This window comes from Orbicella franksi, chromosome 10 (genome assembly GCF_964199315.1).
Source record: "Orbicella franksi chromosome 10, jaOrbFran1.1, whole genome shotgun sequence".
Classification (NCBI taxonomy): Eukaryota; Metazoa; Cnidaria; class Anthozoa; order Scleractinia; family Merulinidae; genus Orbicella; species Orbicella franksi.
The window spans coordinates 13017983-13090071 of record NC_138154.1 but is presented as its reverse complement, the minus strand read 5'-3'; the positions used below and the strand labels follow the sequence as shown (position 1 = coordinate 13090071).

At 42.0% G+C, this 72089-nt stretch overlaps 4 protein-coding genes across 4 annotated transcripts; 3 read left to right on the top strand and 1 right to left on the bottom strand.

Annotated features, from left to right (window-relative positions):
- Positions 1 to 17289: 17289 nt before the first annotated feature.
- On the bottom strand, positions 17290 to 18242 carry LOC145501651 (uncharacterized). The gene is given in 2 exon segments (XM_081481080.1): positions 17290 to 17829; positions 17832 to 18242. Coding segments are annotated over 2 exon segments (951 nt in total).
- Positions 18243 to 37220: 18978 nt separating this feature from the next.
- Positions 37221 to 38816, top strand: LOC145501650 (uncharacterized). The gene is made up of 2 exons (XM_081481079.1): positions 37221 to 38091; positions 38127 to 38816. The coding sequence occupies exon 2, from the start codon at positions 38127 to 38129 to the stop codon at positions 38814 to 38816; it is 690 nt and encodes a 229-aa protein (XP_081337205.1). The 5' UTR covers positions 37221 to 38091.
- A 21895-nt stretch (positions 38817 to 60711) lies between these two features.
- Positions 60712 to 65892, top strand: LOC145499740 (trace amine-associated receptor 1-like). The gene is made up of 3 exons (XM_081479262.1): positions 60712 to 60815; positions 61897 to 61998; positions 63165 to 65892. Exon 3 carries the CDS (start codon positions 63179 to 63181, stop codon positions 64259 to 64261), a length of 1083 nt encoding a protein of 360 aa, XP_081335388.1. The 5' UTR covers positions 60712 to 60815; positions 61897 to 61998; positions 63165 to 63178; the 3' UTR covers positions 64262 to 65892.
- A 2311-nt stretch (positions 65893 to 68203) lies between these two features.
- Positions 68204 to 70151, top strand: LOC145500752 (trace amine-associated receptor 7f-like). The gene has a single exon (XM_081480274.1). It carries the CDS (start codon positions 68891 to 68893, stop codon positions 69845 to 69847), a length of 957 nt encoding a protein of 318 aa, XP_081336400.1. The 5' UTR covers positions 68204 to 68890; the 3' UTR covers positions 69848 to 70151.
- Positions 70152 to 72089: the final 1938 nt, after the last annotated feature.

The window sequence follows — 72089 nt, the reverse complement described above, 5'->3', positions numbered from 1 at the left end:
TGAAGTGTTTTTGTAGATACGCCATTAAAATTGACGTTAGACCACGCCCAGTGAGTATTTTTATTGATCCTGTATTAGCGGCCAGTTCCTCAAGTCTCGAGGGTGGCCCTTTGATACAGGTTTGACTGTAATTTACTTTTCTTACGAGTAGGCTTAAGCACCTAACCAAATTTATTGTAGCTACCGTGCGAAATATCTCTGGCTTAATAGCGGAGCCCCATACCTTAGAAAATTTGGTAACCCATCGATTCGAAAAATTTTGGTTGTCACGTGACCGTCCGTCCGTCCGTCCGCACCTTTATCATAGCTACATCTTTAATTTTGGGCGTCCACGCTATTGGTAATTGACAGCTGTCACAAGCTATCCGCTGACCAGTATCACGTGACTATATCGTGTGCTCAGGTTTAGATCTCATCAAGGTTGCGTGTTTTTTAAAGTTGACCGCTGACCAGTTACTGGTTTACCGATTGGATCGCGCGCTCAAGTCACGTTATTTCTCTGCGGGAGAAGGAAGGAATACTCGCAACAGTTTCTGATCCAAAAAAAAAAAATTCTCTTTTTCCTTTATCGTCAGTTATTGCAATCAATCCGCTTTTAGGCTTGGCTAAATCTATATATTAATCCTGCAAGAAGAGTTAGAAAAAAACAAACAAACAAGCAAGCAAAACGGAAGAACGAGCTTAAGTTGTGGTTAGACTTTAGGGCGCTATTTTATACCAGTCTGGGGTCACTAAGGCTGAACCTTTTTTCTTCTCGATGACCTTAATTTAAGTCAAATATACCTTTTCTTAATGTTCGTGAACTATCATTTTAATCGACCAAGATTCAGAAGATAACTTTCTCGCCTTACACGTATAATATATAAACACCACAAGTAGGAAAATAGGACTTTATGCCTCTTTCCGGGTCTGGCACTGGATGTTCTATGATTCCAGCCACTCCCAAGTTTTCTGTCCTAGAAGGCTGCATGTCGCTCCTGATTCAATAAAGACATTTGGCAAATGGACACCTCCACCTTCAACGGTTACTACTTCCCTTCTTTAGCCCGGCCTATCCCCCACGTAAAACAACTTGTCATGTGCCGAGTTTTGTTATGTTTCTTTTTCACTGTAAAACATAATTTGTGTTTGTCTTTTTTTACTCGCGCTTGAGGTATTTCTCTAGCCACGCTAACTATAGCTGATGCCTTGTCTCTGGCCCTTGCCTATAGAGGGCCTCTTATGAAACTTTCTTTTAAAAGAAGGATTCAATGGGATTTACCGTTAGCCGTAAAACGGACTAACAATGTACCCGTTAAACGTACCAATTGGAAAGTTTCAACCGGAAGTGTGAACAAGTTTATCCACTAAAGTGCTAGTCTCAAGATGTCTTTTCAAAAGACAATTTTGTCTTGTCTTATTAATAGTTTTAATCTATATTAGTCTACAATCATATGATGATGGTCTTAAGACGTTAGATATATTTTGCAGTAATCGTACTAAATTTTTAACTTTTCAAAACAATAAAAGATTAGTTTTCAACTCCTTAAAACGTCGCGTTGGTTGATAATTTTTAAGATTTCTGTTAACCGTAAGGAAAATAGATTAACCGTAAGCAAGATTGTAATCTCTTACGGTATAATCCGTATAAGCCACCATCCCATTGACACTCTCTTAAAATATCCAGTTTCTCCACGCTGATCACACTTTCTAACTTGAGCATGGTCCTCTCGACCGTTATCAAACAGTCCCTACTCTCACTTTCCTCCTTGCTCGATCCTTCGTCGGGTATCACAAAGAGATGTATACCCTCAAAATACAAAATAATTGAAAACTACAACAAAGGCATACTATGTCATCCCATTTGTATTGTAATTCTATTTTTGTTTGTGTGGCATTCGCGTCGCCAGGCTGATGTGAGGTTCTGTCTTGCGACAATACAGAACTAAGATGTTCCAGGATTTAAGCATACTTTTAATGAAAAATTCCCTGCTGTAAATCGTGGCTTCCACGAGCATAAACCATAAAAACTGAGCTCACGCGTACGCGATTCCCACAAAACACTTCACCCCCTAACAGTTACTTCCGGAATGTTTAACTGCTGGTACAGTGCATCACACTGAGCATAGATCACATTTATAGTACGTGCTGCGTATCAATAATCCTATCCAAAATCCATATTACAGGCAAAAACATTCTACGTCCTTTTCATCGGTATTTTTATTCCAAATATTCCTTCTTTCTAGATTCATTTATGAAGCAATGACTGGGCTGTAGCACCATTTTTCTTGTGCATGTCTAGGCAGACATTCTTTTAACCGAGCGACTTAGCGATATAAATTATATCGATGCTTAATAAATAATTCTATGTTAGGTGCGCTTGGAAGATAGCATAATTTGCTCGGCTATTAACGTTCGGATTCAAAGGCATAATTGTATTGTATTGTACCATACAAGGGTAAGGGTAAGGGTTATCAGCCTCAGCCTTCGGCTTCGGCTGATAACCCCTACTTCGACCTTAATTATTCTGGATATCACAAAAACCTCACCCAATAATTATTTATTATCAGATACGTATTTTTTTCTTCGTTTTCACTGGCCGAGAACCAACCTCTTGACCTGCAAATAACATCCCACAACTAGTTGTGGTTGGCTGCAAATAATACCCTCATGGGTGATGGGTCATTGTAACCACGCCCTTGTGCGAAAAATGACAGATCGCTTTCCTGAGCAGTCAGAGAGTGATTTAAATATGAAAATAAATTTGGTGTTTGAATGATATACCAATCATTGCACTTGTTTATTGCAAAACATCGCGAGTTGTCAGTATCTCGCAGATCGATCCTCACGCCATTGATAAATAACCATATTTTGCTCAACCTCGTCCAATAATTGTTAATTACTCCACATTCAAGATACGAACTAGATACAAATTGGAACTCTGTGTACCAGTTATACGAGAATACTGCAGATCCCCAGCTCTAACCATAGTTAATAGGGGGAAATGGTAACAAAAGGTGAAGTTACCGACAAGGAAGCTAAAAGGAAAGCTACCAAACAGGCTACGATTTATGTTGGAAGGTCCTCGGCCCTGCACATCTTTTGTGCTATGCTCATTGATCGCATAACTAGTACTATCTGCATGAATTCCATAACCTAAATGCTTCTGTTGGTTAGCCGTATGAGCACACATAAGCGCTAATTGTGTTTTGCCAGGTTTTGTTGCAGGGTCAAACCCCAATTAGCCAACAAAAGACATACAATAAATAACTTTGCCAGGTTTCATAACCATTTCCCTCTTTTAAATATGCTCTAACTTATTTTCGTGTCATGAGAACTATTTCTACTAATTTCTACAACTATTTATTTTCTTCTATTTATCTTTATACCTTGTTTGTGTGATTGTTAACATCTTTGTTTGTTTGTTTGTTTTCTTTTTCTTTTAATAGATATATGATGCGGACAGATATAAAAAAATTTAGCCCTCAATCTTTTCACAGCAGTAGTAAGCTAACTGCTACCTTGTAAGTATTAAAGTTTATTCTGCACACTTTTATAAATTATAGAAACAATAATATAAATTGTAGATAAATTAATTTTTCACGCCCAGATCGAGTCCCCCAATCCCCCCACCGTCTCCCCCCCCCCCCCCCCACCGGCCAATTTCTGAAAAGTTATAAATAATGCGGAGTGACACATGACACCATTAGCTTCAACCTAAGGACACCTCGTAAGTGTTCAAAAATTGTTAACAGTCTGTAGTTAACTGTAACAAGATGTTATATTTCCATTAGCAGTACCATTGCAATGTGTTTTTATCAGGCTATACTATTTGAATTAGAGCGAATTAAGGTGTCTTGGAACCGTAATTGAATTAATCTCTTTGTCCAATCATAAAGTCTCTGTATTTCGTAGAAGCATGGATGAAGGGACAATTCACACCATTAAATTTATGGATGCAGACAATACAGAACTTTGCCATGTTCGCCTGTATGTAACATTTCATTTAGACCTTTGATTTGCGTGGATTGACTTGAGTCTTCATTACTTGCAAAAAAATTTGGACACAAATTTTTGGACGTTTTATTTCAGCCATTCAAATTTCGGACAGTTTTAATTACAAATTAGCCTGAGGCAACGTAGGAGAAAATGATTGTTTCCTGTATCCTAAAGATTTTAAGTTGGCTGAACACAGTTTGTGATACCTGTGTTTCATTCACCTTTTTCTCTAAATCCCCTGATCCTTTGGTCACCAAAAATGGCAGCGAGCAAGTTAACAACACAAACTTCGGTTTTTTGATAGTTAAGCTGACGTATGTGCCGTTCCCATGGCAACGTCAATAGCTATAAATAGGCCTTTAAAATCGGTTTTGTTTATTTGCAAAACAATTGGTCGGTAGATTTTCTTTACAATTTGCATGCAACAAGCTTGTAACGATGCTCACAATTTAAAACTATTTTAATAATAATTTAACAGAGAGATCTTTAATTATCCCTTGTTGAAGGTTCGCTTGAATATCTAGAATTTCCTTTGTTGACGTTCAATACTCCAATTACTTGTCTCTTAAAGTATTTTCGCGCCAAATTTCGTGAAATTCTAATGAGTGGTTCTCGAGAAATAGGTGTATTTCCGCGAAAGCTATTCCACATTAAATTGCAATTTTTTGACTTACTACGTATGCGCTGCATTTAACTGGTGGTTTTCGGTTACAAAGAAAAATCTGGGAATTGCTGGGTACTTTGCATCGATACCTTTTCTAACATACCTTTCTAACAAAAGACTAAAACCATCAATACACTGTTTCAATTAAGAAGGAAAATAGCACAGATAGCGTGGGAATTCAGCAAATAAAATGATCTCGGTATCGACGCCATGTTTGTTATTTGCAATCCTTGTGCGCAAGAGCGCGCGCGAAAACTGTGTTCGGCTACCTGAAAGATATACCGACAAGAAGCGAAAATAACACGAGTTCTATCATGCCGTTACTGTATATCAAGCAATTTCTCAACTAGAGCTCGCTTTTTCAAGGAATCTAATTAAATATGGAGCTACTTAAAAAGTTTCGTACTGTACTCTAAATATTTTCAACGCTTAAAATTTCTAAAATTGAAATTGTCCGAATTTTTTTGCAAGTAATGTATTGCAGGACTTCTCGTACCCTTACATTAATATACTGTGTTTTTTTTTTCTTCTGGTCTAGTGGTCTAGGGCAAACTCGTGCTCACGTCATCACTATTCCGCGCAAATATATTCGGCGAAGAGGGCCGTTTGGAGTGGAGTTAGACGTAGATATAACTGCGATCTTCTTCAAGGCTTTTGTTCAAGCTGGATTTGCCCAGCACCAAGATAACCACGAACTACTTCCATGTCCCACGGGAACGTTTGTCAATTCATTTGAGAGAGACCCCACGAAACTTGAGTGTCTGAAATGTCCTGCAGGTATTAAAAACTTAACAATTCATCAAATGCTTCATCAAACACCAGCTGTGCAAGCACTTATTACATTTTGCTTATAACTTTTGTTTTTCCTTTTTGTTTGTTTGTTTGTTTGTTTGTTTGTTTTTCATAATTGAGGGTTCTTCAGGGACAATTTTAGCTACATGAGATCAACAAATCAATTCATAACAATGGTACTTTTAAATAATAGCCAATATATAGATTTACAATTAACTAGCCAAGTCGAAAAGCTGAGCTCCCAATACTAATCATTTACGCCAAACAATAACTTTTAAGGAAACTCACCAGTACGTATTTCACAAAGCCCAGTGAATTGACGAAAAAAAGAACGAGGAAATCTACGTTACGCAATATGCAAATTACCACGGGCAAGTGTCAAATAGCAAACCCTGCCTGTTTTTAAGGCGTAAAATTTTCACCGAAACCATTTTGCTTTCTGAAGTCCTGAAAGCTGCATTAAATCCTTGATTCAATTCGACGCCGTACGGACAATCATGTAACGATCAAATGGGTTACTAAGTTTTCTTAGTTATGGGGCCGTTCGCGCAACTTCGGCGTCCAGGAGCTTCGCTATAAGTTCCCGCACTAAGCCAAGACCACTTCTACAAGTGAACCAGGAAGCCAGAAAATTAAACAGTAGAAATACCCCTGGGGATAATTTGCTAATTTAAACTGAGCCCTTATGTGTGGTTGCCGCGAGGTGCGTTGTATGAATTCCAGGAAAGTTTAAAGAACTAGCCTGTGTTACAGCAACCTTGCCCTAGAATAAAAAGGAGAGAGCCTCTGTGTGTTACTGTTGATAACTTTAATGGTTTAGAAGTTCCTTCTAACATTAAAAAAAAATTGTTATCACAGCTTAAGAAGCAATTTCCAATAAACTGAAAAAGGGATAATTATTTCTGAGTGATCCAGTATCTAGGGCAAGACCACTGGATCACTGAGTCAATACAGACTCGCTAGTCTCGATCTGAAGTAAAATATTTACAAACGCCTTAATGAAAGTTCTAAAGTGTGACATAAAACAATGCCAATAGCTATAGATTAGCTCATATTCCAGTGGTATTTGCAATTATTTTACTTGAGAGCGAAGACTTATATAACCTTACAGATTCATCTCTATTCTAAGTTTTACTCAGCAGTCTACGTATTCCTTCACTCGATACTCAGGGCCGTAGCTAGTAACAGGCAAACTGAGGTACTTGCCTCAGTCATTCTTTTTTTTTTTCGTTTTTGTTGATTATGGTCATCAAAACACCCTAAATTCCCAGGAAGAGAATTAAACCATGGACACTGCCTCAGTCACGATTAGTTTCTGGCTACGGCCCTGATACTGTACTATTGAGGTGAGGGTTAAATGGCATATACAGCAAAGTGGTCTAATAGCATCTCAGAATGATACAATGTCATGAGTGATTTTAATATTCTGCCCTTTTATCATAGGTGGCTTTTATTCTGACACTCAAGCTTTCGTCAACGACAGCTGCAAGAAGTGTCCCAATGGCTCTTTCGTCCCTTATGACAAAACACCTGGAAAAAAACAACATGATTGCAAGTCTTGTCCGCTGGGTAAGTAATCACAGGAAACCTAATGTCTGCGTGACACGTGCTAAAATATCTACTAGTTAGGCTTTCAATGAGAACAACTGTCCTACCAAATACACCCCCTAAATCTGGACGTTAAAATGGTACGTAACCAAATTCTAAGCTAAAATACGCAGATAGTAAATATAGTAATGTCATAGTTTTATCTTGCAAAATGTGTTTTTGATACATATTTGGTTCTTTTTTTTTTTCTATTTCAAACAGGAACAGAACTTAATGAATTTGCTGGGTATCGCGCTTGTAAATGTTTAAAAGGATTTCACCGTAGACATCGGTTTGAAGGTTGTAAACCTTGCGCTAATCAAGATGGATTAAAATGCAACAACGAATCTGCTACTCTCAAGACCGGTTATTGGTGGAAATGGAAAAACCAAACATACAAACTGCTTTATGAAGATTTTGCCAAGAGTCTAACCAATATCACTTATAGTCCTGGTAAAAGCATCAACTCCTCGATAATCAATCATGCCAACATTGAATTCCCACACCCCTTGCCTACGCCATACAAATGCCCGATTGAGGAGTCGTGTAATGGAGGTCAAGATTCGTTATGTGCCACAGGCTACCAAGGTCCATTATGCGCGGTATGCAGTCCTGGTTACTATAAACAATTGCAAACATGCCAGCTGTGCCCAACCAAAAAGAAAATGATTGTTCAGCTGTCCGTCATTGCGGCAGTTGCTGCAATAGTCATTGCAGTTATAATTTGGACAAGCAAAAGGAAAAGCAAGAAAACAAAAGGACGTTCTTCAGTGGATATCATTCTCTGCAGGCTAAAAATTGTTTTTGGCTTCTACCAAGTCACAAATGGAGTTCTGGATACATTTTCCTACATCAAATGGCCAGGTTCTCTTGAAGTTATTGGGAAGTACTCCGAGATATTGCAGATGAATGTTTTCCAGGTGGCACCAATTCACTGCCTCTGGCCAGATGTAAAAATGAACGCTTTTGGAAACCTGTTTGCTATACTTGGGATGAATTCTGCTGTCATCTTCGTATCTGTCCTTGCTTATGTGATCAGAAAGCTATATCTACTGCGAAGCACATTGAACAAAGAACAGAAAGAGAAAAAAGTTGCGCAAACCAAAGAGCTCATTTACCGAAACTTGTTTTTCTTCCTCTTTCTGACTTACCTCGGTACTTGCTCGAAGACAGCACAAGTTGTTCCCCTTGCTTGCCGCAGACTTTGCCTGAACGAAGAAGACGAAGCATGTGACGAATACCTCAGAGCAGACTACAGCATAAACTGCAACAGTCAAGAGTACAATCGTTCGGTCATCGTTGCATACTGCGCCGTATTTTACATCATCTTTCTTCCAGCTGCATCACTGAAAGCTCTTTGGAAACAACATAAGGTACCTCGGAGAAGTTTAATCCATGCCAAGGGTGAGGATTTGGAGCCTGAAGAGCAAGCCAAGGGAAACGTTATCCACACTGAGAATGAACATTTGGAGCCTCAAGAACAAGCCACGAGAAATGTAATCCACACCGAGAATGAAGATTTGGAACATCAAGAGCAAAACACGGGAAACGTAATCCATGCCAAGAATGAAGCTTTGAAGCCTCAAGAACAAGCCACTGGGGATGTAATCCACGCCGAGAATGAAGATTTGAAGCCTCAAGAGCAAGTCACGGGAAATGTAATCCACGCCGAGAATGAAGATTTGGAGCCTCAAGAGCAAGCCACGGGAAATGTAATCCACACCGAGAATGAAGATTTGGAGCCTCAAGAGCAAGCCACGGGAAATATAATCCACTCGGAGAATGAAGTTTTAGAGTCTCAAGAGCAAGCCACGGGAATTGTAATGGGATTACGATTCCTCTTTGAAAACTATCATTCCCGTGCGTGGTACTGGGAGTTCGTTGAAATGACTCGCAAGGTTATTTTGACATCTGCTTTGATCATTGTGGGTGGAGAGAGCAGGGCCTATATTGGATTAGCTTTGATCTCCTCGGGAATTTATGTAATGTTGTTCGCTTACACCGGCCCTATGGCAGATCCATTCGAGAACAGGTTAATGTTGTCATCTCTGTCTGTCACGCTCGTTAATCTGGCGATAGGGGCTCTAAGCAGAATTCCGCAAGAGGGTACGCCATCCTCCATTGACCCATACGAGGACGACATCACGTTCAACGTACTGGTGTTTGGAGCTAATACGTTGGTGATCACCCTTCTCGTTGGTAATTAGTGATTCATATATTAGCTAGTGGTAGAGTGAGTCATCTATTTATAGTTCGTTTGACAGTTTAATTGCCCTTAGAGTGATTATATTGAAACGCGAAACGACCATTGAATTTACGTCTAATAGTGTAGCCTATTTATGTAGCCTATTTACGTTGTAAATCTTTCACTTTTACGGTCAAAACCTTCGGCTAGACACCGATAAACAAAACACAGAAAATTCTACAGAACCAAAAAATGTATGAACGCTCTAGACAAAAAAGCTTGCAAAAGGCCATTTGATAGCATTTTTCCAAAGTAGTTTTCTGTGGACTTAAAGGGAACAAATCTGGAAACAAACACAATGTAACATTTCGAATCATGATCTCTATTTGACTTTTCGCTTTAGGGAGATTTAATAGTTTAGGACTACCAAATGGAAATAGCATTGCCTAGCCTGAACTCCTCGTTAATATTGTTTGAGACCAAGCTTATTTTTAACTTCTCCGGCGGGGAGGAAGAGGGAATCCACCTTCCCTAACTTTAGCATATATATTTGCCAAATACGTGTGGAACTTGTAAGCTGTATAGTACGGTTAAAAGTGTCTCCATTGACATAAATAACATGCGTTGATGGAGTAATGTTTTCCAGAGAGCCGCTTTCTTAGATCAGCTAACTTAAATTTATTTTTCTTCTTCGAATTCAAAAAATAGATGAATAAAAAAAGATAAACAAACGAAACGATGCTAAAAAGCCCGGAATAGACCTTTTTGCAACAGTTGGTCAGGTGACGTACTTTTCAAAAACACAATGTCTTAGTCATTGGTCAGATGCATAATGTTATCAGAAATGGAAATAGCATTTAGAAATAAGCTTACATGCAAATGTTCTGGTTTATCTCCTTTAAAAGGGAATTTCTATGGACGATAGAAATTAGAAGGATTTGTATGAAAGGAAGACGCTTTGCCCTACGCTCCAGCGGTTGTCAATACAGATCCTTTAAAGTTTTCAAGCTGCCATAAAATCTTTGTCTTTTAGTTTAAGAGCCTGTAATTTCCATTCTTCCAAATATTTTACCGTTCTTTCTATATCCCATACTCATATGCCAGCAGCTTTATTTCGTAGTGATTAATAACGGGAGAGGTTTCTGGAGACCGAAGCTTCCTCGCTTCCATACAAAAGCTTTTAATTTTTTCAATATTCATATCGTAAATAAATCTCAATCTTACACGGCTTGGGCTTGAAAATTGGTGTTCTACCTATTTAAAACATGTTATTACCAGTTCTGAAATTCATTTAGCTGTGGTTAAATGTTTGGAAATGATCAGTCTTGTGGCATCCTCTTCTTAAATATTGAAAAACGTTGCAATAATCTTTTTACCTCTTTTTTTTCAGTTCAGTATGCTGCATACCTGCACCATTACATAAAAGCATGGCGCAAAAACCCAAAATGGTCTTTCTCCTGTTGTCTTGCTCTGGTCCTACCGCTTACCGAACTGCAGAGCGAAATACGCGGATTGACTGGAACGAACATCCTGAAGCAACAGCTCAAAACTGGTGAAATGAACATGCCGTCGGTGTCCAGCACTTTAAAGGACAGTGGACTAGTTACGTTTGAACTCAAGGAACGAGGAACTAAGCCAACTCGAAAACCAGGGAAGCGTGATAAACGGGCGGATAATCCCAGCGAGGAAGAAGAGGAAAACTTGATTTGTGAGGAAAGCTTGCCTGTACGTGCTGATGTTCATAAGTGCAAACGAGTTACCTTTGATCTCAAAGACCAAGTAACCAGCCAAGCACCAAAGGCAAGGAAGCGTGATAAAGTGGCTGGTAATCCCAGGAAGAAAAATGGGAAAAACGTAATTGGTCACAATAGCCTGACCGTACGCGTTGATGTTCATGAGCCCAGACGGGTTACCATTGATCTGCAAGACCAAGCAACTAACCCAACACCAGAGGCGAGGAAGGGTGATAGAGTGGCCGGTAATCCCCGCAAGAAAAATGAGGAAAACGTAATTGGTCACAAGAGCTTGACCGTTCGTGTTGATGTTCATGAGCCCAGACGGGTTCCCTATGATCTAAAATACCAACCAACTAACCTAACCCCAAAGGCAAGGAAGTACGATGAAACGGCTGATAAGCTTAGTCAGGGAAATGAGGTAAACGTGATTTGCCAGGAGAGCTTTACCGTCGATGTTCATGATGGCGGACGGGTCACCTCTGGTCTCATAGAACAAGCAAAGAACTCTGCTCCAAAGATGGGAAGCTTGTTGAAATGGTTGATGATCCCAGCGAGAAGAATGAGAAAAGCGTTTTTTGTTTTTTTTTGTCTCTTTTATTTTTTTGTTTTTGTTTTTTCTTTATTAACACTCAAACACACAACAAAACACTGCTGAAACTACTTACAATTTAAACTTCCACGTACAATATAGTGCGAATACAATGGTAACACAATACTCAATAGTACACTGCTTGCAATTCTTTTTTTTTTCTTTTTCCACGTACCTTTTTAAAGACAGACCAAGATATAATTTATAAAAAGTAACAGACACGCACACTACTAGCACAAAAAGCTAACGCTAATTTCAGAATTACATTTATATCGCTGAGGCTTTAAGGACACACTACACAGAAAAAATATATATAGAAGAAGTACAAAGAACTCGAAAAAATAAGAAATATGACTCCGTAGCTTTCAAGAATGAATGAGAAAAACGAATGAGAAAAACGTTACTAAATAGGAGAGCTTGACCATTGATGTTCAGGGAGGACGGGTTACCTTTGACCTCAAAAAAACAAGAAACTAACCCAGCTCCAAAGGCAGGTGCACGTCAGCGTGATGAAACCGCTGATAATTCCAAAGAGAAAAATGAAGAAAGCGTTATTTGCTAGGAGAGCGCGTGTGTTGATGTTAATGATCAGCCAGGAGATGTAGAGGACACTTGGCTGTAACTGCAAGAATGATTCATCAAAAATGCAGCCTAGTAGTCACATCCAAGCAAGCATGAACAGACTTTTGAATTGAAGTTCGATTCCGATCTGATCGTAGTTGAAGCTACATAGCTGTAATCTTGGAATAAAAAGGGTAGGCCATCATAGTTAAATGATAAGGATATATGACGGTTTATCATACACTCTTTTTAAAAGAAATTATTTTATAAGAATATCGAGGCTAAAATTTGCAAATTTTAAGAACACTTTAAGGGTAAACTCGAGGCTGAGATTTTCAAAAGAATATATATAGTTACTTTAACGTCATCCAGGCACCAAATACATCCGAAAACAGAAATGTCGTGTGCTATAATCTAAGAATAATCGCAAGAATATTTTCAGCCTAAAATCAGCAGAAAAATTCGAATATTTAGTCTCGGCCGGACAAAATAATATTCTTATAAGACAATGTAAAAGAGTGTAGCTCATGAGATATTTATTACTTAACCTACAAATATATAATGCTATAATTTTCTGATGCTGATTTCATGATTTATGCCAATTACATACTATTATAGAGTGTTTATCACTTCAGTTTGTAAATTAATATTGATAAAAATACTCCTCATCGTAGTCGTAATCCTAGTCGTAGTTATAGCCATAGTCGTAATTTAGTGAAAGTCGTCACACAAGAAGTGGTCGTCCACTTTCCCGAGGCAGGGGCTTGTGATGAAAGTTCTTTTAGATTTGAGTGTTTTACTGAGGTACTAGAGTTCACTTACTAAGTAACTATTTTTCGCGTGTAGACGCCAGTTGACACCTTGGTGAACACCTCCCAAGACCGAGATGACAAATTTATCCGCTTGAGGTCGCATAGTATTTCACATCCCGCAATGTCCAGATTGCGTCAGTCTCATTTGACCGCGGGGCTCAGGACCACGTTTTCGATCTACGTGCGTGCGAGTAATGGAAAAAGACAAGCACATTTATCCTTCTTTGCCAAGTCCGGACCAACCACTCGACGTCCAGATATTCTGAAGTTCTCTTTCCACCATTCATCAACGAAATTTCCGTGTAACAGGGTTTCAAACGACAATTGATCTCTCGGGCATGACAACGCTCGCTACCGCACCTTCTCTTTCGAAGAGCAATTTGAAGCCTAATCAATTGCTTTCGCTTCGAGTTCTTGGGGTTCTGCAAACGTAAGTGCCGCTGAAATCTTGTGTCCTGAGTTTTCTGCTCAAGAGCAAGAAAATAAAACGAGAGGACTAGAAGAGCCACAGCTTCTCTTTTGAACGCGGACAATTTATGCTGGGATTTTAGAATTTGCCGCCATGTCCGTTTGATGCGATCGTGATCATGATTGATGGCAGGCTTAGCTCGGTTATTTTAGCCAGTATGAACACTGTACAATTTTGCCAAGGGTAAGGCATTAAATGTCTACCTCGGTAAACGCTCAAGTCTAAACAAAGGGTAAGACCGTGTAATTAATTTAATTTTCCGATTACGAATTTGAAGACTTAGCAGCTAAACGTGTATTGGTTCCTGATGCGAGTTGTGTAGGAAGCAGTGGTTATAAGAATACTTATTATAGTAAGACAGTTTCCTTATCAGACATAATGAGTTGACGGAGCTTTAAAAGGTTAGAAATGCCGCAGGGCCTCGTTTACAAATCTTTAAAAAATACAATCAACGACAGTTAACAATAACAACAACAACAATAGCAATAGCGATAACGACAGTGATAACGCTAAATATAACGATAACAATAACGATAACGACAACGCTAACAATAACGATAATAAGAACGATGACGTTAACGATAACAAAACTACAACGATAACGATAACGATAACAACAACGATGGCGATGACGACAACGACAACGATAACAATAATAAAAACGATAATGTTAACGATAACAATTACATATTTAACCAGGGAAAGCCGGCCAACATAAACAGTGCAATGGGCACCTTAAAATTACAAACAAATAAACCTAACGATAGATTACAATATGAAAATAAAGTAAGGCTGGTATAAGATGAAAAAAGGAACAAAAAAAAAAACTATATTGAGCAGCAAGTCAATCTATGAATCTTAATTACGTAATTATAAGTTCAAGCCATCTTTGCTCTAACCAGCGCATAGAGGCTAAATTAATTCAGGTTTGAATCATAGCTTATGTAGAGATGTTAATGTTTTAAGTCTATAGTAGTTTGCATGATCGAGTTTACTATAAGCGGCTGACTAATTCATATTTATACGGACGTCCAATAAATTTAGTAAAATTTCTTACTAGTATTAAGGCGACGTAGGGCTACAATCTTAAGTTTTCGTGAGCATTTCTGTGACATGGCTTGAAGATGACGCCCTTGCTCAGGGTACCTCAATTTTTATGGAGAAGAAGAACCATTGCTTGTGTTTAGTACCATTTATATTTGTATAGAAAGCTCTCGTTCAACCAACCGGACAGCGCATGGATATCCTGATTGAGGAAGCACGGAAGCAATGGCGATCACAAATTCGAGGCTTACTGATTGAAATCGTCAGCGTTTAGGCGTAGGGATATGATGAATTGATGACAGTATGATTGTTGTTATCTGTAAAGATTCTAATTTGTTAAGGGCTTTGCAGTCTTCAATGAGGCACTGCCCAGCGAAGAGCTCGCCAATCAGAATAGAAATCGCTGCACTTCACCCTCTGTTTCGATCTCTTAAGCACGGTCTCGTCAATATTAGGGTCGAGTCATGAAGGCAATATGCTGTAGCGAAAGCAACCACATCCTTTTTTTGATAATTCTGATCAAGTGCCTCCCACCGATCACCAATCAATTGGATTCGTGTCGCGGCACGGGAATGGCCACGAAGGAATTACCGACATGCTATCCGATAATATGGATAAGAACTGACTGAATAATTGATCAAAAATGACTTTGCCCAACAATGGTGGTTAAGACGCTGATTGGCGGGTAGTTCTTCTTGCTGGTCGCCTCTTCTTTCTTTAAATTAATTCGCATTTTATTAGAGAGGTTTTCAACTGAGTGTCTTCAAGCCAAAACCAAAGCAATCACTCAGTTCAGTCACGAAGGGCACAGACAATCCACCGAACCAATCAAAACTGGATGCAAATACATGTAGCCGAGCAGAGGTGAGAGAAAGTCACGATTTGTTTTAGTTCTCTTCTGATTTTATTGCAAATTAGCCAATCGCCTAATGTATTAAAGATGTAGTTAAATGCATGTACTGCTTGGTTTACAGACCGTATAGCCTAAACATCAAAAAGTAAATAATATTGTAATAAATATTAACAAAAGATGTATTAGATTTCTAAGTAAATAAAGATCAAACCTGTACTTAAAAGTAATCTTTGACTACGTTATTTGCCCGGGGGGGGTACTTTGGGAATTTCTGGGTGGGGGTGTGTCGCTGGGACCCTGGAATCCTAAGCCTATACCAGAGCTAGTTCAGCTGAATTTTGCTACCCTATACTAGAGTAAACTCCCCAAATCCCCCCATCTATCGACACTGTTGAGGCTGATTTGCGTAAATTTAAACTTGCCGATTTGATTTTTTTATATTTTTGAGTGACAATTCCTGGTTTCCTCAGTCTAGATAAAATCTTCAACCAAGTAGTCAGTTTTGTGAAAAATTATACCCTATTCTAGACCCAAACGCTCTAATTTATATACCCTATTCTAGAGTAAACTGCTTGAAAACCATACCCTTCACAGCGACACATACCTATATAGCCCATATATGGCAGTGCCCCCACCCCCGGGTCATTTGCTACGTTTTTCCGTCCTTCCTTCCAAGTTTGCAACCGAATCTAGAAACAATTGCTTTGCGAATAGAGCTGATTTACTGTGCAAAATGCGAATTCTTCCAATTGTGGATAGCAGAGCCATAAATACAAGCTTTATTTACGTGAAGGTGATAAAAAAAATTGAAAGGAAGCTTCAAAAATAGGTCCGCAGTGTGTAGTTGTCTGGCCTTTCGTACGTGATACTTGTGCAAGTTCAGTTTTGGTTCCGAAAACAAAATCCAGCCGTAATACAACAACATGGGTAAAAACAAGACCTGGAATCGGTCATTGAGTTATTTTGTACTGGTAACAAACAAATAGAGAGTCACAGGAAGGATTTGGTGTTAACATGATGACATGAATGGTTAAATTAACCGGAGAAGATTTTAAACGAATCTGTTTTGGTAACCTTAAAAACTACTGGTTCGATCTTTTTCAAGTTTCTTTTAATTATTGTGAGAATTTAATCTGTAATGCTGGAAAATTATTCTGTTTTTGATTTGACGTTGCAATTTTGACAATGAAATATTGTTTTCCTATCAAACAGAAGTTAATAGCTCCCAATTAATGAGAACGAAGAGATTAAAAAATGCCCCTGGATTATTACATCCATTTTGAAATCACTGGTTATCTACTGGTTATGTGATTGGCAGCAAGTAGTGGGATTTATTCACGAATCGCACAATTTTTGCTCTAAATCGCATCTTTAAATTTTTCCCAGCCTATAAGAATTTAACAATAAAACAAAACAACCAATAAGATTTTAGCCGAATTGCAAGAATTGCAATCAAAATGCAAGGGAATGAAAAGTAAAAAAAGCCATTGCATGACGAATTTTGCAGCTTTTGTGGCGAAAACTAACGGTTTCCCATTTTTTAACAAACGGGATCAATAAAATATTGTTACTTGGTGTATTTATGGGAATTGTGCGATTTAAAAATGGAATTGAACTTCGTGTCTTCCACTTTTGGTCTACAATCATACTTGTGATTTCAAATCGTACTCGTGCTGGGCGCTCGTTCGATGTTAAAATCACGCGTATGATGTCAGACCAAATTGCACTACTCTTCATTTATCAACCTGAAAATTCTCCTGTCGTGATTTAGCGAACTTTCCATTCCCTTAATTTCCATTGGAACTTGACTTAGTGCTAGTGCACGTGTTTCCACATGAACATCCCCCACAAAGTGGAAATTACCGCCGGTGAAATCGTCATTTACATTGACACCTTTACAGTGCAGTCCAGGCAAGAAGTTTAAACCACTGATACATCAACATAGGTTCGGCGGCTTGAACTTGTCCTGGAACCTCTAATACCAAGACACTTTCGCCTAAGACTTGAAGAATTTAACCCTTAGGAGACAACATTTTCTGTTCCCATGCAATGACGAACATTCAGTGAAGAATATGAACCCAGGATCCTGCTAAATGTGTTAAAAGTTTCTCCTCGAATATTTTTCAGGGGGATTTCGTCCTTAATTGAACTATACCTACAGTTAAAGATCTCCGAAATTGCTTTCCGAAACTCGGGCATTCTCAGTGAGTAAATAGCAGTATTCATGAATGAATTGCAATACTGCAAGAGCTTAATGAAGTTGACTGCATTTTGCGTAGGCAACGGGAATGTTAAGCAAAAGTGAACAACGTAAAGGAGGCTCTGAAAAGGCAACCACGTTAAAACAAACGCTCCGGTTACAAGACATAACGTTTTTGCCAGCCTCCTGTCGGCTTCTCGACTTAAGCCTCTTCGGTTTCGAAAGCGAACTTTTATCCACAGCGCGACATATGCAGTACATGTTATCACAGACGACGTCAACAAAGCGGTGAGAACAATGTCAAGCGTGGCAAAGTAGGAGAGTATTTTGGAACGATAAAACAAATTAATCATCGATATTGTTAGGGCAGAAAAACATCCAAGAGCAATAAAACCAAAATAAGCTCGTTTCCGTCAGGCGCGGTGCAGCAGAGGCCAGCCAATGGCGAACAATCTGAAATTATTGCCAATGTGAAGACAAACGCCAGGCCCCACAGAATGTCCACTGCTTCAAATAAGTTTTGCACGGCACCTTTTTGCAAACCAGTCTTCAAGGTCAGGTAGATATAGAGTGGTATCGCTACTGCGCCAACCATCATATCAGCTATGGCCAAGCTGATGAGAATGGTTGTGAATGCCATAATCGTAAGAGCGTTAACCGCTACAATAACAATGGCAACCAGGGCAAAAACGCTGCTCCAAGCGATGTTTGCATTCTCTGACAGAACAACCTCTTGCGTTCTGTTCAGCTGTGGTTTCAAAGAATTTCTCATTTGGAATACAATGTCCTGTTGAATGAAGAAAAAAGGCCGTGATTAAAATGCAATTTTTCCTACAAATTTATAATTTTCGGCTTTGATGTCTGCGGGAAGGACAAATCTAAAACCGAATGGTGAATTAAATATATTTTTGCTGTTGCCATGTTTTGGTAGTCTCCCGTGTCAAATGTCGTTTCCGATTACCTACAGCTAAAAGCGTACGGTTTTAAAATAGTCTGTTTAAAGATCAGAAGGGTCTCAGAGAATCGACTACAGTTTTACGACGAGAAGAAGTATGTTATCAGAATTCAATTGCTGGGCAGCCAAGGCTACAGGCTTCCCTCCGTGAAACAAACAATGCTGCCTGTTTTAATACGTTACGCGTTAGGTAATCTCAGTTGCAATCTCTTCAATTATATTGTTTACCTTTAGTCCTTAGTTCTTTTTACCACTTTTTTCACCTTGAAAATTAACCCCTAATGGTATTGCTAAACTTTTTTAAATCCTTTCTGAAAAAAACTTTAAGATTATAAACTAGGTTTGATCAAAAAAATTGTTTCGTTTTGTTCAAACTTAGGTGTTAAAAAGACCTTAATATACTTAAACGGCCCTTCTACTTTCCTATCAAGGGCAAATATGATTATTACAGATCATCTAAAAAGGCACCAAATCAATCTAATGCATGCCAATAAAAGCCTTAAATTTTATTTCCACTTTTCAAAATAAAGCGAAATACTCAGTCTCTATAGACGATATAAAAAAACCTGAACACAGAAAAATTACTTGGAAATCACGACCTAAAAATTGAAACTGGAGGATTTAGCTTTTGAAAGCTTCAGGGTTTCCGATCACTGCCCACTCAGCTCTTTTAAAAAAAAGTTGGAGCATCCTAGGGACAGCCTCACGATCAGATCCGAACTTTGACGAGATTAAGCCTCGGACGCACAAACTAACTCATACCCCCGCCGTGCCACAAGGGGGGAGTGGATGGAATACCCCCCTTCTTGGTTTCCGTTCTGTTAAGGCAGAGCTAAAATAAATTTACATTGATTAGATAGCCCTGAGCTTTCTCTACAAAATGATACTATGTTTGTTGGTTATGACGTCATATGACGCCAAATGACGTCATTTGACCCGACAACTTGGATCCGCCGTCTTGTATTTCACTATTTTTTGAAAAATTCAAGAACTAACGGAAATTAACACGAAATCAAGCTAGAATGCTAATGAAATGGAAAAATTCATGAATTTCTGGAATTTGATGAAGGGAACTGAAAAAATACATAATTATCTCAAAATAGTTGTTTTTGGTCAGACCTACATAACTTTGGTGGTTGCCATGGCAACGTCAAAAATGATGTACACACAACTGACACATTAAAATTTCTGCAGAGAATGAAGGAACTGCTACTGAAAGGTTTAGCCCCTTAGAGTAAATCGTCTTTTCAAAACTTTGAAAAAAAACCTTATGGAGGAGGGGGGCGTCATTCACCACCCCCCCCCCCCCCCATAGTACGTCCGAGGGTTACTCGTGTTCCACTCATGTCAAAGAAGCTGATTTGTCTCTTTCGGTGTCTCTTGCCGCTACCAGAAGTAAGTCCGCGAGGCAATCTGACTGGTCATCACCGAAGCCACCGATGGTCATAAAACATGGACGTAACTCAAAATAAAAGCATTTGGCGATCGAGATAATCACTTTCCACATGACTGATTGGGAATATTCCAATAGAGGAATCTTTGCTTACAATACAAGCGATGCAGTGTCTGACTAAGGCCTGGGTCGCACTAGAGCCAATTTTGTTTGTATAAATAGTAAATCTGTCAACAAGTAGCGTAAAATAAGTGCGACCCCCAGTTTCAAAAACTTGCCAAATTTTTGCGGATTGCCAAATTTCGCCAATCTTCAAAGAAGCCGAAGTGCTGCCTCAGAGGCTTCCAATTTTGGCAAAGCAAAACATTTTGCTTTTTTCAACCATTTAACATGTCTGGATAAAATTACGGCGAGAAAATAACTTTGACGGCTAGTCCAGTTTGGCGCGTGCTATGGTGGGACAAAATCATTTTTTACCCGGTCGATCTGATGCTTTTTACAGTTATTTCAAAGCAGACGAAGAATATGAGTGGCGTTTTTATTCAAGTTTTTATGACTGATACCATAGATCTTGTTACTTATAGCAATTTGAAGATGATGCCTTTATTTAGCGAGACAATCTTCTTCGATCGCAAGTGGCGCAAGCAACAACACAAACGAAAGCTGAACAAAATCTGCTCGTCCAATTATGGGCCGAAAGTCACGAGTTACCGTAGAGCGGAAAGTCAAGAACATGCGGCGTGGAGAAAAATCTGCGAAGAGGTAAACTCTCGAATCGAATCTAATAAACTACTTAATTGAGAAATATATATCTTGTGACGTATATTTCAATCAGTAACGCTTTGGTTTTAATATGTTGGTCTAAGGCTACCTCTGCCAAAATTTGGATCTTGCGAAATTTTTGCCAATTTTTTTCTCACCAAAAATCGGAAATATTTGAATTTGCTCTAGTGCAACCATGTCCTTAGTAAGCTTCAAAAATATCAGTTCTGGATAATGAAAAGGCATACGATTAACTGTCCCGAGGTATTTGAGTCCGATACTTAAATACTTTTTGTGCGACGAGGGTTTAACTCTCTGACGTACGAGCTAACTCATACCCTCACCGTGGTACAAGGAGGGACTCGGGGTGGATGGACCCTCCTTTTTGGATTTCGTTTTGTTGAGGCACAGCAAAATAAATTTACACAGGAGCCATAATCGGGGACGGAGACAGTAAGTCTTGGGATCCGCGCGCACCTATGATATGGGACAATTTTTGTATTTTTCGAACAAATTGCGCCATCCTGACGTCATATATCCGCGCAGATCCACGCACATGTGGGGGGCTCTCGCGTGGATGTTGTCACGTTGCGTGATCAAATGTTGAGAGTTGAGAGACCTTGAGAGATTCTCTTGCGTATTTTTCACAGAGATAGGAGGGAATAAGGCAGGGAATACGAACCAGGGCGCTTATATGTAGTTTTATGCTCTGAGCTAAAGAAAAAGGTGGGTTTTTCAGGGTCGAAAACAAGACTTCAATCTCGCGCTGGGAATGAATAATAAGATCTGCTCGCGCTAGTTGTAAGCTTACGCGTATGTTTTTGCGTTTGTTCTGACTTCAGAATATAGCAAGAAAACTCTCTACTCTGGTATCGAGTTAATTTGTGAGTTTCTCAGACAATGGTTAATCATAAACAAAACCTGTTTTGATGGTTTCTTATTGTTTCTGCTTGTTTGGTGAGTTTGCAAAAGTTTTTGAAAGGAAAGTCTGACGCGTACAATTAGCTCATTTGCATAATGCAGCTCGTGCACTTTCAAGTCCGAGTCGGTGTTTTCAATTGTCAACAAATCTTGACAAAGATTTCTTTCGTTATCTTTTGTGCTGAGATGCTGCAACAAATTTCACGAACGCAAAAAAGGTTACGAACATCATGTGTGTTTCTTCAACATAAGCATAGTGAAGTTTTAAACTGCGAAAATGAAAATAGACAAGGAGTTTTGATAACTCGATCAACAAAATCGAAATCGTTATTCGAAGTTGATTAAAGAAAGCGTCATCGTAACTTGCTGATTATTTCTGCTCTATTCACATATTTTCAGCTTAGCTTTCAATATGTTCTCAAACATTTATCAATCTTAAACATATTTAAAACTATAGAGTTATTGTTTGAGTTCGATGTACGCTTTCACACGAAAGTGCGGCGGAAGTACAATTTATCATGTTTACTGACTGTACAAAACACGCATCGGCGGGCGCTCTCATTCATCGACAAGAGAGAATTTACTGGGTTTTCACGCGAATAAAACTGAGCAGTATCTACGGACGTAAAGTTATTGGGCCTTGATGAAACATCAAGCGTTGCTTACAATTCAGGCGAAACTCTAACTAGCAATTATTTTGTTTTACTTTTCGGTAGCGATAGACTGGCAAATTCCTCGCAAGCGTGTGGTAAGAGGAGCTAGGAAACCATGAAGTCCTGAAGTTCTGCTATATCTAAATATATCCAGCTAGTTTTTTGCTGTATAATGGAGAAGCTGTTAATCTTCAATATATGTGAAATTTAAAGTGGAGTAATGTACAGCTCATGTAAACGTAAAAGAAGCATCCGTCGGAACACAACTTGGTCAGCGATATATATAAGCTTAAAGCGGAACATACCTAAATTCGACACTGTCTTACTTCACTCAAACTGGAGCAGCTTACGACGAAAATACTTAAGCAAAATTCCAACAGACGTAAACGCGTTGAGTTGTGGGCCAAAAACATGAAAAATTTTGGGAATTTCGGACGCCATTTCCCCCGCGCGACATCCGCAAAAATCCTCGCCGCATGTACGCGCGTGTGCCGCAGGCGATGGCGCAGTTTGTTCTAAAAATAGAATTATTGTCCCATATCATGGGGACAACCCCAATACTAGAAATGGCGCGCGCTTACGGTCTTCGTCCCCGATTACGGCTCCTGGTTTATTTTAAAAATTTAAATAAAGATATTTAGAGGTTTCCTCGAAATATTTAGAAAACATTTTGTGATATTTAGAATTTTTTTTTTTTTGACTTTCTGAAAAGATATTTAGGCGATCGTACGTGATATTTATTGAAAGGCCTATCCTACAAATTGGACAGCCGAATGGCCTAACATTTCGCCAATTACTTATTTTAACAAGTTCTTTAACCATTTGAATATTCCCATCTACTACGATGCCTTCTCTATACAAAGTCGTATACTGGTGAGGTATAATGTAAACAATAAAGTATGCACGCTCCTTTTCGCAGCCGGTAAAGGTTTTAATTATTTTATGTATTGCTGTATTAAAATATTGGCCATTTTAAAAATAGTGGGATTGACTTGTACTAACGAAAATTAAAAATCCCTGGAGTTAAATTTTTTCTCTTGTTTTTCCTTTTTTGTTTGAAGACAATCTTCACCAACAATACTTATGCTCTGGTTCGATGGTACCCCCAAAACCTTACAGTATATCTAACCTAAAGACTACTTTAATTTCATTCCGACAAAAGTTAAACTTCAGGGTTTTATTTTTTTTTCCGTTATCTTTATAAAAATCCAAGTAGTATCATAAAACAATCCGTAAGTGTAGCTTGACCTGGAAATTGTGCGTTCTACACGCTGCTAACCGGACCCGCTGAAAAACAATAATACACTGTAGTTTAGTTTTCTTAAATATGGTCGTTTTGTCGACTCTCCTGCACAACTAGCCTCCGTCACGATGCCAAGCCAGGTGAAAACAAAAACGGATGCTTCGATCACCAATTTAAAAGAAGGATTTTGAATGGTAAATTTCAAAATCTTAACTCACCAAAAGATTTCTCAGCACCAACTGCTACAATCGACACAATCTTTCAACCGAAACTCAGAGGGTAACGTGGATGCTAAAGGTAAAATGGAAATTAACAACATAGTAGCAGTTCTGATAACAACACGCAATGTGTCACAATCGCAGCGAATGAAAACGTTCGAAGATACTGTCTAATTAACTCTCACTAAAGCAATGAAGTTTTCATTTACCTTTCTTCCGTTAGTTAAATTCTCAACTTGAATGCATTTTATGGTCTTGAGTACAAAGCTAATTTAGCCAAAAATTTTCTTTTTCTTTGATCGAAATGTTGAATACGCTGAATCAGAAAAAAGAAAACAAACAAACAAACAAACTTACAACACAGCTATTTACAAAACAACATATGTAAGAGTAGTAAAGGACGTTAATAGGGGCGGTAACCAATCAGCGTGCAGGGATTGTACCACGTGACCTAAAAATTCCCATACATTCTTTTAAATTTGAAAATCCAAGATGGCGCCCGAGTATCAAAACATGGCGGCCGTGACGTCACAGTTCGCGCATGCGCAGATAAGGGGGCAACATGAAATCGAGGCTGTCACGTGAATAAGGCGCTAGCCAATGCCTGAAATCGAGGTTCGTAGGTGGAAAATAAAAGGGTGTTGAGTGTGTGAGTTTGTCATTGTTGTTTTTGAGATCGACAAGAAGAATGGCTTCAGAGAATATCAAGACCACGGTGAAGGTGGAGAGTGTTCCTGAGGATGAGTTACCGCGAATAGACGACGAATCGAGAGAAGACTTTGCAGCGAGAGTGTTGGATGTAATTAAGGATGGTATTCATGGAAGGATAATGAAGAACGCTGTTTCTCACGCCATGGATGTCATCCTGCAGAAAGAAGTATCGAAGCTGGCGGATGAGGTGATGAGGTTCCGAAAAACCGTGTCTGATAAGATGCTTGCTGACGAGTCCAGATCGTTTAAAGACCCTGTGCGTTTGGAGAAGATGTCGGATGGATTTGAGGCCGGATGGAATGCGTGGAGGAGCGATAGTGAAGATAGAGAAGAGCTAGCCTACCAAGCATTTATCAAAGAAATTGCACCACGATCACCCATAGAGTGAAAAAAAACATTTTTTATTGATGTAACTAATAAAGATCATTTAACGAGAGAATGTACATGGTTTGTTGTGTTATATTTTTCATCATTCCGAGGGCTTGTTCGTCATGGGTTCCCAGGTGCACGAGGGATAACATCAGGGTCTGTGGGGCTAGAAATTCTCCGTGAATGCCTGAGGAGGATTCGAACACGCGTCCGAAGGGCCATATGTCGGAGAGGTCTTTTCTCATGTACCATGGGTAGGGAAAATGTTGTGTTAGGAAGAGGAGCATGACATCTTCGTCTGGGTAGGGTTCGTCCAAATGGATTTTACATGCCAGGGGTCTCTAAAAAATAAAAAATAATTTTTAAGGTCCCCTAACTCAATTTTTTAATCGTTAGACCATCGCTTACCTCTTTATGACTTGGTTTTGGGGTTGTCATGGTGAGGTTCGCCGAAATTTGCGGTTTTGCAATGAGGGCAGTGTGTTTGGTAGGTTTTATCGGTGTGTAGGGCTCTACAGGTTCCGTGATAGAATTGTTGGCAACAAATGCTCACGAAGTAGTCGTTGATACTGTGATTGGGTGTGAATCCTTCCTTACACCATAGACACTTGGGGTTAGCGAATGACATGAGTCTGAAAAAATAGAACAAAACATTTTTTATTTGGACACGACTTAATTTTTACATGGTGGGACGTGTGCATGATCCTATTGACCTGCGCCCATTATTTACAAGAACGATTTAACATGATTGACACGTGACAGGGCCTCAGCATAGTGGTTTCCCAGGAAGACGGGTTCGTAACGGTTGGTTTCCATGTTGATGTGCATGCCATAGATGGCGCCGCAACATGTTTTCCAGACGCACCCTAGTCCCCAGGCTTCTATAAGCTCTCCCTTGACGGGTTTTATGGATTTGTCGTGGGTCCCATTTCTACCCAATTCGAGGATCGGTTTGCGGCAGCACGGTCTTTTTTGTTTGCATACGTAACAACGGTCGTGTTCCATGTCTGAAAAATTTCATAATAATTGTTGGTATACGTTTCGTGCAAAGTCTACATGAATCACTAAATCATTCATGTCGTCCTCGTCAGCGACCCCCAACCTCTCTTCAAGGAACAAGAGATCTATGGCGTCCAGAGCCACTCTGATGAAACCTAAAAGGTTTTCTAGGTCCCTGTACAAAGGGGTCTCTTCTTCATCCTTCATCCACTCTCGCACTCGCTTTCTCAAGGTGTTTAACTCGGAATTACAACGCTCTAACGCTTCCATACTCACTTGGGACGTTGAGAATCCACAGCAATGTTAGGGTCCAAAGTCTTCTATAATGGGCGCTCATGGAATGACTCAGAGTGAAAGTGCACGGTCCGACTCGATCGTTTTTATACGCGCGGTAGGATAGTGTCCAGTCTACGACCGTGGGGCGTGGAGGGGGGATACCCCCCTATCCCCTGGGTCTATTGTGACCACGTGACTTCTACTCGAGCTGCGATTGGTTGTTGAATTGCATAAAGCGTATCGGCCTCGTCCGCTCTTCACTCTAAGTCATTGTATTGAGCGCTATCATGGCATTGAGAGAGATTGGTCTGCAAAACCATGTGCCTAGAAAACCTGACGTGACATACGTGGAGGCCATTGATACGATGGACGAAGGTTGGACCAGGTTTTACGAAGCGATGGATTTCCCGATACGAGATTTGCTGGCAGGCCGTCGTTGGGTTATCCGTTTTAAAGACTCGAGTCAGCTCGAGGTGATGTTACACCAGGTCCTGTTATTCTTTGACGAACAGCGTGAGAACTGGACACGCAGCAGACGCCAATACCGCATTGTTGAGAAAGTGTTTGGCAGAACTTTGTTTAATGCTATCCTTGCCATTCGCAAGAACCTTGTTTGGAACCAGACCGTGAAGCCGCCTGTGGACCGGATCACGTTTCACCGTCTTATGTTGTGCTACGGTTTCGAACCGTTTCAGTCCACGTGGACAAAGAAACAAAAGAAGACGGCGAAGCGATACATGAATGTCATAAACTTTTATTATGAAGTTTTCAATAAGTTGGACCAGAATACAATGAGGCTCATGATCAATGCAAACGATAGGTTACCTAATGTGTAAAAATAAAAAACGGAGTGTTTAAAAGAAAACTGTGTCTCTTTTTCTTAGTTTGGGTTATTAATCAGTAGGTCTTGGGCTATTCCACGGGGGTATTCGTCGATCCATTGAAAGAACTTGCAGGCGCGCTTGGGACACTTGAGATAGAGCCTGTCCGGGTTGGCCTGGGAGTGGGAGGTAGCTAAGATCAGGGACTTGTTGCATAGACATCGGAAACGGGCTGGCTCGATGTTCCTGTAGCAGGGGTGGGTCTGTTCGGCGACGCGTCTCAGGTACGCACTCACACCTTCATTAACACCGCAGGTCACATAACACTTGGTGTAGAATCGTTCAGAGGGACATCGGTAATACTCAAACCAGATACCCCCTTCTTTGGTTTTCACACTCCCGTATTTCATGGGTATCATACATCGCGGGCAGGTGTGAACTTGGGGGTTCAGTTGGTTCAGGAACTGATCGGGGTTGAATTCCTCCAACACTTGTACTTCGGTTGATTCTCCTCTGTGATCCACTTCAGGTGACACTTCTACGATGTTGTCTTTCCTGAACCTATCGAGTCCCAGGGGTTCCAGCACTTGCATGGTTCTATGAGGGGATTCACTGATCACGGTCATGCATCCGCCTTGAATGGCAGGTAGATTTTTAGGGTCTGTATGAATAAGTTAGAGAACGAGTTAGTATCCCATCAAGGTGTTTTCACGTAGCATGGTTTCTAGGATGTGTCTGGTTTTTCGCACGTTTTTTGGAGTCAGTCTTAGTCTTCGACGTCGATGGTTACTTTTCATGTCGCGTTTGACTTCTTGACGTTGGATCGAAAAGGCGCTCCAAGGTTCAGAGAAGCCTTTGAGAGGGACGGTGGTCCAACTGACTGAGTCTGGTGTGATCTCTTTGAGGAGGACGCGTTCTTTGAAACGTAGTCTGGCACGAGTGTTTTTGAATAACCATCTATCTAAGGTGGATTGTAATTTACCTTCTCCTTCCAATCTCTTAGGCATGAGCAGTTCCAGTTTCTTTTTGGACAATTTTTTCTTTTTCCTGACGGGTTCGACGTGTGAATCCATGCGGACTGATTTTAAAAAATGACTCGTGACGGAATACGCGGTTCTACTTTATAGGCAATTTTGGTTATCCAATCAGATCAGTGTCATGTGATTGTCTTCATTTCGATTGGTTTAAAAAAGGTGCGCGTGATCAGTGAAAGTACGCGTACTGAGTGAATGTGGAGGTGACGCGCGGGGTATAAAAGGAGCACGCATGCTGCGGTGAAATCATTCACGGTGATGAATCCTAGGATTTTGGATGAGAGAGACGTAAAAGAGATCCTTGAAGATCTGAGAGAACAGATTAATCGAGCTTCTGACGTTTTGGATTCAGTCGAAAAAGAAGGCGAAAGACCGTTACATGCTAGGATAATTGATTTGGAGATACGTCTTGTCTCTCCTTTGTACTATAGGCTCCAGAGGCACTTGATTGACTGGGGTGTGCGTGGTTGCTATCCTCATTTGTCGGGCTTGGAGATCACGAAGCGTGCGGATCGAGAAGGAAAGAAGTTTAACGAGTTTATCTGAGGGTTTCAAGATGAATTACTATAGCAACTCGAACCAGATTCGTGACCTCGTGGAGCAGAGCGTGGGTCAGAAGGTACACACGTTAACGGATCTCGATGCCATTAAGGATGTCAGAGTGGACCTGTACATTTTTGACAATCTCTTCGAACCGTTAGGTCAAATACCCGATAGTCTGTGGTCTTTTCAGCTCTTGATGAGACGTCGTCCTGACTGGGGTGGTACGATTTTGGAGATGATGAAGAAGAACGAAAATGTTTACCTTTTCTGTGGTGAGTGGTGTCGCGTGATGTACAGAAGTGGTAGCGGTCAATTCAAATTCATGCATTGTCGTGATCCCGTCCTTGACGCCGAGAGTGTCTGTTTGATCGCCACGAATCACCTCACGTTCGTGATGGCAGATACCATCCGTGATCTGTTTGAACCCTTGCGGTTCGCACGAGACCTATCACGACGGGTGTTGGAGTCCGACGAGAGTCCCAGGGTGGCAGAGTTACTGACTTTCAGAAAGGGAGATTACAGGGAAACGTGTCTGAAGTTGGAAGAGTTGATCTACGATCTCATGCATCAGCGTAATCTGTGGAAAGATCGGTTTTTCTTTAGTGCCATTGAAGCGGATCGGGATGACCTGTGTGGTGAGTGTAAGGAGAGTATGCGACAAGCATTCTATGTGAAGGGGAACGAGGCTGAAGCCCTGAAGTGGAGACCCGGTAAAGGGGAATGTGGTATGAGAAATTGTAAATATTATGCCATGGATACCTACGAGGAAGACTGTGATGGTGACTATGGACGAGATATTAAGAACACGGTACACGAGGATTACTTTTCAGACTAGTCTTTTTTATCGCCTTCTTTTTCGTTTAGCCAATCAGAGGTGTTGTTTTTCGTAAGAACCAATCAGGCACGACGTTTTTGTACCTATAAGAAAGTTGAAATAAAATTGGATTGAATCATTTTGAACCATGTCTCAAGCCTTGAGTTGGTTGATATCGAGAGTGTGTGCGACCATGGCCGATCGGTGGAGTTGGACGACTTTGTGTTCCAAGTGCACTAGAGTCTATGCGCGATACGGTCGGGGTGAACCCATCCCTGATAATGTCTGTGATTCGCCCCTGGACGTGTTTGACTATACAGACGTCGAACCTAACGTGATGCGTTTTGTCGCTTATATCTTGTGGTTGAAACGTCAGCCCGATTCATTTAAGAAGTATCTCGAGGTACGAGAGCAGCGTTTCGAGTTGTGGAGACAGTGCGTGTACAAACTTTGGCGATTATGAAGAAAAGTCAAAAGAAGCCGCTTTCGACCGGAACGTTACTGGGACGGTATAGGGATCCTTCCAGACCCGGTAGTCTTGGTGGTCTGACGCGATTCGCCAAGGCCAATAAGATCTCGGTACCACGTGCAAGAGAGGTCCTGCAACGTGATTTGGGGTACACGCTACACAAACCCCGACGTCGTCGGTTTCCCACGGCACCTGTGGTGGTGTTCGGCATCGACGAGCAGTGGACGGCCGACCTGATCGAGGTGGTCAACATCGCTAGGTACAATCGAGGGTATCGTTATCTCTTGACGGTGGTGGACGTGTTTTCTAAGCACGCCTGGGTCCAACCCTTGAAGAGCAAGACGGGTAAAGCGGTGACGGAGGGTATGGCTAAGATCTTGAAAGGAGGTAGAAAACCCCTCAATCTCCAGACGGACGACGGGAAGGAATTCTACAACAAGACGTTTCAGGATTTGATGAAGCAGAAAGGCATTCATCATTTTTCGACTCGGGGCGATACGAAAGCCAGCGTGGTTGAACGGTTCAATAGGACCTTGAAAGAACGTCTGTACCGGTACTTCACCGTGAAGAATACGTTGAAGTTTGTACCCGTGTTACAAGAGTTGGTCCAAGGGTACAATCGATCGTATCATCGTAGTATCAAGATGGCTCCCAATAAAGTGACTTTAGCCAATAGCGAGGACGTGTGGGAGACTCTTTACGGAAAGAAAAAAGGGAAAAAATCGAAACGACCTCCGCTCAACGTCGGGGATCGTGTGAGATTGAACAAGAAGTTCCGACAGTTCAAGAAAGGGTATTTACCCGGTTGGACCGAAGAGGTGTTTGTGATACGTAGGGTGCGTCCGGGTAAGGTCACCACGTACAAGGTGGAAGAATGGGACGGCACGGCGGTCGATGGCACGTTTTACGCGCAGGATTTGCAAAAGGTGAACGTGAAAGACGACGATTTGTTCCGCATCGAGAAGATCGTCAAACGAAAAGGGGATAAAGTCTTGGTACGCTGGAAAGGTTGGCCAGTCAAGTACGACAGTTGGGTGGATAAGAAAGGCTTGTACGTGACCCAAAAGCCCAAGACGAAAAAACAATGAGAGACTTTTACGTGCAGTTGATGAGCAATGCCAGTACGAACGAGTTTCCTGACAACAAGGCCAACAGTTTCAAGAACCGTCTGCCAAACCCGCTCCTGTTCGAGTCCGACAAGGAATGGAAAGTGGGTTTGAGTAGTGTTTCTTATCCGCCTCCACCGCCTCGACGTTACACACAACTGCCTCACCGACCTCACCTCTTCGAAGACGATGACAAGCTATTGGAATTTAAATGGAGTATGGAAACACAAACACAGAGTTCAGACGGTAGATGGTTTCCACGACCCTTCCGTAACACTTTTACCGTCAGGGGTTCAGATCTGCACGAGGACCGAGTCAAAGTCAATAGTGGGAAATCGCTCATGCGATACTTGGTGGGTCGTTACCAAGACCGTCTGACGCACTTCCTGGAAAACGAAAAAGAAACTCTACGTACTCCCGACGGTAAGAAGTACTACTCGGTGTTTCGTTGGGAAGGGGACTCTTTGATCATCGACAACACGGATACCTTCCTCAATGAAACTCCGGGTGACACGGTACTATTGCGTCCCAAAATATGGTTTGGTCCTGAATTGGTCAAGAAGATGAAGTGGGTTGAAAGGACTGGACTTGCAGATTACAGATTGAGTTATCACGTGATTAAACTCTTCAAAGACGATGTGGTGCCCGCTTTCAAACTCGATTGGAAGGATCAAAGCAACTTGCAATCCACGAATTTTTGGAACATCACGAACGATGGGTCCTTACAGCTTAGTCCCTATTGCAATTGGCGCATCGACTATCTGGACGAACTCTACGAACAGCACTATGGTGGTGACGTCCAAGTCAGTCATAGTATTCGTCCGCCCATGTACTTGTATTCGAATGTGGGACGCGGCACGATCACGGGGAATCGCGTGACGGATCTATTGAGAGAAGTCCCTCACGACCCTGACAAGGTCAACTTCGAACCCACTCACATCCAATATAAGCCCGTACGCAGCAACGTGATGGATATTTTGGAGGTGCAATTGGCAGAGAACGATGGAACACTGGTGGATTTTGCCTCGGGTGTGACCTCAGTGACCTTACACTTTAAGGATGGGTGAACTTTACGTGCAGTTGAGGAGCGATGCCAGCACGAACGAGTTCCAGGACAACAAGGCCAACAGTTTCAAGAACCGTCTGCCGAACCCGCTACAGTTGAGAGAATCGGGATGGAAAGTGGGTATCAGCGACCTCTCGTTTCCGTCCACGACCCGTAAGATGGGCTCGAAACAGGATATTCTGTTTCAATTCTGGTGGATCGATATGGTGGATGGGTCTAGAGACATGTACATGTGGGTCATTTTTGTGCTGCGAGAAGGTGATTTGGACTTCACGCCTAGGACCGGTACCGAGTTCATGAACGCGATACGAGATCGATACCTGTGGAGATTGAGAGATCGAACGGATGTCGGTGCGACCATGTACAAGAAAAAGAGCAACGCAGCCGATCCTAACGAATTGCTGTACACGGTCATGCGTCGGGCCGAGAAGGGAGAATGCGTCATCGACAACTCGAGAACGAGCACTACTCTCGTGATGAATGGTGATACCTTGTATCCCCGGTTATCGATCGGTCTCGAATTGGCCAAGAAGATGAAATGGGTCAAGATGGGTACGTTGGATAACGGACAACCGGGTTACGTCTTGGGACCCCACTTGAGAAAAGAATTTCACAAGGAAGTCGTACCCAATGCCACGGACTTGATCGTAGGCGCTGATCCTGGCGACGAACTATTTTACAAGATCGACTCGCTGGAGTTACATTTGAGTTGTTTCATCAATTGGGTGTTCACGGACCTGGACCGTAGTTACGAAGATGCGTTTGGTAAGAACCGTCGTTCTTTGTTCGTGCATTCAAATGTGGCACAGAGCATGGTAGTGGGGGATCAAGTCACGGATCAGTTGAAACAAGTTCATTACGATCAGAGCGTCGTCGACTTTCAACCGAGACACATCCTATATCTACCGGTGCGCACGTCCGTCTTGGACATTGTCGAGGTGCGATTATCTGAGGACGACGGACAACTGGTGGACTTTGCGTCGGGCGTGACCACGATCACGTTGCATTTCAAGAAAGGATGAAAGATTTTTTCGTCACCTTACCCAGTCACAGCAGTAAGGGCGAGTTTCCGAAAAACACGTCGAACAATTTCAAGATCCGGTTGCCTAATCCCATACGTCTTGAGGGAGAAGGATGGAAAGTGGGGTTGAGTAGCGTCACCATGCCGGATGCTCAAGTGGCGCTTCCTTCCTTGACGGAGAAAGATCCTCACGATAAAAAAGTCACCTTGTCCCGTTACGTATGGCGACGACTATTAGGTAGTGGACATGATCTGGGAGCCGCCAACTTTGATACGGATGATCTCAAAGAGGTGTTCTACAACGTGGATGGCGTTGGATTCATGAAATCAATGATTGCCTATTTCCAGAGACGCCGCATCTTCGCTAACTACGGACCCAAATTAGGCTCCAAATATGTCACGTCTGATGGTAAAAGAACCTACGTCGATTTCAAGTGGGAAGGCGATGAATTGGTCACACACAACGAAGACATTATTAGACCCATCACAGACATACCTGCATTACGATTCAATGTCGACCTGGCTACGAAAATGGGTTGGCTCATTAAGAAGGGAAGTTCGTACGAACTGGGACCTAACTTGCAGATCGAATTCTTCAAAGATGAAATTCCAGACATAGGCGTCGTCGGGGACTTACACGACTCGGATGGATTACCTGTTTTTTGGGTGATCGAAACAGAATCATCGGGATACAGTTTTTTGAAACTCAGCATCTATTGCGATTGGCGTTTTCTCAACCTGAACAAGGCGTTCGAAGTCGTGGTGGGGAACAGTTCGCGTTCCCTGTTCTTGTACTCCGACGTGGGAGGCAGTAGCGTGGTGGGGAATCAAGTCACGGATTTACTGAGAGAGGTCAACTTGATTCGAAAAGGGGCCGGTACTCAGTATTTCGAACCTTATCACGTTCAATATATTCCCGTGCGCAAAGACTTCCTCGACATTATACAAGTGCAAGTGGCTGAGACAACTGGTAAATTGGTGACGTTTGGAACTGGTAATACGATCGTGACGTTACACTTCAAGAAATCATGATCGGCGGAACACTAGTACGATTTCATCCCGATAAAATGAAGCAATCTGGAGACGGATTCGGACCCATGTGGAAAGACGTCAAGAAACGAGGTCCTACCATTCTAAGAGACGTTTTGACCGAGACGGCCATGGAGGGTCTGAAAGGTTTAAATGCGGGTGGCAAAGGAAAAAAGCCCAATTGGAGAGGAGGACTTGCAGGGATCAAGAGAGGAGCGACAAGGGCCGTGAAACGTAAAGCGACGCAAGAGCTACAGCGAGCGTTGTCCAAAAGAGTGAGAAAAGACCTCTTTGGAATATGATTCCCATCTACTCGAGACGCGTGAGACGTATCCCTGTAGGGGTACGCACGTATAAAGGTGGTTCGATCCTCCGCGCACGCTCAAAACGTCCAAACTATCGTTGGGTACAGTCCGCACTGAGAAGGAAACGAAGACGACCTAGACGACGACGATGACGGACATGGTGGCTCATGCCAGGTCGGCGGGGGTTCGTAACCCCCGCCTGAATATGTTCAGTGTCCCTCCCACGGATCTGAGCATGGCGTCTCGACGTGTGGTGAGAATCAACCCGTTCAATACGGGCATCAACCCAGTGACGTTTCAAGTCGACCCTCAGGAAGACTTTATCGACTTGAACGAGAGTTTCTTTGAAGTGGAATGGGGTGTCAAGAAAAGCGACGCTTCGAATCTGCTGGCTGCCGATGTCCTTGGTCTCGCCAACAATATTGCCAACACCCTCTTCAAACAGATCAACGTGAGATTGAATGGGACTCTGATCAGTCCCCAGACCGATACTTACCACTACAAAGCCTACCTAGAAGCGCTGTTGAACTACGACCGAGACGACGGTGAAACGATCCTGGCACCCAATGGGTGGTACAATTGTCTCGGCGTACCCGACGATGGAGATGGCGATCAATTGACAGCCAATAAGCTAAATCCATCTCACAATGATTACAAAGCGCTACCTCAAGATCTCAAGAACTTGGTCGATGCAAGAGTTCAGTTCCTAGGTGGAAAGAGAGTGACTTTGAGGTTCAAACCTTACCTGGAAGTGTTTCATCTCAGCAAGTTACTGGTACCTGGCGTTCAGATCCAGATCGACATGTACTTCAATGACCCAGCTCTGTGGACCATCCGATGGGCCGGTGCCACTTCTCTCAGACTGACCGAACCCGACGTGAATGTGAGATTGTTCCTGTCTCAAGTGAGAGTGACTCCCTCGGTGTACCGAGAAGTCATGTCTACCATGAAAAGTGGAAGAGTGGTCACTTACCCCACGGTGAGAGGTGAAATTCGTACCTACTCTCATCCCAGCGACGATCGTCATTTCGAGTGCAACAATCCTTTCCACAATCAGCTGCCTAATCGGTTAGTCGTGGTGTTGTTGAAACAAGCTGCCTTTAATGGAACCATCACGGAGAGTCCGTTCAATTTTGGAAGATTCAATATCTCTTCCATCAAACAATTGGTGAGAGGTGAAGAATACCCCTACGAGACCTTGGAGCTAGATCACGATGGGGACGAAAAAGATCAGAGAGGCTACTACAGATTCCTCCAAGCCTCGGGAGCTTTGTGTAGGGGAAAAGGAAACATGGTACGAAAAGTGGACTGGGGTCATGGCAAGAGATGAAACCTGTTTGTATTTGACAACACAGCCAACGGATGTTTGGACAGTCCAGTGTTGAACCCCAAGCAGTCAGGCGAGTTGCGTCTGATGATCGATTTTGGAGCCAACCCGGGAGAAAACCTGACCGTCTTGTTATACGCCGAATTCGAGAACTTGCTGGAGATCAACGAGAACCGAGTCGTCACCTACGACGTGTACCAATGAGAGAAGAAAAAAATGGAGAAAGTAGCCCTGAATAATTTACAATTGGATCATTTGGCACGAACGAATCCGTCCCTTCGCTGTGTCTTTTACGGTACGGTACCATGCGATCGCCTTCCCAGGACAGTCCCCCAAGAAGGACCGACCGCTTACATCGTGAACACGGACCCTCACGACAAACCCGGCGTGCATTGGATCGCTTTGTGGGCCGACAAGGACAAGTGCGAGATCCTGGACAGTTACGCCCTGCCGTTGGACGCGTACGGAACCGTCCAACCTCTCCAAGCGTGGTTGGACCGTCATTTCAAGTACCATATTTACAACGGCAAGAGTTTACAGTCCCTGTTCAGTCAGAGTTGCGGCGACTACGCCTTGATGTTCCTGATCGACCGAGCCGAGGGTCGAGACATGAACTCGTTCTTGAATCGTTTTAAGAAAAACGAATTTGTAGAGAACGATCGTAAAGTAGGACAGATGTTGAAACGTTTGATCGTGGACGAGTTGACCTGGCGCAAGATTTGTAAAACCACGTGTCACCAGGACACGGTCGGTTCCTTTAGAGGAGTGCGTCATTTGTTATAAAGTAAGCTGTTCTAAATAAAAGAGGTTCATTTTGAGAAAAAGGATGTTGCGTAGTGAAGTCCGATGGTTCCGTCGATTCTTAGAACTGTGTCGAGAAGAGAGTACGAAATTGTCCTCGGACAATCCTCTTCGACAGGTCGTGGAACGCATTTTGGATTGCGACAGTTACCGTCGAGTACGATTCATACTGGACCGGGAAAAAGATGATTGGCTTCGATACGTCCTTTTACACCTGAGTATCAGAGCCAGACTTCAAACGAACGCTAGTAGAGATTACAAGTGTTACCCTTATTGGAACGTGCTTCGCTACGGCAATAAGTCCTTACACCATCACTTTGCGAGTGCATAAAAGGTGCGACGGAAAAATAAAAAGGGTTCATTATACAAGACACACTTCATGGATCTACAGTTTAGAGGGCATCGATATTTGGACGACGTGATAGCCAATTTGGAAAAACGCTACGGAAAACCGAGTAAAAAAGCGCCTCAACCCAGTGCTTTCAACATGGTACGACAAAAACAACCCCGACCCGCAAGAAGAAGAAGAGTCGCTCTTCAACCAGCTCCAATGAGTGTCCTTGACACTGGTGCCTTACCTGCGACTGTGACCACGCGTAGGAAACGCAAGAGAGCGCCGAAGCTTTCCGAGAAAGAAGATAGGAAAAGAAGAATGAAAAAGAGGCATTGGTACGAAGACAAGTTCGGAGACTTGAGTAAATTCGACAAGAAACCTGGAAAGAGAGCCGCTGCCAAGAGGGCCATGGCCAAGATCAAGAGTCGTGCAAAGAAAAAACCCGTCTGTTTCAATCGTAAGGTCACCCTCTTGGGTCTCTTGAAACGCATCCCTGCCGTCAAGACCCCCTTGTCCAAGTTGTTCCGATAAAACACCGAGCGTACAGAGACCCTGGACCATTTTCTTCGAGATCATGGAACGACGCAAAGCGTTTCAATTTCACACTCCGTCGAGTTTGTTGATAGCGGGTCCGTCCGGCTGTGGCAAGACGGTGTTCACCACCAAACTGCTCTTGGAGAACGGCGACTTGTTCCGAGAACCGCCCCATAGTATTCATTACTGCTACGGTTCGTGGCAAGAGGGTTTCAAAAAGCTCAAGAAGGGTGGGGTCAAGTTTCACGAAGGCATCCCCGACAGCGACGAGTTACCCCGATGGTTTCCTGGAGGAGGCGTGTTGGTCCTGGACGATCTGATGGACGAGGGTGGCAACGACAAGCGCGTGTTGGATCTCTTCACCAAACACTCGCATCATCGGAACATCACGGTGATTTACTTGTGTCAGGATCTATTCCCCAACGGAAAATTCGCCAAGACCATTTCACGAAACGCGCATTACATCGCAGCCTTCAAGAACCCTCGGGATCAATTGGGGATAAGAAATTTACTTCTGCAATCGTTTCCCACGCAATGGCAGGAGGTGTTGGACACGTTTCGAAAGGTCACCGATCGACCTTACGGCTACATGCTATTGGATCTTCATCCAGCCAGTCAGGACGATCAACGCGTCCTCAGCAGCGTATTAAAAGACGAGGGATTCGTACGATGCCATCAGTTTGCATCATGTTGAGGAGCGAGGTCGAGTGGTTTCCGCTATTCATCCACCTGTGTAAAAACAGGCTCAAATACATCATGAACCCGCACGAGTTGGACTACGAACCGATGAGACAGGTCACGGAATGCGATAGTTACCGTCAAGTACGATCCATCATAAACGCATATAACGGGGAAGGTTTCGATTATTTGGTTCATAAACAACGAGAACTCGCCGAGAAGAAGATAGAAAGAGAAAGGTACATGGATAAAAGTGAGCTCTTATGGTAGAGAGATGAGCTCTATTGACAGTGACGAGTTCAACCTTTCGGCTCTGGACGATTACTCGCCTTTTGGGTCCACATTTCGAACGAGTACTCCCGTTCCTTCACCGCTATCGGAACTTGCGACACCGCCTCTGCCCAATGTATCGCGAGTCGGAGTAGGCACTGCAGGCGTGTCACAGACCAACGTCCCTGCGGGTGTCGGTAGCGCTGTCCCAGGACCCTCACGCTCCAACGTCACAATTGGTGTCGGTTCAATAACAGACGCTACACCTTTGGCCAGAGCTACCCGAGGAGGGAAACGACCTAGACGCGTACCACGTCAAAACACGCCTACGTCGTCCAGTGATTCCGGCAGCCGCAGACGAAGTAGCGCCAGTGGTAGCGGTCGTGGAAGAGGCAGAGGAAGAGGCAGAGGCAGAGGAGGAGGAGGCGGAGGCGGAGGAGGTGGAGGAGGTTCAAGTAGTAGCGGTGACGACTCCACACCTCCTTCTCGAGGGGGTCGTAGAAGAAGTCGAGGAGACCGTACTCTCAACCAAGCCGAGATGCAGCAACAACTGGAAGAGATTTTACAACAACAACAACAAACGGCCGCAGGTCGTCGCATTGCAGGTATCACGACCACCAACACGATCACCACTACCTATAAAAACGGACAACGTCCTACCGTGACACGCAATTCGACCAGTGTACGTAACTGAGAACAACAGCCATGAGAAGACGTCGTATTGTTCGCAATAAAAGGAGAAAGCAGTGGGGTGGCGCTATCACAGGTGCCTTGTCCACGTTAGCTCCTGTCAGTAAAGGGGCTGCCTTGGCATTGGCAAAAGCAATTGGTAAACGCGCAGCGAGAACAGGAATCCGAGTTGGAAGGGCCGCTGCCATTGGTGCAGCCACGGCTGGCGTGGGTCGAGGGGTACGAGGACTGTTGAGACGCAAGAAAAAACGGAGGCCTCGACGATGAAAAAAAGTATACGCACTTCGGTCTGTCTATTGGATGAACCTTTCACCACCGTGGTGGAGTTGGACTCGCTGAAACGTTTGGACGGATTGTATGCGTTCTATCACAAGTATTGGTGGTGTAGAAGACAGATGTTTTATCATCACAAATTGTGTAACGCTATTCTCAACGGACTGGCCTTACTGTGCGTGGCCACGAGTATCGTATTGGGATCCCTGTGGAAAGACGGGTACGCTGTTGTGGGGTTGACTGCTTTCGCCACCTTACTGAAAGGATGGAACGATTTCAAGAAGTATTCGTTCAAGATGGACATGTCCAAGTTCGCTTACACGACCTACGAAAAGACGCTGACCGAACTGAGGAACTACGCGATGGTCGGTGTGGATGAATTGGATGGGTTTTTGACCAAGATGCAAACGTTGGACGACGTGGTGACGGATTTCACACCTCCCACGTACGACAAATACGTTCTAGACTACGACACACGATTTCATCACGTGTCGCTATAAAAGTGACCCTTGATTGACTCTTGTACACCATTACATCATGTACATGAGACGCAGAAGAACGTTGAAAAGGAGGAGTAAGAAGAGGATGATGAGTAAGAAGAGGATGATGAGTAAGAGACAGAAGGGGGGTATTTTTCCCTTAGCAGCTCTCATACCCGCTCTGATAGCCGGAGGTAAAGCGGTGGCGTTGGGTGCTGCGTCAGGAGCTGCCGGTTTCGGTGCCAAGAAAGCACTCGAAGCCGCTACGCGAAGACGATAAAAGAGATTGTACAATCCTACGCACACCTCACTCGTCACCATGACAGCCCGAAGGAGGAAGAGACGAAGAATGAGACAGAAAGGGGGTTATTTGAGTAGTATGATGAAAAATAAACCAAAGCCCAGGAAAAGAAGTAAACAGAGGGGTGGAGCACTGGCACGACGCAAACATAGATTGGTAGACAAGATCGCCGAAGGAGCCAGTATGTTCTTATCGGGACCCTCACCTACCTTTGTTACGGCGGCATTGAAATTAGCGGGTCAAGCATCAAAAGGAATCAGAGACAATGTGGTGGCCTTCAGACGTAGATGAAAGCGATAAAAAGGAGTACATCAATCCGCTCGTACGCATAAGTCCACGATGGAGCGGTTACGACGACAACGTCGTTTCTTGACGGGCATCCTGAAAGAAGCCAATCGAAACAGACGTCAACAGATGTTGCAATACGCCGACAAAGATCAGATCAACGCCATCAGCGAGATGGTTTTCAATTTGCTGAAAAAGAGGATACCCATCAACGCAAAGACTTATGGGAAACTGAAAAGACATAAAAAGGTTTTGCGCGAAGTGGGTCGACGCAAAAACTCACTCAAGCGTCGAAGAGAGCATCTCCTTAGTCAGAACGGGGCAGGGTTCTGGAGCGGATTACACGGTTGTTTCAAAGCATGTTGTGTACGGTGAAAGGACGTAGTGAAGACGGTTACCCGCTGGAGGGAATCGACGTCGTACCCAATTTCCAGCCTAGAGAAGACCATACCATTCCTAATCTCGTGCAGCTGTTGCAAGATGCCAATCGACGCGAAGCCCGATGGAAAGACTCGTCCGAGTACTGGGGTAGGAAGTACCACACACTGTATCAAGAGTACATGGCTTTAAAATTCGGTGACTTTTGCCAAACCTGTCAAACGAAACGAGATACCACACCGCCTGGTAGGTGTATCGAGTTGTGCAGTGAGTGCGGGAAAGGCAAGCAAACCGTTCAAAGTCTCGAACTCGAGTTGGAAAAGAAAGACGAATCCATACGGTACTGGCAAGACTGTTACGAGACGGCCTTGAGAGAATTGGCCGAGTTTCCTGACACGACCCTGAGTCAACAGAAGGTATGAACGAAGTCATGATGGTACCCGTTCAAGATTTCAATCGATTGCAAGATTATTACAAGGGTCAGATTACAGAGAATGCCTTGTTGGACAAAGCGGGTCGTTTGGCCGCCGAAGAACATCTCATCTTGAAAGACAGACGTATTCCCGACAGCATAGCAGTCAAGATGACTAAACCACTCGCCACCGAAGAAAGTAAACTGGTGAAACGTATACGGACGGGTAAAACGGGTCCTATCACTTACCAAGGGACGACGCAGCCCGAAGGCATGGTGGACGCACCCGTCGAAAATCTGTTGAAACAGATCCTCAAGGGAGCCAACAAAGAACCCACACCTCCCGTGATCATCAAACAAGAACCCCTTTCCACGTCAGGTCTTAAAAAGGAGTTGAAAACGCCCAAACCTCCCATTCAATCCAAACCCGGTAAGAGGTCGTCCAAGAGTTTAAAAGGGAGTGTGAAAAAAGCAGCCCTTTCGGCAGGAAGAAAGCAGTTACTGAGTTCACTCGGCATCGAAGACGACGACGACGGTGGTTACAGTCCCAAAGGCAAGGCAAAGACGTATAAGAAGTCCAAGAAGACAGAGGCTGAAAAGTTACGAGAAGGGTGGGAAGATTGGGACGCCCCCATAAGACGAAGACTGAGATATGACACGGATTAAGAAGAAAAAAGCACCCCCTAGGAGAAAAACACGACGCCGACAACGAGGGTACGGGATAGACATCCAAAAATGGTTGGGCAAGACTGGGATCGAGTTTCATTGGCCCGGTTATCAGTACATGGGACCTGGTACCAAACTGAAGAAACGTCTAGCACGCGGAGACCCCGGGGTCAATCGTCTGGACCGACTGGCCAAACAACACGACATTGACTATTCCAGGGCCAAGAACTTACAGGACAAATGGAAAGCCGATGCCAAGATGATCCAAGGCATCGACAAATTACCGGGACGTAAAACCATGACAGAACGCGTCGTTAAGAAAATCATGCAAGCCAAGAAACGTTTAAGGCTGTAAAAATTTTTATTGTTGTTGAAAATAAAAAGTTACACACTTTGTTGTTTCAAAAAAGTCTCTTGATTTATTTTTCAAGACTCACACATCATACCATTGTGGTACAGAGTATCAGAGACACGCGGTGTCACAAACAGTCGTTCGATCCTTATTTGGTCCCCATACGCGGTCGAAGATATGAATAACAACCGAAACCTAAGTCTGGGTATGAAATTGTACACTCTATAAGGGGTGTTGAAATAAAACATGCGGTACACTTCCATGCGTATGTGATCGAATGCCACAATATGAAAAGGCATGAACACGGTGCCGTGAATGTACAGGGGACTTCGTCCCTCTGAGTTCCGTACAAAGTTCTCCAACTCGAGATAGTAATTGAACCACACCGTGACGGGAATGGGATATCGCAAGTGATTCCACGAACGCGTCAAGGAATTGTGCGTCTCAAAGGGTCTTCCCGTGTCTCTGAAATGCAAAAGGTCATCGCGAATTCTTTGACGCTGTTCATACACTATAAAAAAGAAAAAAACAGTGTCAGTTCCATAGACCGTCCTCGTTGTAAAGCGATGGTCCTCCAGGAAAGGGTAATACACATAGATGCTGAATCACAATATTCCTTAGTCCATCCACGCGTCTAAAGAAGAGTCTGAACCTTAGAATTCGAATCAAGTTAAACGTGGAGTAAGGAGTGTTAAATATGAATAAACGGTACAAAACATTCCTAATCTCTCGTGTCGGTTCCACGGGGAGACGCACACATCCGTGTACGTGCATGATTTCATACGTAAACAGAGTCACGAAATTTTCCAACATGACATAATAACGTTGCCAAATGTCAGGGTCAACACCATACGGCAATTCATCCCACATATACGACCCCTCGTAATGACTGCGTCTAGGTCTATCCTGAACACGATATCGAGTCAACTCTTGCGTAAATCTAACTAAGCCATCCACACCTGACGGTAACACGAACGGATCGATATCATCATCATCCTCGAGTTCCTCGTCGGTTTCAAGCACGACCTCAGGCCGATCCTCGTCGATCACGCGTCGGCAGTTGCCGCAGGTTAGAACCCGTCTTTCCATCTCATGGTAGCAACGTCGATGCATGAACACACTGCAGCATGGAGTGCGTTGACATAGCGTCAAGGAACCAATGTCGATATCTCTCTGACAAATGAAACAAACTTGTTGAATAGGCGCTTCTTCTGGTGCCAGACCTCGAAGTCGACGACTGCGTCTAGGTTCGACCGACATTGGTCAAAAACACCAAATGCGCTGACCTCGATTTTTTTAATCAAGTCAACAACCAATCGAAACTCGAGTAGAAGTCACGTGGTCGTAATAGACCCGGGGGATAGGGGGGTATCCCCCCTCCACACCCCACGGTCGTAGACTGGACACTATCCTATCGTGCCTATAAAACGAGCGGACCGACCCGTTCACGGCACTCTGAGTGTCTTCACTTGTATGAGCGCTGAAATCATGACTGAGATCACTGACGCCGAGATGAACCAGCATATGGATCGACATGAAGAAGTGAGTATCTAAAAATGGATAATATAACGTGCACCCTATGTGAAAAAGTTGTCCTTAGAACCGAAACCTGTGCTCGTACCAAGTGCTGCCGTTACTACGTTCATTACGATTGCTACGTACAAGCACTCGACGTTCAGTTGGTGAACAAGGGAGTGATCAAAGAAAAGTTGTACTGTCAGATCTGCCTCACGCCCTGCTATCTAAGTACGGTCGTATCTTCACTAGACAACTGAACCATGGAACTTAGACTCGCCGTTACCTCATTTACCCTAGAATTCTACCTCCGTTTGGACTTGAGATTTTGTTTCGTTGTATATTGCGGTTACAAAGTCTCACGACATCTTTGTCACGCCTTGTTCATCACCTTCTTTTCATAGAGTTGCTGGGATTGGCTACCTATTGAAATACAGGCGTACATACTTCACCTCAGAGAGGTCCAGTATCTCATAGAAATACGCGAACGTAAAATGTGGAAAGCCGTGCACAACGAGATACACGCCTTCGCAAATGTACGCGCAGCATGGGGGTTAGGTCCAATCAAAGTCAAGCTAGAGACGTGTCTGTTAAAGCATTGCCCCAAAGGAAAAGTTCCCGGAACGAAAAATAAGCACATGGTCGTGTATGGATTCTATACGCTCGAACACGACACAACACAACACAAGTACGAAGTATTTCTAGGGTACGGACTTAATCATGCCTATTACAGAATCGATGACGTCAAAAGACTTTTATTTTAGAGTTACTGGGATTGGCTTCCTACAGAACTGCAGGACTACATCATGCGTCTAACCAGGAATCAGATCCTACTCGAACGTAGAAGAAACAAAAAGTTACGGCGTCTTCTCCGTGAAATAATACAATACGGTAAAATGAAAGAACAATGGGGAATAGGACACATTAAGATTGTCAGGGTTCTATGCGATGCAGGATGTTGTATAAAAAAGAAGAAAGAAGACAGATTCAGAGACACTAAAATAATAGGTTGTTACATTGACGTTTACGACAAACCTAGAGAAACGTATTTAGGTTACGATATAAAAGGTGCCAAGAAACGCATCCCCATAGAAAAGACTTGGTGTTATCCTACCTTTTATGAAATACAACACGCTGAATTTTATGGATTAACTAAGTAGCCACTCTCTTACAGAGTTACTGGGATAGACTACCAGAAGAACTAAAGTGTTACGTGATTGACTTGGCAACCTGGCAGTGTATACGCGATCGAAGGAACAATAAACTTTTGAGTCTACTTCACAGAGTAATCTTAGATTATGGCGAGCTGAAACGCCAATGGGGTTACGGACACATAGAAATACGCAAGAGGAAATGTCATCTAAGTGTTTGTAGATTAATGTACGGCAGTAGACCTTATCACACGTCTTACTATGGGCATTATGTCAACATTCGTAACGAGAAAAAGAAAGTCTATCTAGGAATCAGTTTAAGAAACGCCTTAAATCATGTAAGTAATAAAAAATCAAAGTTAGACGCTCATATGCTCATGTATCATGATTGGTTGTAAAAATAAAAAAGCGATGTTAAGGACATTTTTTTTTTGTATCGTTCATGTCTTTGCAGAACAGACGAACCCACGACGAAGCCTTCCCATTCGACGACGATGACGACTGGATCTTTGATCCGGCTCTCGACCGAGTGATGATCCAATCAGGTGGTGGTAGCACAAGACCACCTCTAGAATTCGAATTAAGACCCATAGGCGCTCGACGTAACTGGAGAAACGTCCTCAACAAACAACGGTACGAAGCCACGCTCAGACAACACAGAGACGTGACTCGAGGGGAGAATCTAGGTCAAGAATTGACTCTAGCCCTTCAACGATCCATCGAGCAACAAATCGCTCAGGATAATACCCTGACACCCAACTCCACGGTCCATTTCACCATGCATTCCCGTGCCTTCACACACGCCTTTCAATCCACCACCTTCACCGTGAGAGAATTCGAAGAAGGGAGTGAAAGACTAGACACTTATCTCCAGTCTCTCGCAGCCAAACTGAACTCCAACGAAGAATTCACCCCCGACGACACGTTTACCATGGAAACCACTTTCATACGTACCCCAGGTCGTGGTAGTGGAAAAAAACGATACAAGCCGAGTTGCGCCGCCGTGCGGAACATCGTCAAACGGTCGCGCGTGGCTATCCAAAACAAAGACACTCTCTGCTGCGCCCGAGCCATCGTCACCATGAAAGCCTGGGTAGACGCGAACGAGAATTCGCGTGACCAAGATTACCACAATCTCAAACAGGGTTATCCTGTCCAAGAGCGATTGGCCAAAGACCTCCACCGTCGAGCTAACGTTCCCGAAGGACCTTGTGGCATTCCCGAACTGCAACAATTTCAAAAAGCGTTACCTGGTTACCAGCTCAAAGTCATGTCCATCGACCCACCCCACATGATCATCTACGCGGGACCCGAACCCTCGACCAAGATCATTCGTCTCATCAAAGAAGACGATCACTACGACGGATGCAATTCGTTTAAGGGGTTCCTCGGCAAATCCTACTTCTGCGACGAATGCACCATGCCCCGATTTCATCGAGAAAAAACGACCCCTAGCACGCGGAAAGTTTCCCGAACCCACCGAGATCTGCCGATTGTGTCACAGACAATTCTTCGGTGACCGATGCTACAACGACCACTTGCAACGTCAGAGTCTCAGCATCCCCTCCATCTGCAACACTTACAAAAAGTGTGAGAAGTGCTGCCACGTCTACGAGCTTAAACACAAGAACAAGCGAGGAGTGCGTCCCCGTGGTCACAAGTGCGGATGGGGCGAATGCCGCATCTGCGAAAAACAAGTCCATCTCGAAACGCACCGATGTTACATCCAACGCATCCCCGAAGACGAAGACGAGCCCGAAAGGATACGCGTGCCGCGCGACCAAGTCAACGGGCGACCCTTCGAAGAACCCGGACCCAACGATCCAGACACGAGCGTCTGGGTAGACAAAGACCCTCCCCTTCAAGTGTACTGCGACTACGAAGCCATCACCGACGCCGAAGGGAATCAGACCCCCATTCTACTCTGCCTGGAAAACGACGAAGATGAGACAGTCCACTCCTTCTACGGACGCAACTGCACCGCCGACATGTTCGAGCACCTCGAATCCCTCACCGTCGACCAGGACAATAAGGATCGGAACGTCGTCGTCATCTTTCACAATCTAAAAGGCTACGACGGGATGTTCATCTTACAACACTGTTACGCTGCGCATCGAGAAGTCACCGACCAAATCCCAGTAGGGACCAAGATACTGTCCCTAAAATCCGACAGACTGACTTTCAAAGATTCACTGTGCTTCCTCCCGTTCCCGCTGGCCAACTTTCCCGCCACCTTCGGAATCACAGAACTGCGTAAAGGATTCTTCCCGCACAAATTCAACACCCTAGAAAACCAAGCGTACGAAGGTCCCATGCCTCCGAGAGACATGTACGATCCCGACGGCATGTCCGCCAAAAATAAAGCCGAGTTCGAACAGTGGTACCAAGAGAAAGTCGACAACGACTACCATTTCGTACTAAGGGAAGAAATGGAAGCCTACTGCGAGTCGGACGTCAAACTCCTCAAAGCGGGCTGTCAAAAGTTCCGACAAGAATTCAAACAAAAAGCCGACTTTGATCCCATGGAGAAATGCGTCACCATCGCCTCCGCCTGCAACCGATTCTGGCGCAAGAAACTCGTCCCGATCAACACCATCGCCTCCAGACCCCCGCGAGGATGGCACGGGGCCCGATCCAATCAGTCCGTCGAAGCCCTGAAATGGCTAGCCTGGCAAGAACACTCGTTGCAACGCACAGGTCAAGGTGATCGTATCCGTACCGTGCGAAACGGCGGCGAAGTCCGACTAGCCAATCAGCTCGTGGACGGATACGATACGACCACTCGAACCGTCTACGAATTCCACGGATGTCTATGGCACGGATGTCCTCGCTGTTTCCCGACCCATCGAGACCGATATCCCATCTGTCACGCCGATCGCACCATGCAGGAAGTCTACGAGGCCACACTCCGCAAACACGACCTTCTCAGTCGCCAAGGTTACCAGCTCTGCGTCAAGTGGGAATGCGACTGGGCCCTAGAAGTCAAAACCGACCCTGATCTACGTCGGTTCCTAGACACGTTCGAAATCGTCCAACCGCTCGAACCCCGAGACGCTTTCTTCGGAGGACGCACGAACGCTGTCAAACTGCATCACGTGACAGACGTGGCACGAGGAGAAAAAACCAAGTACGTCGACGTGACGTCGCTCTACCCATGGGTCAACAAGGAAGGCGAATACCCCATAGGACACCCGCAAGTCATCGTAAACCCCGACGACCAAGACATCCATCACTACTTCGGTATGGCCAAAGTGGACATACTACCACCTCACGAACTTTACCATCCCGTTCTACCTTTTCGACACGAGAAAAAACTCACCTTCACACTCTGCAGATCGTGCCTGGAACACGAAATGAACAAACCCCTCCTTGAGAAATCGCATCGATGCTCTCACACGGCCGAGCAACGCACGCTACGAGGGACATGGTGCACCCCCGAAATACAGAAAGCCGTTGCCATGGGATACACGCTCATCAAGATACACGAAGTCCACCATTTCCCTGAAAGACAACGCCGTACAGGACTCTTCGCCGATTACGTGAACACCTGGCTAAAAATCAAACAGGAATCCGCAGGCTACCCTAACTGGTGTCACACCCCTGAAGACAAGACACGTTACGTGCAACAATACCACCAGAAAGAAGGCATCGCTCTCGATCCGACCATGATCCAGAAAAATCCAGGACGCAAAGCCACTGCCAAACTCATGCTCAACTCCTTCTGGGGCAAGTTCGGTGAAAACCTACACAAACCAACTACCGAAGTCGTCTACACCGCAGCGCACCTCTTTGCCATCGTTTCCAATCACTTCAACGACATACAGCAAGTCAGAATTGCCAACGACGAAGCGCTAGAGGTCGTCCACGCCGAACTCAAAGAGAATCAACCCGATAACGGACGAATCAACATCTTCGTCGCCGCTTTCACCACCTGTTGGGCTCGACTCAAATTATACAGCTACCTGGAACAATTAAAACAACAAGTCCTCTACTTTGACACCGATTCCGTCATCTACTCGCACAAACCAGGTCAAGCCGATGTCCCGCTAGGCGATTACCTGGGTGAGATGACCAACGAGCTCGACGACGGTGACTTCATTACCACTTTCACATCCGCTGGACCCAAGAATTACGGGTACAAAACCCACCAAGGCAAAGTCTGCTGCAAAGTCCGAGGCTTCTCACTCAATGTACGAGGATCACGTCAACTCAATTACGACGTCATGGAACAAAATCTACTCGACGAACTCACACAACCTCTCGAGGACGGTGGACGACGCAACATAGACGTCGTCAACCCCAACTTCTTCTACAGAAACCCAGCCACCAAACATCTCAAAGTCATCACACGGACTAAACGCTACGGACTCGTCTTCGACAAACGCGTCGTAGACACAAACACTTTCATGTCGTTTCCGTACGGATACACACCCATGTAACTTCCTGTAATCAATAAAAATAAATTGTTAAAAACTCACTTCCTGTCTATCGATTTTCATCTGCGCATGCGCGAACTGTGACGTCACGGCCGCCATGTTTTGATACTCGGGCGCCATCTTGGATTTTCAAATTTAAAAGAATGTATGGGAATTTTTAGGTCACGTGGTACAATCCCTGCACGCTGATTGGTTACCGCCCCTATTAACGTCCTTTACTACTTGTAAGCGATAGAGGCAACCACAGCTAAATAAAAAAAAAAAGATTGTACTCTGCATTCTATAAAGATACTCCCCACAAGTTGAAATTGACAGCTCCTTGTTTAATTTCCTGTTTGCCGCGAAATTTAAGTATCCTTTTCCCTCCGTTAAGTAGTTGGAATATATTAAAGCTATTAGCAGTTTAGCATCTGTTCGCTTCCTATATCAAGTGAGACTTGTGTGTGAGATCCCGCACGTCTTTTAAAACAGTATTGGTAAATATTATAACGGTCTTATTTTCTATTATCTAAGAATCTAACAGCATCTAATTTCAACCTCAACCTAAAACATTCGTCCTGTTAAAACTGCACACATACACAAATTCCGTTTTTACTTTTTTTGTGTGTGTGTACCTTGCTAGTTTTCGCATTGGTTATTTATTAAGCTTTATGTTATTTTATTTGTTGCGGTACTATCTTCAGATAGAGGTCGCTTGGGCCTTTAATACAAGAAGGACCGGCACTTCTCACATAGCGCTTTGGCCTGGGAACGGAGTTTTAAGAATGGCTGACTGTTAGGATCGAGAACCGCCGGTCAACGACCCATTTGGTAAACCGCTCATATTTTGCCCAAAGATACCCTTAGGTGACCTAATTCTAAAAATCATATTTCAAGGTTCCAGCGAATTTTTATTTTTCAGAAATTCGCGAAAATTTGAAAGCGCGGTCAAAGTGCGGTTTTTCGTGTAATAAAATGACCGAAATAACGTGCGAGGACGAAGCGCTGGTAAAGTCTTAAAATAAATTCAATTGACTTCAAACTTCACACAAATGTGGAACAACCACTCTAATTTATTCCTCGCTTTAAACTAATCTCAGAGATGTTGATATAGTGGTTTTCCGAACCATTTTAAAAATACCTATGAAGTGTGTGAAAAATAACGGCAAAATATAGGTCATGTTTAACAGCATAAAAATGCATCTGGTACCTCACTTTCCGATTATTTTACTTTACAGCCTAGAAATATCATTATTAAACATATATCATGCCAAGTTTCATGCTCGAACTCGCAGTATTTCCCTTTGAGAAAAACGAAAATCTATGTCAATGTGCTGGGCGCAAATAACACAATAATTATACACGAACAAGAGACAAATCAGTTTCAACGGCGAAAGTAATAGGCCATCATTCATTAAAATCCCGTCAATTCACTGCTATCAGTAGAAACATAATGTCCACTACATAGAAACTGTTTTTAGACGTTTTCGAAACATTGCGCGTTAACTTTGTTTAATTTCCTGTTCGCCGTCATGTCTAGTCTGTCATCGCGTGTATTTCATTAATGTAAACAACACTGTGAATGGTTTTCACGACAAACGCAAGAGATTTCCTGTAACCTTAATGTTTTCGGTTCACCAAAACGCTTTAAGTTCGTTAAGACACAATAATGGGTCAACTTGGAATGCTGTTTAGCATTAAGGACGTTAAAGGACTGTAAATTAATCGAGTTGAAATATCTTGAAGCAAATCAAAATCGCGCCCTTATTCTAATTTGGCAAACAGCCGACCTCCGTTCAAGTTCAAGAAGTCGAGAGGTTAATTCGGCAATGTATTACCGGTACAACAACAAAATCAAACCGAGGTCACAAAAGTGTAAGTTTAAAAGTGTAGTGGCAAGTCCCAAATAAATTTCGCCTATGTAAAATGGAAACAAGAAGTGAAACGTTCTGCCCCGAAACAAATAAACAAACTATTAATACGACTAATTTAATCCGAAAATGTTACAGAAAACATACCTAAAAGCCGTCGATTCCCCTCAATACCACTCCACATTGCCTTAAAGAGCCCAAGCTTTCTGCTGTAAGAATCAGGGGCCTCAGGAATCTGTTTTTATCATATTGGCAACTATGCTGCGTGGCTGATATTCGAGACTCAGTAAAAGTTGTCACACAACCGTACGAGCAGCCCAGTCACGCTTTCACTGCCCTTGCGCAAATGTTCAACATTTCGCAATTTACCTAAACCGATTACAGGTTTAAAGTAGTGACAGTAGATTGAAATGCGCTTCTTAAAGCTGACCTATCCAGGAGCAATTATTTCTTGTTCTTGAATGGCTCTTAGTTGTAGCTACAGTCGGGAAGGGGGAGGGGGTACTCCTGGAAATTTCGGATATCTGTATGCAGTGGAAGATTAAGTGGTCTCCAGCTCTTAACGCCAACACTGACACACCAGATGATTCTCGAAGTATCACAGGGATCACTAAGCTAAATAATTTTGAGTTTAGCTCCGCTGAGTCAATTACCTGTTGGTGCGCATATTGCATTGACCGTGGACAGGTGGAAAAACAGTTAAACGGGAAAAGCCTGGTGCACATTGTAATTTAGCGTTGTTCAACACGCAATCGGTCAGGTTGTAATGCTAATCGTCTTTGACAGAATCTCAAGTTTTCTTTGGACACATACTGGGGTGACATACTCCTAGATGGGCGTGGCCGGGAGCCATGAGTCAAGTCAGTCAACTCGCAAAGCTTAACAGAAGAGTGATAGTGAACCACTGCTGGAAGGACTGCAGATTGTCCCTACGCTTTACCCTGATAGGCCTCTGTTTTATTCTAATGAACTAATGCTGTGACAATAATACTATTTAGCTTTACGAACATGCTAATTGTCAAGGGTTTCTTTTGCAATTTAGTCAGACATCGCTCTTTCTTTATTTCTGCTGGAAACATCGTTCTCTAAAGGAGACTTCAGGTCATTTTCTAAAAAGGCACGAACACTGCGACCCCAACATCGGTGCCATTATCAACGGGTGTGACCGAGAAAGCGTCTGGTGATGCTTCCATGGATAGTAACCATGCATGGCAGGAGTGTATTAATGTCTTCAAGGCAGCTGCATTCGTGTCTTTCATAGCCTGTCCACTTTAGAGAGGCACTTGTCTCTGGAGAAATATACTCAGTCACTGGAGAGACATTCCCTTATGGACTTAGCCAAAATGTGCTACAAACCCTGCTTGGAGCAAGCGTTGGCGCGTTACTCAAAGCCACAATAGGTCACCAAGAAGCCCTTGTTGTTTCAAAAGAGGGTTGGGCTCTCAGGGCAGTCAGTGACAAGCAGCACTCGTATCTTATGGCAAAATTCCACACTGGTCAAACGACAGGCCGAAAGCTTGACGCCGAAATGGTGGCGCGGGAAATGCGCAGAGCCCAGGATCCTTATAATATTCGTCTTTTTCAGGTGCTAGTTTTTCGGGGCGGGGAGGATCGTTAAATTTTTGTAGAGAGGGAGAGGGAGTAGAGGAGGAAGACCCTTTAGAGGAAAACCTCATGGCCGAATCGTCTCAACCTCGTTCCTAGGGTCTCTCATCTTACCGCACCCTGGAGCGTATTCCAGTCCGGCGGAAAGATGAGAGACTCTAGGAACGAGGTTTGAATCACCCTTTTGATTTGAGGCACCCTTTCCAAATTTGCTGCAACGATTAATTTACCTTTATCGACTTAAAATTAGATGATCTAATGCATTTTGTTTCCGACACTGCGCGTAGACGCAGCGCAACAGTGCCTTAACAAACTAATCACTCTAGAACATCTGAAAACATAGATCTCCCAAACAGCTTACTTTCCTGAAAATAGTTTTTCACAAAGAACTACTTATTTATCATTTTTTGGTATCATTGTCACAGCATCAGTTCATTAGAATAAAACAGAGGCCTATCAGGGTAAAGCGTAGGGACAATCTGCAGTCCTTCCAGCAGTGGTTCACTATCACTCTTCTGTTAAGCTTTGCGAGTTGACTGACTTGACTCATGGCTCCCGGCCACGCCCATCTAGGAGTATGTCACCCCAGTATGTGTCCAAAGAAAACTTGAGATTCTGTCAAAGACGATTAGCATTACAACCTGACCGATTGCGTGTTGAACAACGCTAAATTACAATGTGCACCAGGCTTTTCCCGTTTAACTGTTTTTCCACCTGTCCACGGTCAATGCAATATGCGCACCAACAGGTAATTGACTCAGCGGAGCTAAACTCAAAATTATTTAGCTTAGTGATCCCTGTGATACTTCGAGAATCATCTGGTGTGTCAGTGTTGGCGTTAAGAGCTGGAGACCACTTAATCTTCCACTGCATACAGATATCCGAAATTTCCAGGAGTACCCCCTCCCCCTTCCCGACTGTAGCTACAACTAAGAGCCATTCAAGAACAAGAAATAATTGCTCCTGGATAGGTCAGCTTTAAGAAGCGCATTTCAATCTACTGTCACTACTTTAAACCTGTAATCGGTTTAGGTAAATTGCGAAATGTTGAACATTTGCGCAAGGGCAGTGAAAGCGTGACTGGGCTGCTCGTACGGTTGTGTGACAACTTTTACTGAGTCTCGAATATCAGCCACGCAGCATAGTTGCCAATATGATAAAAACAGATTCCTGAGGCCCCTGATTCTTACAGCAGAAAGCTTGGGCTCTTTAAGGCAATGTGGAGTGGTATTGAGGGGAATCGACGGCTTTTAGGTATGTTTTCTGTAACATTTTCGGATTAAATTAGTCGTATTAATAGTTTGTTTATTTGTTTCGGGGCAGAGCGTTTCACTTCTTGTTTCCATTTTACATAGGCGAAATTTATTTGGGACTTGCCACTACACTTTTAAACTTACACTTTTGTGACCTCGGTTTGATTTTGTTGTTGTACCGGTAATACATTGCCGAATTAACCTCTCGACTTCTTGAACTTGAACGGAGGTCGGCTGTTTGCCAAATTAGAATAAGGGCGCGATTTTGATTTGCTTCAAGATATTTCAACTCGATTAATTTACAGTCCTTTAACGTCCTTAATGCTAAACAGCATTCCAAGTTGACCCATTATTGTGTCTTAACGAACTTAAAGCGTTTTGGTGAACCGAAAACATTAAGGTTACAGGAAATCTCTTGCGTTTGTCGTGAAAACCATTCACAGTGTTGTTTACATTAATGAAATACACGCGATGACAGACTAGACATGACGGCGAACAGGAAATTAAACAAAGTTAACGCGCAATGTTTCGAAAACGTCTAAAAACAGTTTCTATGTAGTGGACATTATGTTTCTACTGATAGCAGTGAATTGACGGGATTTTAATGAATGATGGCCTATTACTTTCGCCGTTGAAACTGATTTGTCTCTTGTTCGTGTATAATTATTGTGTTATTTGCGCTCAGCACATTGACATAGATTTTCGTTTTTCTCAAAGGGAAATACTGCGAGTTCGAGCATGAAACTTGGCATGATATATGTTTAATAATGATATTTCTAGGCTGTAAAGTAAAATAATCGGAAAGTGAGGTACCAGATGCATTTTTATGCTGTTAAACATGACCTATATTTTGCCGTTATTTTTCACACGCTTCATAGGTATTTTTAAAATGGTTCGGAAAACCACTATATCAACATCTCTGAGATTAGTTTAAAGCGAGGAATAAATTAGAGTGGTTGTTCCACATTTGTGTGAAGTTTGAAGTCAATTGAATTTATTTTAAGACTTTACCAGCGCTTCGTCCTCGCACGTTATTTCGGTCATTTTATTACACGAAAAACCGCACTTTGACCGCGCTTTCAAATTTTCGCGAATTTCTGAAAAATAAAAATTCGCTGGAACCTTGAAATATGATTTTTAGAATTAGGTCACCTAAGGGTATCTTTGGGCAAAATATGAGCGATTTGCCAAATGGGTCGTTGACCGGCGGTTCTCGATCCTAACAGTCAGCCATTCTTAAGTTTAGTAAATGGTAACGGTCTTCAGTTAGCAAGACATCTAATTTACATTGGCATTGAGTTGTAATGTCATACATCAAAAGGTGTCAAATTACAACGATTATCAGTTGAGTAAGGCGGGACCAAAGTTTGGTCACCAAGTTTTAACGTAAAAATCTTGTTGTTGTCTCGAGCAACTGGCTCCGTATCCATTGGTAACTTGTCGGCCTTTGACGTCATTGGCAGCAAAGCGCGCGAAATTGTAGGCGACGCGACAGGCGACCAACGGAAATTGATATTGTTACCAGTGGAAACGAGGTAAGTTGCCCGTGACAACACCATAATAAAGGCCAAAACTTCGTAACCAAACTTTCCTCGTGCCTTACTCAACTGATAACCGTAGTATGTATATATTAGACGAGCTTGCTCGAGGCAAAGCAAGGCAAGACGAGGCAAGTATTGTCAATTAAAGCCTGCCATCTCAACTGATAACACTGAAGCGTACATTCAGTGTAAGTGGCATCAGCTTAGTCTGGACACTAACTAATACTTTCTCAGCAACATCTATCGTTACACACTTTCCTGCCGCATTTTGTGGTGAGCAGTGCGATTGGCAACTTTGTAACTCTGTATATATGACAAAATGACCTATCTAGTTAATTAACCGCAGTCCCCTTGTGACAAACACCCAGAATCAACTGCTAGAGTCTCAAATGTATAATACGGTAATTTTTTCTTATCATCACTGTGTAGGGAAAGTTCTTCACTTCCACGAGTATAAAGTAGCCGCTTTTCTGTTCGGTCATGTGCACTTGCAGTTTAGCAAAGATAGGATGGTTCCTTGACGGTGAAAATGTCGATGAAGAAGAACGCATGAAGAGAATCAATTTGATTTGTTATAAATCAAAGGTTGATCATCGCTTCTCTGTCCATCACGGTTTTATTTATTTTTATTTATTTTCATTTTGTTTTTTCATTCATTTCGGCTTTTTCTATTGGTAATTTGATAAAGCGTTGTAGCATTTATACTCCTATCTAAATTGACAAATTTTAATTGCATGTATTGAATTGGAACACCATCGAAAACCTTACAGTTAATAGCCGTTTTTAGTTTTTGCTCTCGCCACCGAGGGAAAACTGACTAATTCAAATCTAGCACAGTTACTTTTTTGGAATACAAGGTAATGAAAGCCTAGTGCCCAACGAACCCCTTAAAGCTGTATTTCATTTCCTGCCTCTAAATACACCATTTGTTGGTGGCTTTCGTTTCAAGGGTTTTCGATAATGACAATGTATGAAACCCGGCAAATCATCCTATTGGCTTCACTTTAATTCTATTAGATTATCAAATTCAGTTTAAGGAACAAAATTATCAATCATTGGTAACTCGCTCATGTAATGCCTAAATAACACCATTTCTAAATTGAATTACAATAAATTGAAGCAAACCTGGTATTCGGTATATAGAGCATGGCCCGCTGTTAAGGCATACATAGCAATATCAATACATGTACACTACAGAATTGATCAAAAGTGTGACTCTTTCAACCCGCGTTTGTGCGTGGTATCGAAATTGCCTCTCTCTGGGGTACCTTTCCTAATGTTACAGGTAATTAATTTGTTGAACTGTATTGCTGATGTGTGCTGAAAAGCAAACGTGTAACAAGTAAAATCTTAAATTTCCTGACTGTTTTGTCACCCACATTTTGCTGTTTAAAGCTTTAACGAACACCTGTCATGCTGATATAAAAATAAAATACTTCCATTTAGGTTTTTGCCTAAAGCATTACGTGTTTAATGAATTTTACCCTGGTTTTCGGAAATTCAAAAGACAACTGAACAGTGTGACGTCTCTATCCCGTTTAAAATAGGACATATCTGTTGGTAATGCGATCTTTTTATACATTGAAAAGTGCCCATTATGCGTAAGCTCGGAACAGGCGAACCATATTGCATAAGAACGGACAGGGCTGTGATAAATTTGAAAACAATTTATAGTTACCACGTTATCAACACGTTCACCATCTACTGCAACTTAGAGATCAAGTGGAAAGGTAAGATAAAGAGAACCTAAAATCCAAGTATAAAGGAAGGCTTATGTTCATTTCCATTTTGACTTTGTTGTTAGAAAATACGTTTGGAATGAATGGCCGTTTGGCTTGCTGAGTAGATTTTCACACTTTGTTCTTGACATACATTCACGCCTGAACATAAAATTAAGGTTACCGTCATAAACATATTTGATCTAAGCTATCTAGTTTGAACTGATAATAAGGTGAACATTGTAGACTTTGTAATACGATTGGTTTCAACGTCCAATGGTTCAAAAGCCCCAATAGCCAATTCCTTGGATGAGATATGCCTGCAGAAAATCATAGTAGTTATTTTCATCATTTTGGACTGGGTATTTGTTTTGGTGAATACAACTACCTCGATTCCCTGCAGGTGCGTCTGATAGAGGGAATGTAATCTTGGCTTTAGTTAACTGATTCGAATTATAAGGTTTTGTCGATTTTCTTTGTTTACTAATTCTATTTTGAGAATGGCTAATGAAGAATCAATTTTGAAACATGATGGAGTTCCGGAGCCGGACATAAAGGTTCTGAATAATTATTGTCTTTCTGGTGTGGTACGCATTTAATTGCAAATGTGGTATTGTGCAAATAATGAAACTGGAATAAAAAAAAAGGGAAGAAAACCACGGCAGACGTTCCAAAGCAGTGTAGTACATGTATGATCGACCACTCAATCAACCACTCAAGAGATCCAATACAACAATAAACGATGAAGTAAAGTACTATTATTAAATACGTGCGTAGGAAATGCCCAAATTTTATTTCTAGTCATATTAACTCTGGCAGAAAAAAACAAAGCAGCTTTTGCAACTGAAAAGCTACTGTGGAAGAAGAAACGAAATTAATTGATAAGAATAACCTTTCATCTGTTCTTCAAGACCTTCATTGCTTTTAACATGTATACAAGTACCTATCCCACCTGATTAATGTTACCGGAACTGCAACATTTCCTCGACCAGAGGTTTAAACCTACACACTTTAAACCTGTCAAAAACAGTTGTTTTTCCTTATACCAAAGGCCAATCTTATTAAAGCCACTATTTGATGGCTTCTCGAGTATCCTGCATCCTAACAAAAGTGTCTTGCGTATTTTCGGTTGGCCGCCATGTTTACTTGGAGGACGAAAAAAAATCCCTATTGAGTGACAACGTTGCTAAGTGACTGTGACATAAGAAGGCTGCAATTTAATTTGGAGAAAAAAGAGGCTTTGTATGTTTTGCAGCAAGGCAGGTGATTCTACTTAAAACGACGTAAGCTATGTGTTCAAGAACATAACGCGAGGAAGAATGTGAAACTTGATCCTTAGACGAATCGATAGCAGATACATTTTTGAACCATTCTTCAGACTTGAAAAATTTCCTCCCTTGTATGCCTCGCCGTCCGATAATAAAAGATGGCGTCCTCCCAGCGGAAGCGAAGTCAAAGTCGGCTTTTTTGATACTGCATGACGAGGCTTCAGATCGTTCATAATTAACTACCACGATAATTGTACCAGAATGGAATTTTTGGCTAACGTTGTAATGAAATGGTTCCATATATTTTAAACAGGCAAACGCATAACTAGTACTCCTTCATTTTTTTTTACAATACAGTTTTTAAGTAAGCTTTCAAAATGTGCCCTGTTTACAGTTGTCCTGCTATAAAATGCGAGTCAGTAGGCTATTTTTTTTTTTTGTTTCCATTCATATATTAATTCTATCAAAGCAAATCAAAAGATATAAAATCCAAAGCTTGCTGCCTAGCGCTCTCACACTCAAACGTCGCTTAGAATAATCCAGGACATTTTTGAAGTTGGGTGATGTCTCCCCAATCGAATATATTTGGTTAAAAACTTTTCCATATTTTCCATGCATTTTGGTAATGTTTTGGTTCATTCTTTTTTTTAATATTACCTGCTATATCAATGTATATTGATGGTGAGATTTCTTTTAAGTACCTCACCTGTGTCAACAATGTCGGCATTTACTGGGTTAACAGATTGGTCGAAAAATATACATACAAAAAATGTACACTAGAAGGCGGTAGCCAGAATCTTGCGTGTCTCGCACAAAAAAAAAATAGTTGGTGGACAATTGCTGGCTCATGATCATTGTTTGCATATGCAGTCGATTTACTTAGTTCACTGAAGGCCACGAGCTGAAAAATCACGTGGTAAATTGCAATTATTATATGAATTTTACGATTTATAAAACAGAAAGCAATTCATAGAGCCAGTAAGAAGTCTTGGTAAACTGTGGTATTTTCCTCTGCACTTCCCTATCGAGTTAGTAGCAATTGCCTTCCTCGCCTTACCAACAGCTTTCCATAAAACAGAAAATTACGAGAAAAAAAGTTGTCAACAAGCAAAGTTCAAAGTCTTTTAGCATTTTAAACTACTAAATCTGAAATACACGGATAAGAAATGATCACTCGATGAGCTTCACCTTGTACTGTGTCTGAAAACGGTAACACCTCATTGGACCTCATCGCGTCGCATATTGTAAATCTCATCCTATGTGCAAAAGTGAGATACCAAATTTTAAATATTGAATTTGACAATTTTGAGGTCTGAGAGGAATAGTGAAATTTTATAGACATGACAATAGCGTTAAAATGATGATGATTACAGCTTGAACTGTGTCGAAGTTAAAAGTTCAAACGTGTCTCGTAAGCTTTCGACCACCACCCTTCCCACACATCGCTTTCCAAGTCGCGTTAACGAATACCCCTGTCCTAGAGTAAGCGGACCCCCTCCTCCCGTGCTATCGCCCGCCATTCCTTGCAATGAGGTCTGCCATTGCCTTCAGAACAATTGCAATACACCGGCCTTAAAGCAAAGTGGCTATGTTCTCATTACATCCTATAATTTGGCTTATGTTTTTGAAAAAGGTGAAAAGGTGGTGTTGTGCTTTTAAAATTGTTTTCAGAGTTTGTAATTAAAAACTAGAAGCTACGTTCATTTCAGAATTGATAAAATGTTTTCAAAATATTTCGGACTATTGAAAAACATTTAATTGATTCGGACAGACTACATATTTATTTCCAGATTTAATCTATTTCACATTAAAATTGCACGTCGAAGCCCGTGATTAGATCTCTTAGATGAGAATGTTGTTAATGATTTGTTTGGACGAAAAATAAAATATTTCTTTTGTGGGTTGTCTTTCAGCTAGTGTCAAATAAAGCTTCACTACGTCTATAAGCGTTTTTTTTTTTCTTTTGAGATGCTGAGATATTTATATATATTTTCTAGCGAGACGCTTTGTTAATTAAGTGTTGACAATAACCAATATTTCGCCTTTTGTGGATGGTTGACAGAAACACTCATTTCCTTCCTAAAACCTACGAAATAAAACACCTAGACATCGATTTTGTTTTCGTCTGGCTCGGTATTAACCGCACATTTATAAACCACGGATATGCAACATTACACCATTAACATCATTATGCTGAAAGTGGAAAAAAAGTTAAAGCAATTTTATAAGCTCGAATTACCAGATCTTGGTGGCTGGATAGATTGAAATTCATTCTCATCGACATGACAGATAGAAAATGAAATGTTTGTTCATTAAAGTGGGCGACGTGTTGCAAAGACAAAGTTATCAGCTCTGCTGTCGTGAAAACGCCATCAAATTTGAATTTCAACCACCCACAAGCGTTTTATGTTGTGCCAATTTAATACGCTCCGAAGTTTTCGTATGAAAACGCAAACGCAACAAACAGATACGTGATCGTAAGAGGAAGATCAGTGGTCGACGTTTCTGAGACAGAGAACTGTAAGTGTTGTTTTTTGGAATTTTTACTTAAAAGTATTTTTTTTTTTTCAATTGATTGTATTCTAGACAAAAGAAGACAAAAGTTTGTGGCTGACACGAGGAAGATGGACGTTTTTTTAGATCTTGCCAAATTGCGCCAAAATGCAGCTTTCAAAAAGTAAATGTCTGGATGCTTTTTTACTTTCTTTACCTCGATAAAGATTTCAAAAGTACGTTTTCTGAGTAATAAATTATTGATTTTATATAGTGCAGAATTTTGAGGTCTGAATAGTGACTAATTGCTAAACTCCCTTCACTTTTTTGTAACACTTTTATGCATATTGGTCAAGGGATTAAATAAAGTTATCATTTTACTTTTTTACACTTCAGCATAAAACCCGAGATGGAAATTCTATCTAGAACACTAAACGGAAATATAATAAACCGATAGAGCCTGTAAATTGTAAAGTGGGGTGAAATTAATATTGCTAACGATTCATCGCTCACAAAACTCCATGAGTTTCCTTCGATAGCTTTATTTCCATTATTTCAGCTATTATTTGGCTTAAAAATAAACATTGTATAACTAAAATCCGTGGCCAAAGATTTCAGACTTTTCACCTAAAGATTTGCAATTTAATAGAATGCACTACCATGGGATGCTAGACGGTGCTTCCACAGTACCTTAACTCACTAGGCAGGAGAGACCCAACGAAATTAGCACAAGATTCTACGATTTAACGACATAGCTAAAGGACTTCGTTAAAATGCAAATGTGATAAAAGGCGCAAGTCATTACCTTTTTTCATATCAGTTGACACACCAAGAGGTCGAAAAAAGGAAACAAGAAGTAAATAAAAACAGCAGCTGGCTGTGAAAGGAGAAATGGCGAGTATTAATTCCGTGTATTCGATAGCAATATATATGTGAAAGCTCTGATCTGCAAGAGCGATATTCAGTTTAAGCCAGTTACACGGACTAAGCAAAACATCACTCTAAAGAGATGAGAATTGGTTGATGAGAACTGGCATCGGATTATTTCAAGTGATCTATTACTTAAGAAACATGGTTACTGAATAAACACCTTTGTCTTTATTTTCAGGTTTGGTCCTCACGTCTGTACGTGTAGAGATATAAAATCAAGCACTTTAAGGACGTTGCACAGAGCGAAAAATTTGCTCATGCTCGAAAAATACAACATATCGTAAGTAATTTTCCTTTTCATTTTGAAGAACTGTTTCATTTATTTGCCAATATTTAGCCTTTTTCATAAGCGACACATCTCACCGTGAATGAATCGATTTTTTGGGTGCAATATAGGAATATGTGTTAAACGTTTAAAAAAGAATTGAATGTATCAAAAAAATGAGTAATGACAGAATTAGACCAACCTTTTCTTGAGGTTATTTAGAGTAAGCTCGCATATCAATTGAAGAAGCTCTCAGTGATCTATTCTCGAATATATAACGCTCACTTAAAATTATTCTCCACATAATTTAATTTTACATGAATGACAGGAATTGTCGAATTTTACGAGAAGAACGCATTTAAAGAAAACATATTGACAAGTTTGTAATGCATGATTTTCTGGACATCTTTACTTGACTGTACAGACAGAAAAACAACCTGAAAGCAAACAGTTGATTTGAGTCTCTGTGGAGACCAGAATTGTGTTACATACTGTGCAGAGGTAGTTAATCTCAGTGCTTGTACATCTATTGACATAGCAAATATGCTCCCAAAACCGTCACTCAAGTTTTCGTCTGTGGTGTAGACTAAAAGGGCTCATAATGTGAAATGAGCTTTTGGTCTGCAAATGCTATTACATTTTGAGTCAAGTAGAGTCCAGTTTGGTCTGAAATAATACGTGTACTTACTGGCTATGCGGGGGTCTGCATGATTTATTAGCAAAGGACCGAATAGGACAACGTGAAGTCATATGGCCAATTAAATTAACTAACGAAATTCGTAGGAAACAAACCCCCAGGTATTAATTAAAAGTTGATATTGCTTACAACTCATCAACAGCGCTCGAGTGACGCCCGCGGACAATTCGTTAAGGTACGGTATGATACTGAATAAATAGAGGAATAATATAAGGCTTACAAACATTTGCATTGGGCAGTGTTGTTACAAAAGTGAGCAAAAATGAGTGATTTCCAAGTAAATATATGACAAGTCTTAACATGCATGCCTTTAAAATACTGCGCTTTTCACGAATTTTGAGACTTTTTCCTCTGCAATCAAACTAAGTTTACACTCTTCTTGGCTTTGTAATTTCTAGCGTAATGCACTAAACGAGTAGTCAGCATTGTGAGTGAGTTTGTATCAACTCCGGGAAAAATCCTTATCTGTTCTTATCTCTTTCAGTGTAGAGCACTGAGATGTCGAGCTTAGAGGACTATCCCCTCACCAAAACAGAGTCCATTGCCCTGAGCACAGCCTTTGGCTTGGTCGCCCTCACTATCATAGCAGGGAACTTTGTGACAATTGCCGCTTTTACAAAAACAAGGCTTATCCGCAGACCGACCCATTATTTTTTGATCTCCCTTGCCGTGGCTGATCTGATGGTTGGTGCAGTAGCAATGCCACTTTACATCTTCCATTTCGTGGATTCAAGTCTTTGGAGTGGAAGCCAAGTAATTCAAGCTCTGTACTACAGTTTTGATATCGTCTCTGGCATGGCATCGGTCTTTACTTTGGCAGTCGTCTCAGTAGAAAGACTCTATGCCGTAGGATGGCCCTGGAAATACCGCCATTCCACACCGCTGAAATGCTATATAGTTGCCGTGGCAGGCACTTGGTTCTTAGCAGTCGCAATATGCTGCCTTTATCTTGGATTCCGTTTCAAATTCATTTCAGGCGTGGTTCACGTTGTAACAGTGATTTCCTTATCAGTGTCTCTTACAGTTACCTGTTCGGCCTATAGTGCTTTGTGGCTTCGAATTAAGTATCGAAGGAAGCGTCGCAGGGGCGTTGAAAAAGACAAAAAATTAGCCATCACGTTGTTTGTGGTCACGGGAATCTTCATCTTCACATGGATGCCCTTTGAGGTCGTAATAATAATTGTTCATTTCTGCAAACAATGTAACCCTCCCTCTCATAGACTGGTCTACGTCATAAAACTCCTTCAATATAGCAACTCGTTCGTGAACACACTCGTGTATTCGTTTAGAATGCAGGAATTCCGCCGAGCGATTTTCTCTTTTATCCGCAGTGGCTCTTTGAGTCCGAAGAGGAACATTCAGGTCAGAAATGTCCCAGGTGTCACTTTGACTTCAGTTTCCAATTTGGTCAACACGTGCTCGGCGGTCAATCTAAACCTCATATACACTGGAAATCAGCTGAAACTTTTCAATGGAACGACGGGGCATAGAAGATTAGCCAAAAGAAGAGCTGATCTATTTTCAATGCACAAAAAGGGAAAATACTCCACCGGCAACGTGAGAGTCAGTGAAAGAGTTTAAGAGACAGGCTTTCTGAACTACTTTAATTTGTTTAGCCTAAACAAATAGCCGCAATTCTTCCTCCTGGTGAACTGCAGTTCGTCCCGCGACCGTAGCTTAATAATCAAATGCAATGGCTCACTTCATAGAAGAGTGTTGGTCTGGGCCAAAGGATCGACGCGAGGGCTTGTGGGGATTGTCTCGGGAGGAAATAGACATAGCGTCGCGGGAAGAACAGCTAAGAGGAAGAGTTTAGGAAGTAGACATTTAAGTCGCAACGGACTCTGCAATTTTGCAGTGCTACTTTCAAATATTAATTGGTACTTTGTTAGAGAAACTTGCAAATTCAATTCATATTGGCTCAGAAAGCCTCCAGAACTTGTGCGTTTGCATTTTGAAAAGTTCCGGCTTTTATTTTCCTTGTATAGCTGAACCAATAGTGCTTCTTGGGCAAAAAGAAAAAGAAAACACCCCGTGGGCAACAGTTTATCAAGAAACAGCTCAAAATAAGCGTCTCTAAACTGTGCTCCAAAATTCCAATCTCTAGATAAACACTCCTCAGGGCGAAAAAATATTTCCGCAGTATTTGACGAGCAGTATGTATTATCATTCCATGCATTGTTTTCTTCCTTTGCGTTGGCCGAGAGCCCACCATGTAAACTGCGAATAACTGCCTACAAATAATGGTAGTAATGTCTAAATGTGTTTTGCTGCAAATAATATTCTGCTCATGTGTAATTGTAACTGCGCTCTTGTGTGAAAAATGGCAGATCGCTTCCTTGAGCTGTCAGCGAGTGATTTGAATATAAAAACAAACTTGGTGATCGAATGATAAAACAGTAATTGAACTCGGTTATCGCAAAATATCGCGATTTGTCAGTGTCTCGCGGATCAATTATCTGCCTCAGCCTTTCGGCCTCGGCAAATAAGTCAAACAATTTGATCTGCTCGCCACTGACTAATCACAATATTTTGCTCAACTTGGTCCACTGAGTAATTGTTAATTATTTCAGTTTTCCTCAAGAATAATAAAAGATCTAAAATCCCGGTTTCAATTATTTCAGTTATTTTTTGCTCAATTTGATCTCAAGTTAACATTGTGCCCAAACATTACAGATTTGCACACGAAAAACTGAGCCGGTTTGAATGCAATTAAAGCTGCGAGAAGAAGCTATTGTTTGCAGCAGCCTTAAAGTTAGTTTATTACTGGACTTGTGTTTGTAGCCGAAATAACGCGCCCTCTGATTGGCTAATACTAGGGCTTTATGCTCTTGTAATGCCCATGGGCCGATTACGGGCTTGCAAAAACAAAGCAAAAAGCGGTATCATGTAATATTTGAGATTTTCCCGTGAAGACCTCACTCTCTGTTAATGAGTAGTATAGTGCAATATTTAGGATTGAGGATCTGTGTATACATGTAAATGCTGTTTTTGTGGTTGACGCTGTTTATCGACGAAAAAATTTATCGAGGAAAAATTTCCCCATGAGTTTTATATCTTCGAAGCACTGTAATAGCGAATTGTCTTTCCTCGATCGCGACTTACAATTAATTCACCCTGAAATCATCGTCCAGGCTCCCTCCCCATAAATCCCGTGCGCTCTCCCCGATATTGTCGCCTCAACAATTTTTCAACGGAATTACCTCGCGCTGAATCGCCTTCATTGCCACTCGGTGCTTTACCTTGTTGTATTTTGAGGTTGGAATGCCCTCATTTGAAAGTTTTTCCCTTAAACGTAAGCTTATGTAGGATGATAAATCCCAAGTTAACTGTACGATATCACTATTCTCTAAAGCCTCGTCCACGCTACGCCGGAGGAATTTGAAAACGGAGCTTTATTTCCCCGAATAGACCTACCATCCACACGACCTTCACGAAAACGGAGCTTTTCGAAAAACGCTCTTCAAACCGGAGGAATCAGCTGAAAACGCCGCCCTCGCGTTTTATTGTGGATCCCTGACGAGAAACACTTTGAAAATGAAGCTTTTCGAAAACGATGACGTTACGATCGATTATCACGATATTCCCCCTGCCCGAGTTTAACTCAAACACAAATGCAAAGTGTTCGTGACAGTTTCGTTTTCAAATTTCTCCGACGACGGAAAACATTTTGGATTCGTTTTCAGAGTGAAACCTCCGTTTTCAAATTACATTTTGATCGTGCTTGCTTCCTGGCAGGTTGTGTGATCGTTTTGCAAACGGCGTTTTAAAAAAGAACCATCTTGAATTGCCTTTTACGTTTGTATGTTCCACTGCACTGCTAAATTTCATTTACAAGCTCGAGCCCAGAGGCAAAAATTGATAGAAAATAAAAGCGTGAATTTTTTAAACTATGTACGATCTTTATCAAATTTTAAGTTCTCAGAAATTTCTTTCGTACTTTTAGGCCATTCAATATTTCCTTATTTTAAAGTCATTATATTGTAAATAAAAGCTAATTTTTATGTCACATGTATCACCAATTTCTTGTACACTCGTGCACTGATGCAAAACAAGCCTTCTTTCGTTGCCGGGGGGGGGGGAAGACATACAAAAGTGACAGCTTAACTGAAATCTATTGTGGGTAACCAATTATATAGCCAAAGATATCTCACCTGTGAGTTATCGTTTTTAATTTGTTTGACCTGTGAGGTGAAAGGTGTTGTCTTTAAAAGATTTAGGGTATTGGCAAGATCACCTATAAATCCTTGAAATATTGAACAAGTTCCCTGGCCTTGAAATAACAATATTTCAATTTGTCAGGTGACTCGAAGCTTGAGTTGTGTTTGAGTTGGAAATCGTCCGCGGGTTGCACTGGTCACGAGGAAAAATCAAACTTGCTCAAAACAAGACTTATTATTTCATAAGAATGCGTAGAAGATTCGACTAAAAGGTGCAACGCCCTTTGATGACCGTACTATTTTGATTTCCGTAAGTCCTTGACGGCATACACTTAACGACAACGCTGGTGGAGTAAGTGTAAATATTTGAAAGTCATTTTGCCCAATGCCACTACAAATCGAATACTAATTTGGGATATTTTGGGATGAAGGCTATGTTAATTATTAGTTGACGACATTATAAGAAAGTACAGGTTCCAATTTGACTAGTAACCTCTTTATAAAATTCTAAGAGTCCTTAGATAAAACGGCAAAGCTTTTGAGCCAAGACGGTGATTGACAACATCCTTATTTTTGTCGCCACTGTAAGTGTGTGGGCTGCAATAATTTGCATTAGTCTATTTAATGTAGTTAATATAAATAGTAACATCTGTTTCTTTTTACATGTAGCCGGATATGGAATTGCTTCAAGAAGACATTTCATTCTATGAGCTATTTAAGTACTAACCTAATCTATACGTTATAGTCTGTCTACCTCGTTCTTCAACAATTATTTGAAATACTTTTCCGCCGTCTAACGTTAGCTGAACAAATTCGGGCCGCGGCCAATCAATATTGGTTAATGAGACCAATACGGGCTAGGAAAATTGTAATATAAGGAGCTGCAGAAACAATTGAACAAACAAATTAGCAAGACCAAAAAACAGAGGGGACAAGCAAAAGCGATGTCAACAATCGATTTAAATGAAGGTTGTTTTGTTTATTCAAATTCCCAATGATATTTCAAACTTTTGCTTCTTCACCTGAGTATTCAAACGCTCTGTCTAATAGTGTGCAAGGCAATAATTCTACTTGCCCAAATACTAGCCCAGAGTACGTCACGACTAAATTTAAAAGCGAAAGGTTTGTTTCAGTCTCGGAGATTGGTCTTGTGGGAAAAATATAAGCAATCGGAATTCAACCAGAAACAGTGCGCTCGACTTTTTACCAGTATCAGAATCTTTTGTTTTGTTTATAAAACTTGGATGAGTAATGTTTGAAAGAAAAGTAATTATGACGTACAACTAGAAGGTATAAAGCAAAACATCTGAGCTACTTGCGACATCGATCTACAAAGCAAAGAAAAAAGGTTTTGAAGGGCCCAGTAAAGTAATGAAATATTCGTCCATCTTGCCAATTCGATGTTGCATCTGTTTTGGTATAGTTTCGGCATCTTCTTCATGGTTACCGCACCAGGCATGAATTAAGTTGTAAAAGATTAATGACCGTTGTAGAATGTTCAGCGTTCAAAGTGGTAACGGTGATTGGTTAGCAACGAATGATATTCCATTATTAAGACACAGTATTGGCGATTATAGGTTTTCGTTGATTTGGCTAATTTCTTTTAACTCTAAATATTCCTTTTCCAACTTCAAAGACAGTTCTATGTTAAATCATGCTTGCAAGACATTCGTCTTATAAATAGAAGTCTTCTTAAAGAAAATGCATTTACATATGTAAGCGCGTATTCTGTTTGTCTCAGGTGATTAACAACTTTACGGAGAAATAGGGCCGTGAAGGGAACAATATAGATAATTGCGATCGTAATATCAAAACATCACTAAAATCACCTGATTAACGGAACTTCCCTTAGTAAAATACGCTTCTTCCGTCATCTGGCAAAACAATTTACAATAGCAACATCATATATGTTAGGTTACATAACATAATACTGCCATAAACTTCACACAGTTACCAATATGAAAAATTACATCGCTATAAATCTCGCTTTCCGTGGCCGTCTTCGTTGAGCGAGCATTTCACCGTGTGTGGTGTACGAAGAAAGTTTACTATGAACGTTTCTCATCTCATGGACAGCCCTGTTTCATCAGTTACTTGCCTATATTTCACCGCCCCCATCTTTGAGAGTTCGGCCACTCTCGTTGTCAACGTCATGGCCTGTGTTTTAAATTCGTTCTTCGCCATCTGTTCTTCGGTTGGCAACATTCTCATCGTCATAGGACTTTGGAAAACCACATCTCTTCAAACGCCAGCAAATATTCTGCTGGGTTGGTTTGCCTTTTGCGACTTCCTATTGGGTTTTTTAGCTGGACCAGCATTCGTGGTCTTCAAAGCAGCAGAAATGGCGAGGAACTTCGAACTTTACTGCTTGTCTCGTTTCGCTTACGAGTTCTGCTCACAAACAGCGCTCAATGCGTCTTTCGTAGTGTTGACATTCATGTCGATAGACCGATATCTATCCCTCCATCTTCATTTACGATACAGGGAAGTTGTTACCAAGAAGCGTATAACGACAGTAGTGTTCATCGCATGGCTTCTTTCTGTCTCAATGACTGTAACAAGATTCTGGGTGGCCAACCAAACCTTTCTATTCATTACAAAGTCTACGAACTTTATCTGTCTTTTTATAATCGTATTAGTTTATTTGAAAATTTTGGGCCTCGTTCGACATCATCAGCAGCAGATTATGGAACTGACAGTATCTTCGGATCATTCTTTAGACCGGCGAGGCTCCCTCAGAAGCCTTTTCACGGAAGTGGCTCGGTTTAAAAAGTACGCATATACAGTGGCCTTCGTAGCCGTTCTCATTGTTGCCTGTTATGTCCCCACGACTGTCGTCAGCTTCTGCAAGGAATACGTTTGTACAGAAGAACTAGAACATGCCAAAATACTGTACACAATGATGGTCACATTTGTTTTTCTCACTACGGCGCTGCATCCACTCGTGTTTATCGCCCGAACGAGCGAGGTGACGGATGCAATCAAGAGAATCTTGCGAATCAAATAAAATTGTATATATAACCTAAAACGCACCCATTGCAATGTTTATAAAGTTCCCAGTGTATCCTAGAACGGCCTGTTTAAGAGAAATTCTAATTTTAGAGGTGATAAGCGGGATATAAAAGGTGTGCGTATTTTGAAACAGTCACGACACCTGCTTCATGGACGGTTAAGTGAGGCTAGGACAGACAAGAAAAAAAATGTTGTAATTATCTTAAATTATTGATATACCGTATGAAAAGAATGATGTGCTTACTTGTTAAACTTTCTTTGTCAAAATATGGCTCAATTAAAACCAACAAACATAAACAATAAACAGCTTGTCTGTCATTAAAGGTGAAGAATGACGTTTTCGGCAAACCGCAAATAACGACAATTTGTATTCTTTTCTTGCAATCTTTAAATATATCACTCTGAAATAGAAAAACGTTTTCTACGTCCTATTTACCGCACGCACTGATATTTTCACTTCTCTGTACAAACAGCAGAAGAGAGACGGCAAATGTGTTATTTTGTGGTTTGCCGTTTGACATAAACGTCTATATTGTCCGGTTTTAAACCTGATACCGGACAGACTGAGTTTCCTCGAATCTCGGCATTTTTCCGGCTCAACAAGAGTTAAGTAAAAAGGGTAACCTCCAGACACAAAACAATGGCAAAAACAGAATACCTTTGTCATCATATACAATGTACCCAATCTCATAACAGCATAAACATAAGATCATAGGCTTGAATATAGAAATCTCTTAAACCCCCTACCCCGACCCCCTACCCCCAACCCCCAACCCTCCTTTCCACCCCCCCCCCCCCATCCTTAGGCTTCCATGAACAGTTCAAAATCTACAAGAACATACATTTATCTCTAATTGGTATAAAATAATATTATTTTCTTGTGTTGCTTCTGAACAAGAGCGTGAGAAGTAGTGTAGGCACTCCAAATAGCGGGGGAGATTTATAATTTTACAAACGATGCCAAATTTTTGGTGTGTAAAATTCATGCGGAACACTAGGAAACGGAGGTTGAAACTTTGCAGCTCGATAACTTTTTCTCACACAACAGCGAAACACTTAATCAAATCGATATATACCTCAGGTCCACTGAATTTTTCATAACTCGGAGGCTGTTCAAGGTTACAGTATCCACGTAAATGATTTGAGCTGTAGTGCATACGATTTGGTACTTAATTTATCATAGTACAGGCGTCATCCATAGTACTTCACACAACTGCAAGGGACGCGACACACTTAAGCTTAAAAGAATTCGTTGGTTACTTATGCCCAGGATAATGTTACAAGTGGCTTAGCAATCTCGCTAATCGGTTAATGTAGCGCTAAAATCATCGACGCCTACAGCGCAAATTATACAGATCGACCATCAGGCAAAATTAAAGTCATTTAGCAGTTGTTGTTGTTGTCGTTGTTGATGATGATGTTGTTGTTGTTGTTGTTGTTGTTGCTGCTGCTGCTGCTGTTGTTGTTAAACTATCCGCTTTGCAAAAAGAGACTGATCAGTAATTTAAAAGTTATTGGAAAATGAACTTGGCCCTAGGTAATATGTGACATTTCCCCTATACAGGAAAAAAAAGACTTAGCACTGAACTCCTTTTACAATGGACGCAGCAACATCCAACGTAGAAAGACATCTATGTTAGATTTATTATCACTTGACGTCTGATCTTGAAACTGAGTGCTTCTTACTTTTACCCATTAACTATTCACAATGTGTTAGTTTTAAGTGTCGACGTTTTGTGATTATTTTGATAATCATGTTAGAATATCTTAAATAACTAGTTATAATTGTATTTTGGGCCACGATATTAATCAGCACAGTTGATAATTAATATTTGCGCTGTCACGATTTCCATTGTTATGATTTCACCTCATTCCAGTGGGCATTGAACTATTTTAGGAGAGCGTTCCATTCTACGTTTCGGTGACAGCTTGAGAAGTTCAATTGGCAGCTCAATTGTTCTTACAAATGATAATTATGCTTTATATGCCTTTCGTCAGACATTCTATTACCCTGCTTAATTTGTCTAAAGAACTTTGAATTTCTGCAGTGCAATTCTTCAAAGTTTTTTTTTGGTCTACATCAGCTTCGTTCTCCTTTCTAGCTGCTTGTATGTTTGCTTTCATCATGTTCGTCATTTGCATTTTTGGGGCCTCTATATCGGCCTCAAGTCGTTTCTCGAGAAGGTTCCTCTCTTCCTCGTTCTTCGTCTTCAACAATATCATCTGAAGAAAAACAA

Coding starts and splice junctions, on each gene's coding strand:
- LOC145501650 (XM_081481079.1), top strand. CDS start 38,127: ATGAGCTCTATTGACAGTGACGAGTTCAACCTTTCGGCTCTGGACGAT.
- LOC145499740 (XM_081479262.1), top strand. CDS start 63,179: ATGTCGAGCTTAGAGGACTATCCCCTCACCAAAACAGAGTCCATTGCC.
- LOC145500752 (XM_081480274.1), top strand. CDS start 68,891: ATGAACGTTTCTCATCTCATGGACAGCCCTGTTTCATCAGTTACTTGC.